At 43.8% G+C, this 72,089-nt stretch overlaps 1 protein-coding gene across 1 annotated transcript; it reads right to left on the reverse strand.

The window, feature by feature from the left end:
- Positions 1–28,870: 28,870 nt before the first annotated feature.
- On the reverse strand, positions 28,871–35,071 carry RGS2 (regulator of G protein signaling 2). Its single transcript, XM_083445408.1, has 5 exons — positions 34,900–35,071; positions 33,214–33,315; positions 33,035–33,096; positions 31,455–31,621; positions 28,871–29,932 (listed from the first exon to the last, which is right to left on the reverse strand). Exons 1-5 carry the CDS (start codon positions 35,007–35,009, stop codon positions 29,741–29,743), a joined length of 633 nt encoding a protein of 210 aa, XP_083301534.1. The 5' UTR covers positions 35,010–35,071; the 3' UTR covers positions 28,871–29,740.
- Positions 35,072–72,089: the final 37,018 nt, after the last annotated feature.

Consider the following 72,089-nt stretch of genomic DNA (forward strand, 5'->3'; position numbering starts at 1 on the left):
GAGGAGGGAGAACTCACCCGATTCCTTGGCATTTTTCATAGCACTTTCTCTCGGGTTTGTGTTTTGGCTGAAGGTTCAGCTCTGGCTAATTGCATCAGTTTGCGTACTCTGGGTTAGTAGACTTTACTACCCGCCTGATAAGATAACGCTCTAAATTTAGCAGCAATGGCCTGGTTTTGTTCTTAGCTGTGTCTTACTGCTGCCTGTTGTGCGAAGAGCCATGGCTCAGGGAGTAGCATGTGCCAAGGGTTCAGTGTTCAGTCCTTGTCATTTCCCTGATGGGTTGGAAAAACCTCCTTCCTGAACTTCTTGAGAACTTCTGCCAGTCAGCAGAAATGGGCAAATGGCAGACCCTCCAAGTGCCCCTATTTTCCAGGGACAGTCCCAGATTTACAGAAGCCACCCTGGTTTCTGATTTGATCCTGGAATGTCCCACTTTTCCTTAGGATGTCCCTATTTTCTTTGGAGAAGTGTTGGAGGGTATGGTAGGACATCCCTATTTTTATCAATGTTGGAAGGTGCATGCAGAGGGTGTATGCGACCCCAGAGCCAAGGAAATACAGCCTTTAGAAGACATCTGAAGGCAGCCCTGTATAGGTTTTTTTTTTTTAATGTTTAATGTTTTATTATGCTTTCAGACATGTTGGAAGCTGTCCAAAGTGGCTAGGGAAACTCAGTCAGATGGGCGGGATATAAATAAAATCACCATCATCATTATGAATAGGACATCCCTATTTTCATCAGAAAAATGTTGGAGGGTATGCAATGGTCTGTCTGAGTGCATGAACAAGTACAGCAAACCTGCACACCTGTGCTAAAATAAAATAATTAAGCATCATCTCATGCTCACGCTCAGTTTATTATCAAATTCACAGCCTTACATGGGTGTTTTTCGTTTTCAGAAAGCACCACGGGATTATTATTATAAATATAGAATAAGTGACTAACTAGATTATGCTTTGTTGTTTAGTCGTTTAGTTGTGTCCGACTCTTCGTGACCCCATGGACCAGAGCACGCCAGGCATTTCTGTCCTCCACTGTCTCCCACAGTTTGGTCAAACTCATGTTCGTAGCTTCAAGAACACTGTCCAACCATCTCGTCCTCTGTCATCCCCTTCTCCTTGTGCCCTCAATCTTTCCCAACATCAGGGTCTTTTCCAGGGAGTTTTCTCTTCTCATGAGGTGGCCAAAATATTGGAGCCTCAGCTTCAGGATCTGTCCTTCCTGTGAGCACTCAGGGCTGATTTCCTTCAGAATGGATAGGTTTGATCTTCTTGCAGTCCATGGGAAAACTCCATGGAGAAAACCAACAGATTATCTTCTTCATGGATAACTGCCTTGACATGGCGAAGGGACTTGAATAACTCAGAGAAGCTATGAGCTATGCCGTGCAGGGCCACTCAAGACGGACAGGTCATAGTGGAGAGTTTTGACTAAACATGATTCACCTGGAGCAGGAACTGCCAAGCCACTCCCATATCCTGCCAAGAAAACTCCATGGACAAAAACAATAGATTATGCTTTACTGCTCTTTAAAAGGCCGCAGGTATGGAGCAGTTGTCTAGCCAACACAGAATGAATGTCTCTTTTTTCATGAGATGCTAACCGAGAAGGCCCTCTCTCATGTCCCAACCGTAGGGCCAAGAACTGGTAACTGAATGTACCTTTGATAACCATTTGAAATTCTGAACAAGCACATTCAGCGCAGGAATTGAATGTGACACACAGATGACAATCTGAGGCATACAAACTGTTCTCCTCAACCACGATCTCAGCATGGTGGCCTTACAGCTGCTCTCTCTCTCCCCTTATAGGTGATTGCTCCATGGACTGGACTGCAAGCACCGTGCGCAGATGGGCTCAGATTTAAACCTTTTACCATATGTGGTGGTCCTGTAAGGTAATAAAAGCTTTCTGGGAAATGATATATACTGAATTGAAAAAAATGTTTAAAATACAGTGGTCCCTCGGGTTAAGAACTTTATTCGTTCTGGAGGTCCGTTCTTAACCTGAAACTGTTCTTAACCTGAGGTACCACTTTAGCTAATGGGGCCTCTGGCTGCTGTTGCGCGATTTCTGTTCTCATCCTGAAGCAAAGTTCTTAACCCGAGGTACTATTTCTGGGTTAGCGGAGTCTGTAACCTGAAGCATCTGTAACCTGAGGTACCACTGTAACAAAAGAACAAAAAACAGAAGCTTTTTTATTAGGAATTGTAGGTATCAACATCCCAAAGGAGCAGAAAAGACTTTTTATGTATGTGATGACAGCTGCACAGATGTTGTTAGCCCAGAGATGGAAAGCAGAAAGAATCTCTACCAGAGAGGAATGGCAAACTAAGCTGATGAACTACGCCGAAATGGCAAAACTGACCAAAAAGCTCAGGAACCAAGAAGACAAAAACTTCAAGAAAGAATGGGGGGGGGGGTTTATAATTTATTTAGGGACCACTGTAAGCAGATGAAAACATTAGCAGGATTTTAATATCACTTGTAATGTAACAAATACTTTGGACAATATGGACAGATATAAAATATAGATTATGAAATAATATGCCGTTGAAAATGTTGACAATAAGACCCATGGAAGGGATTTTAGGAGATCTCGAGATTCAGAGAAATCTCTACATGCGGATGTGCATTTGGTATTGTTATAAATTTATATTTGTAAAACCAAATAAAAATGATGGAACTCCCCCCCCCCAAAAAAAAAAACCTGGTATCCCCAGGAAAACTGATCACAGCTCTGAGAAAGACCTCTGCCTAAACCCTGGTGACCTCCTGCTGATTAAAAAGGATGCAATACAGGGTTCAGGGGGTCAGTGAACTGTCAGTAGAAGGTAGCTTCCAACCACAATATGGGGCAGAGTGTAATAATATTGACCTATGCCTTAAAGCGTAAGGCTTAAATGATGGTTGCAAGGATCACTGCTCTGATGGTTCTTTCAAATTGCTAGGTAAATCCAAATGGTAGTGGTCTTATTCCATAGAATGGCTCTTGTGACACTGATTCACATAAAGAAGATAAGGTTTCCCAGGGGACTGAGGTGTAACCTTAGATAAATACGTGCAGGTATGCAACTCCTATTGTCCTAGCTGAAGGGTTGCAACAATAGATGCTCCAGGCCAGCTGCAACATGAAACCATCAACCAAGGATTAAGGTGCTATTCCTATTGCCTCCTAGGTATTCGCTAGATTCATCTCCCACCCATCAAGGCTCCTCTGTTTATTCACTTTATTTTTTTCCCCAATATAATTTTTATTCAGTTTACAAATAAAACAAATACAATTCATACAGTTTTTTAAAACCATTCTCACTTTTTTACTTCCCTCAACTTGGCTGGTACTCCTTCCCTTCTTAATTTCCCACACATTTCTAAAATCTCATCTAATTTGTAATTTAAATCTTGTTTCACTGTAATTTTAATCTTTCTTTTTTACAAAGCTTCATTAAAAGTTACAAGCGTTATTTGTTTTTCACTTAAATTAATGGCTGATTTTCAATGGGTATATTTGAAAGCCAAATGTTGCTCTCCCAACCCAAATGGCCAAGCAAAGAAAATCATTTAATTGGCCATCATTAAACCTCAGGTCTTGTGGTCTGATTCTGAGATAACAATGGGTTTTTTCCTTCTTTCCTTTTTATTGCAACAGCAACCCCAAAGCAAGTTGTTGGGAGTGAAGATGGGACAGAAAACTTCATTGGCCTGCACCTCAACCTTTGCTTCTGTGTTACTGGTGGGGCTGGGGACGAGACACTGTTCTTATTTTTGAACCCATGGTTTTTTGAAACACCACAGTATTTCTCCAGCATGGCTCTTAATGTGGGGAAGCAGGCTCCTTGTTCCAATGGCACGACACCATCGCAAGGATGAAAGTGTTTAGTGACGTGGCAGAGAACTGGGTGTTAAGCAAAGGAGATAGAATCCTTATACAAGCAGCGGGATTGTAAAGTAATCAAGGGGTCGTGATGTTAGTGGTGGCTTACCATCACAGAGATAATAAGGAGTGCGCCGTTTACGTCACAAGCTAAGTTTGCCGAGTGATATGGAGAAGTCATGTGAGCAGTTAGGATTTTGTCAGCCAGGTCTTGTGATAGTAGAGAAAAATAAGGTTGGAAGAGCGAGCCTAAGAGTGGAAAGTGCTATGTTCAAGCAAGTGTAGATGGAGTCTGTGAACAGAGTCTTATTATATCAGCATCCAATTTAGCCAACCCCATGGCCACACCCAGCCAGATAGGTGGGATATGTTGTTGTTGTTATTGTTGTTTAGTCTTTTAGTCGTGTCCGACTCTTCGTGACCCCATGGACCAGAGCACGCCAGGCACTCCTATCTTCCACTGCCTCCCACAATTTGGTCAAACGCATGTTGGTAGCTTTGAGAACACTCTCCAACCATCTTGTTCTCTGTCGTCCCCTTCTCCTTGTGCCCTCAATCTTTCCCAGCATCAGGGTCTTTTCCAGGGAGTCTTCTCTTCTCATGAGGGGGCCAAAGTATTGGAGCCTCAGCTTCAGGATCTGTCCTTCCAGTGAGCACTCAGGCCTTTCCTTCAGAATGGATAGGCTTGATCTTCGTGCAGTCCATGGGACTCACAAGAGTCTCCTCCAGCACCATAATTCAAAAGCGTCAATTCTTCGGCGATCAGCCTTCTTTATGGTCCAGCTCTCACTTCCATACATCACTACTGGGAAAACCATAGCTTTAACTATATGGACCTTTGTCAGCAAGGTGATGTCTCTGCTTTTTAAGATGCTGTCTAGGTTTGTCATTGCTTTTCTCCCAAGAAAAATTATTATTATTATTATTAGTAGTAGTAGGTAGTATTACACCATCCTTCCGACTCTTTTCTCCTGTGATCCCCCAATGCTTCTCCTGAGGGCTAAGTGTCAGGGACTGGACTGAGGAGGAATGGTGGAGGACCCCCCCCCCTCCCAGAGAAGAGGGAGACAGTATAGATTTAGAGCAGTGGTTTGCAGAAGGTCACAGATCAGAGGCTGCAGAGGGGAGAAGCTAGGAAATATTGGGAGGGGAGCAGGAGGAAGAAGCACCAGGGGAGAGACAGCTGACAGACTCAGTGTCTTTGGAAAGCATGCCAGACCCTCCCTTCTCCCAGAACCCGGCTGGCATGGAAAGTAGGAGAACAGAAAGCTCAGAGGCAGAAAGCAGGGATGCCATATGACAGAAGAGACGGAGGGGGTGGGACTTTACTCAGAGCAATGCCATTATCCAAGAGGCGGCACCATATGTCTAGCTCTGTGAGTATTGAAATAAAAACCTTGGTAAGAATTTACTGTTTTCCCATTTCTGGCTGTCAGCCGTGAGGGAGGGGGATCAGATTCCCTGAAGGTATGGGATGCTTTAGGGAAGAGGGGAACTACAGCAGGAGAATGGAATCAGAGAAAAAATGCACTGAGATAGCTTATGTAACCCTCAGGACAGGTTTCCCAGTGGTGTGGGAGGTGGTGGTGATAGTGAATTTCTCCCACATCAGCAATGCTTGGGCTGCAACCCTGTGTACTGTTATGTGTACCCCAGTATTTGAGCAGTGAGAGATTTCAGGGATACTGGCCCATACATACACTGGGCTTGGTTTCATTGGGTTGAAAGTCACTGGAGACTGCGGTGTCTTTGTGCTATGCAGTTTTATTTACAGATACGTACAGGCTGAGCATAAGGCAGAAGGGATCACAGTATCAGCACCCCAAAATATATTACGCCCCCACCTCTATTAGGCTTCTAGCAAGGCCCCCAAAGTACACCCACACCATACTTTTAAAGCACTGCTGTACTGCTAAGAGATATTAAGGTACTGAGAGTTGCTAGGAGGCCCATAACAATCTACAGTTCCCATGATTCTTGGGGGGAGCCAAGACTCTTAAAATGGTAACAGAGCACTTTAAACATACAGTATGGATGTGACCATATTTGGAGACTCATTACAGACAGCAAGCCAAGCCTCTCTGTTACTTCCCAGTTCCAGATGAGACTAGACAAGACTGGCCAGGGACCTATTGTTCTCCTACACTCAAGATGATATCACCTCCAGCCAGGTGAAAGGGCAATGCCTGACCTCTTCTTCAAGAAGCATCACAAGCTATTTGTTTCTATGGCAACCTACAGTACTTGAGCAACTCTTTTTAGTCTTGCAAAATGATGCACAACAGGCTTGCTGAAGGCCATTAGCATAATAAGAACACTGGTCTGACCACCTTAGCAGTTGCTTCTACCTGACTAAGGCAGAAGCAACAAAAGAGGTTTAAAGATGCTCTCAGGAAGTAAAATAGAAACATCGCCACCCGACCCCACCCCCACCCATCTTCCCCCCCCTCCACCTCTTTCCCCCCTTTCTTCCTAATGTCTCAACAAATGAAACTGATTTGTAAAAATGTTACATGGGGGGGGGGGGAATACAAGAGAGAGAGAGAGAGAGAGAGAGAGAGAGAGAGAGAGAGATTGCAAAATGTAAAGGTAAAGGTACCCCTGCCTGTACGGGCCAGTCTTGACAAACTCTAGGGTTGTGCGCTCATCTCACTCTATAGGCCGGGAGCCAGCATTGTCCGCAGACACTTCCGGGTCACGTGGCCAGCGTGACGAAGCTGCTCTGGCAAACCGGCACCAGAGCAGCACACGGAAACTCCGTTTACCTTCCTATAAAGCGGTACCTATTTATCTACTTGCACTTAAGGGTGCTTTCGAACTGCTAGGTGGGCAGGAGCTGGGACCGAACGACGGGAGCTCACCCCGCCACGGGGATTCGAACCGCCGGCCATGCGATCGGCAAGTCCTAGGCGCTGAGGTTTTACACATATTTTTTATTTTTATAAAATATAAAAATTTTATATTTTTATTTTGGAATTATGCAATCATGCCAAGATGCATCAGGTGTGTTTGCAATAAAACATGTCCTCATTTTGGCATCCTCAAGGCACGTTTCTCTTGTTCTGCATTTTTGATAAGCTAGCACTATCTACAGATCCCCAGTGATCTCCCCACTGCTTGGAAAAAGTGACGGTGTGACTGTAAAAGTCTGTTCCGTAATTTCCTACCACCTGGAAAAGAAGGGGGGGGAAACCATGAATGTCCGTATGTGTAGAAACACTGCGGTCAGTGCGGGTTAAGTTCCAGGGATCACACCTGAAGTCAAAATTGCCTAGGGTCAAAACCCACTGGGTTCAATGGTGGGTGCAATTGCCAAAGTCATTTTCCCCGGAACCCCAACCCCTTTTCCATTTTTAAAAGGCTTTTGCCACACACATAAAGCTGAACGTGTGCAAGTTCTACTGCCCTGTGATCTTTGGATGAAGGGTAGTGTAGAAATTTAATAATAAATAAATAACAACAAATGTGCATAACTTGCAGGCTCAGTGTACTCAACTCCCACAATTTAACAGCCATGAAGGCGACCTGTTCCTAAGAATATATTCACTGGGTCACGCCAATAGCCCAGGTAGTCCTGTATCCCATTCTCGCTCACAGTGGCATCTACAGGAAGCCTGCAAACAGTGGTACCTCAGGTTACAGACGCTTCAGGTTACAGACTCCGCTAACCCAGAAATAGTACCTCAGGGTAAGAACTTTGCTTCAGGATGAGAACAGAAATCGTTCGGCGGCGGCAATAAATAAATAATAATCAATACAGTGGTACCTCGGGTTACATACGCTTCAGGTTACAGACTCCGATAACCCAGAAATATTACCCTGGGTTAAGAACTTTGCTTCAGGATGAGAACAAAAATTGTGCAGTGGCGGCACAGCAGCAGCAGGAGGCACCATTAGCTAAAGTGGTGCTTCAGGTTAAGAACAGTTTCAGGTTAAGAATGGACCTCCAGAACCAATTAAGTTCTTAACCCGATGTACCACAGTACAATAAAGAGGAACTGAGTGAAACAAACTTTTCCCCTGCTTGGGATTCCCAGAGGCCTTCAGCCCGATTCCTAAATCCATACTTCTCATCAGTGCTTTTTTCCCTGGGGATACGCAGGAGTACGCATACCCCTAAACGTTTTGCGAATCCTTGTACTTTTCTCCATTTACTGTATTTATTTTCCCTGATTTGAACTATAAAATGGTGATTTTCTTGAGTCAAAATGAGATACAGTGGTAACTCGGGTTACATACGCTTCAGGTTACAGACTCCGCTAACCCAGAAATAGTACCTTGGGTTAAGAAGTTTGCTTCAGGATGAGAACAGAAATCACACAGCGGCAGTGGGAGGCCCTATTAGCTAAAGTGGTGTTTCAGGTTAAGAACAGTTTCAGGTTAAGAACGGACCTCCGGAATGAATTAAATTCATAACCAGAGGTACCACTGTAACCCCTAAACATTTTTTAGGTGGGAAAAAACCACTGCTTCTCTTTTAGAGTACTGCAGCAAAACTTCTTTCCTCCTCCCTCGTCCTTGACCAGTGATTCAGTTTAGCGTTTGCTTCCTCGAGCTGATTCCCTCCAGGTCTTCTACACCTTTGAGAGACTGGCTCAGGTCTGCTCATATTTTGAAGGCAAATCTAAGCCTCTCCTCACCGTCACTACAACTTCTGTAGCCGACAGTCTCAGGCTTCTTAAGAAGAGCAAGCTGTTCCCTTGGTGTTACTTATTGGCTAATGACTTGACAGTTGAGCCTGACTCATTTCCTCTTTGCCGATGGAAACAAAAGAAGAAGAAGATTAGTTCATATTTAATTGTCTGTCCAAGAGGCAGCTCACATGGGATTCTAATTTATCAGTGTCAGGGCCTGAGTCGTTCAGACCTCTGACTTGCCACGTGAAGCTGTAAAATGAAAGATATTCAGTATAAAAATAGCTTTTTGAGGACATAGTTCACGTAGAGTTCTCCCCCCTCCCACTGCCTGGCAAGTAAAGGATAAACTTTCCCCATTGCTACAGGCCAACAGTTACATAATACTTCTGGGGTGTTCAAAGCACTCCACGTCTTACAACAACCCTATAAGGTAGGCTTGTGTTATTATCGCCACGTGGCGGACGAAGGACTGAGGCTAAGGCTGTGCATAAATCATAAAAGCACATTAAAAACACACGCATGCACCTCCTTGAAATACTGAGAACTTTAGTTTACACACCACAGGGCTATAATTTCAAGCACCCTTAAAAAAATACAGTTCACAGGATTCTTGGGAGGTGGGACTTAAAAGGTGTGGTGTGTATACTTGTGAAAACCACCTTGTGAATTCCTGACAAAGGTTTGATTCGAACTACAGCTCACTCTCATGACCACAACTCTGGTGCTGCTAATAATATTATTAATTGATATGGTGTATTCATCAATCAAGGGACGCGGGTGGCGCTGTGGGTTAAACCACAGAGCCTAGGGCTTGCCGATCAGAAGGTCGGCGGTTTGAATCCCCGCGACGGGGTGAGCTCCTGTTGCTCAGTCCCTGCTCCTGCCAACCTAGCAGTTCGAAAACACATCAGAGTGCAAGTAGATAAATAGGTACCACTCCAGAGGGAAGGTAAACGGCGTTTCTGTGCGCTGCTCTGGTTCGCCAGAAGCGGCTTAGTCATGCTCGCCACATGACCTGGAAGCTGTACGCCGGCTCCCTCGGCCAATAAAGCGAGATGAGTGCTGCAACCCCAGAGTCATCCACGACTGGACCTAATGGCCAGGGGTCCCTTTACCTTTATCCATCAATCTGGTGCAATCAATTATATAGATAGATAATTTATTACAGTCGGAGACCAGCTTATAAAACACACTTGGGGGTACAATCCCAGAAGGAAAACAAACATTTAAAACAATGTACAACAATAAATTTAAAATTTATAAATGCGATAAGCGTATAGACACTTAAAACTTTAAGATAAGCTACAGCAGAGAGATGACTCAGAGTCACCCATGGAACCGAGTTTAGGGATTTGCTTAAAGAACTAGTTTGGGTCGGGGGATGATCTGTGCCTTCTGTACACAGAATCTGGCGACCATCGGGGTCGTCTTATGATCTTTGCCTAACAGGAAAAGGTCCATTTTTTGCTTTTCCGGGAGGTCAGTGAGCCTTACCAGCAGGGAATCACGTGCCTCTTCATAAAAGGGACATCTAAAGAACAAGTGCTCTGGGCTTCCTATCTCCCCCAATGAACAGGCACAAAGTCTCTGAGCATATGGGACTTTTTTAAAGGATCCTTCCAGGACCAGAGAGGCCAGAGCTGAGCGTCTGGCAAGTGTAAAAGCCCTCCTTGCATTTTTGGATACAAGAAAGAAGAAATATGCTGCCAGTGCGGCTATATATATCTTGATTTCTCCAATTTTATAGTCGGGGCACCTTGAGCAGTCCTGTTGTGTCTCAGTGTCTATGATTCTTTGCCTGACCGTAGCTTTTGCCTGGCCCAACCCCAGACTTAGAAGGGCTTGAGGGGCAAAACCCAGTTTCTGAAGGGTGTTCAGGACTGCTGTCTGCCAGCCTGACTGGAACTGGTTGCAGAGGAATAGTGGGGCTATTCCTCTGGGAAGCAGATTCAATGTCAGCCGTTTATAGATTGATGTTAGGTATAAGACTAATAGTAGCATTGATTGATATGTTGTAGCAGTACTGGGAGTAATTAATAGCACTATTCATGAACGTATCCTTCTCAAAGAATGAGAGGATGTGTCTCTCCTCCAAGTGGCTTATGATCTAGAAAACAAAAGAAGACAGAAATCAGGAAGACCAAAATGTTAATAAGGAATGGGAAAAATTTATAACTTATCTTAAAGACCATTGTAAACAGTTAAAATCTTTAGTAGGATTGGAATATCACTTGCAGTTTAAGGTTGAATTCTGGGCACAATGGAGATTATCCATTTGGACTATCATAAAAAATGCAGGATGAAATGATTAATAATAGGAATGACAAAGGGGAGGATGGAAGTCCAGGAGATTCTTTGGAATCTTGTTTTTATGATTCATGTTTGATATACCTCTGTAAAATTGTAATTTGAAAAACCATGTGTGTATATATATATATGTGTGTGTGTGTGTGTGTGTGTGTGTGTGTGTAAAAGAAAACAATAGAAGGAGGACAGCAGGAAAAGGGGAGGCAAAAGGAAGTAAGGCTTAACAAGAGAGGCAGTGTTGCGTAGTGGTTAAAGCAGGGGTCCCCAAACTTTTTAAACAGGGGGCCGGTTCACTGTCCTTCAGACACTGTCGGGGGCCGGACTATAGTTGAAAAAAATATGAATGAATTCCTATGCACACTGCACATATTTTATTTGAAGTGCACACAAAAACAGGAAAAACAATACAGTGGTACCTCGGGTTAAGTACTTAATGGTGTTTCCATGCGCTCTGGTTTCCATCACAGAGTTCCGTTGTGCCAGAAGTGGTTTCCCCCCCTCAAATATCTTTATTGAAACTTAACATATATACATAATAATCAAAATTCCCAATGATTCCCTCACATAAAATATAATATCTAAAATACAACAGCTGCATAATTATACACTTAATTATAAAACCCACCACCCACCCTCTACTTCCCTCCACAGCAATTCAACTTCTTTATATTTCTTTCTACCTTTCCCCCCTTGCATTCTATAATAAATTATTTTTGTTAAATTCTGATTTTTCCTTCTTTCTTTATTGGTTTTGTTATTGCTTACTTTTTTTTATTCTAAGCCTATTAGCACATCATTTTTAGAACAATATTTTGACATATAATCTTCGAAATACTTCCACTCCATTCTTAACTTTTGATTTGATTGATATCTTATAATTGAAGTTAATTTTGCCAATTCTATATACTCAATTTACAAATCCATTCTTCCTTTGTTGGTGTGTCCTGAGATTTCCATGTAGTGGCAATCACTACCCTGGCAGCTGTTGTTGCATATGAAAAGATTGTTTTTTTATATGTGGTATGTCTTTGCTCACCAACCCTAACAGATAAGCTTCGGGATTTTTTATCAAGGTTTTTTTTTTGGGGGGGGGGCATTTTCTTAAGTTCCTCATGTATTATTCCCCAAAATTTCTTTATTTCCTTCCAACCCCACCACATACAAATTATCGTTCCAGGTTCTTTGTTACATTTCCAACAAAGGTTGGGTTTTAATTTATAAATTTTGGCGAGTTTAACTGGTGTTAAATACCACCTGTAAAACATGCTGGCCACATGACCTGGAAAGCTGTCTGTGGACAAATGCCGGCTCCCTTGTCCTGAAAGCGAGATGAGCGCCGCAACCCCATAGTCGCCTTTGACTGGACTTAACTGCATGGGGGTCCTTTGCCTTTACCTCTACAGCTGCAAACAAAACGTTCTAAGTGTGTTTTAAGTGTGATATACAATGTGACACTAGATGGTGGTGGTGAGCCTTGCGGAAAATTCAGTGTATTTTTTAAAAAAATGCTTAAAAAAGAAAAAAGCATTTTCAGAACGGTTTTTATATGTGTGTGGATTCCACCTGGGGCTCAAATTTCCACTCACCCATGAATCTTGCTGTGTGATCTGGGGCCAGTTGCTTTCTCTCAGCCTCAGCTGCCTCAGAGGCTGGTTTTGGAGATGGGGAGAACTCCCTACCATCACTTTGAGCAACTTGGAGGTTTCCTAAAAATGTGGTCCGCATCCCTGCTGTGTGACCGAGGACTCTGATGCTACCTTGGCGCTGGTGAAGAGGCTTGAAGGTAATGCCAGCATTCTACCTCCCCAGCTGCTGATGCTATTTCAATTAAAAAAGAGACTCAACATGCCACAACTGGTTTCACCCTCTTAAGTGTATGAGTCAGGACTCAGGAAGTCCCCAGTTTAATCCGACAACAACTACAAACGCATGACGCGGTTTTCACCATGCAGCCGCTCTTTTTCCTAGCCTCAATTCCTCATAGGCTTAATAGGGCTGGCCTATTTTAGAGGGTTGTTCTGAAGAGTACTGACATAATGTATGTGAAGTGGTTTGAAAACTGTAACCTGCTAAATGCGATTATTATTCCTAATGAGAGCTTTCCATTCAAAGCGACTGACTTGGTGCTGCCACAAAGGTTTATCTCGATAGCCTCTATTCGCTTCCTCTTCCATTGTTCTCTTTCTTGTGGCTGTTTACAGATTGTAAGGCCCTTGGGGCAGGGACCTGTCCCGTCATTCACACATTCTTTGTGACGTGCTATATATGTACATAGAATCTCTGTGGGCAGAGATTGCAGCACTGCAGTATCATGTAGTTTGTTCTTTCTGTGTGACTCCCATCCCTCCTCTCTTTCTTTCTTTCCTTCTCTCTCTCTCTCTCTCTCTCTCTCTCTCTCTCTCTCTCTCTCTAACACACACCCGGTTTACACATAATTCTGAGTTTGTTTAAACTGCTGTTAAACTGCAGATCCCCAGGAGGATTTTGTCTCCCTCAAAAACCACAAAAAATGTCATTTCAAAATAAACAAATAATTTTTGACTGCTCCTATGAGTCCCTCCATTTGTAGGCATGATCCTTTATTCAGAGAAAAGGATGGGTGTATGCTCAATACTGAGTCAAAAGGAGCAGTGTTTTGTGCACACGTCCTGAATGCTCACTGGAAGGACAGATGCTGAAGCTGAGGCTCCAATACTTTGGCCTCCTCAGGAGAAGAGAAGACTCCCTGGAAAAGACCCTGATGTTGGGAAAGATGGAGGGCACAAGGAGAAGGGGATGACAGAGGACGAGATGGTTGGATGGTGTTCTCGAAGCTACCAGGATGAGTTTGACCAAACTGCGGGAGGCAGTGGAAGACAGGAGGGCCTGGCGTGCTCTGGTCCATGGGGTCACAAAGAGTCGGACATGACTAAACAACTAAACAACAACAACAACAATAGTTTTTGGCTAATTAAACCATTTGCGGCCTTTTAAAAAGGGACACGGGTTGCACTGTGGGTTAAACCACAGAGCCTAGGACTTGCCGATCAGAAGGTTGGCAGTTCGAATCCCCACGACGGGGTGAGCTCCTGTTGCTCGGTCCCTGCTCCTGCCTACCTAGCAGTTTGAAAGCACATCAAAGTGCAAGTAGATAAATAGGTACTGCTCTGGCGGGAAGATAAACGGCATTTCCGTGCGCTGCTCTGGTTCACCAGAAGTGGCTTAGTCATGCTTGCCGCATGATCCGGAAGCTGTACGCTGGCTCCCTTGGCCAATAAAGCCAGATGAGCACCGCAACCCCAGAGTCGGCCACGACTGGACCTAATGGTCAGGGGTCCCTTTACCTTTACATTTTTACGGCCTTTTAAACTGTGTTTATTGTTTCTGTTTATTGTTACCATGTTACATATTTTGGTGTGTTTTTTTATATTGTAAACTTCCCTGTGATCCTAAACAGCTAAACCCATTCATGAGAAAGCCTTCAGAAGGAAACCCCGGTGAAAAATATGTACCCGCTGCCTTGCAAGACATATTTGGATGGAGAAAAGGCTAAGGAGTAAACCCTACACAAATCTGGCATGGTCTCCCTAAGACAGTTGCATGGTGTCTTGTATGCCTCCTTCCAGCAACTCCTGCAGCCAAGCTGGTGCCAAATGTACTTCTCTGCTTTGCTTTGAGTGAGGGCAGCCCAGGACCTCCATGCACAAAACCCAGGCTTGCATCCTGGAGAGGCCTCTCTGGTGCTTGCTAACACAGCAAAAACAATGCGGGAGGCAGCAGTTACAAGTTAGCAGTCTCTGCAGCCACAGCAGGTGCTGTGATTCCCAAATAGTTTGACTTCACCCCCAGCGGTGCACTCCATTGTGTTTTCAGACAGATGGATGCCAGCAGAATCCTCAGATAAAGGGTGGTGTAGAAAGTCAATTAATTAATTAATTAATTAATTCTCCCAAAGGGTTTTTGTGTGTCCTCCACAAGGCCGAAACATTTCAACTTTGCTTTCCTTATCACTTCCACAGATCTCCTGCTGTGGCTCTGTGATCCCAGAAGGTTTATGTGACAGCTCGATGCCACAGAAAAAAGCCTTGTCCTTTAAAAAAGAAAAGAAAAAAGGCCACACCCACTTTTCCCTTGTCCTAGAAAAAGCTTAGTCATGCCAGGTTTGAGCCATGGTTTGTTTAACAAACCATGAGTTAACCATGAGTCGTCCCACGGATGAGTGAACAGACCATGGCCTGTTTCCCCCCCAAATTTTGGTCTGTTTTCCAGCTGCTCTTGCCTCTCATGACTTTATATCTGGGTGGGCTTCTGGGATGGACAAACAAACCATGGTCATGAAAGAGTGCTGAGTTTGTGTGCAATGGCAAACCATGGTGTAGTGAACCATGGTTTAGCATGTTGTGTGAACCCCATAGGTAAAGGTAAAGGTACCCCTGCCCGTACGGGCCAGTCTTGACAGACTCTAGGGTTGTGCGCCCATCTCACTCAAGAGGCCGGGGGCCAGCGCTGTCCGGAGACACTTCCGGGTCACGTGGCCAGCGTGACATCGCTGCTCTGGCAAGCCAGAGCCGCACACGGAACGCCATTTACCTTCCCGCTAGTAAGCGGTCCCTATTTATCTACTTGCCCCCGGGGGTGCTTTCGACCTGCTAGGTTGGCAGGCGCTGGGACCGAACAACGGGAGCGCACCCCGCCGCGGGGATTCAAACCGCCGACCTTTCGATCAGCAAGCCCTAGGCACTGAGGCTTCCCGGAGCAAAAGTAGGCCTGCAACAGAGAGAGGGGAGGGGGATGGTGCTGAGTGCTGCATGAAATTACATTGAGCCCAGTTCCCCATCACGGGTCTAGATGGGAATATGTAAATAAATTGTCTCACACTGCAAAGAAATGAGCTAAATTTAAAAGACAGAGAAAAAGTTATGGAAATTCCCTTCATGAACATCAAGGGAAAGCTTCATACAACATTTTCAGCAATTCTACTTAACACAGTGATGCAAAGTCACATGTTTATGTCTGAGCTTATCAGAATATTGTACTCTGTAATGTTCAGTAGTTTCCCGTATCTTCTTTCCACTGGTTTAAGGCCAGAAAACGGTATTTTGTCATTGGACTCCGCGTACCGTTTAAGCTTTGCAAAAAATGCTTGGAGTTTACTTGAATTCAAATGCAAGACATGCCAATGAACCGCTGAACTGAAATGAACATGGTAAATCTAGAGGACAAAGTGTCAGGGTGAGGATGTGTTTTGCCGGGAAAGTGAAAGCGCTTATTCTGACGCGCCACCTTTTAAAGATTTATTTTTAATCTGTGTTGTTCCTTTTTTAGAAGGCCTCTGAAGCATGGCCCCAGATCAGCTGAACTTGTTGCTTGTCTGCATGGTCTATTTTTACCACTTTTTAAATCAAAAGGACATTTCTTCTGATAAACAGTTCGACGAAAGTCTTAAGAACACTCTAATCTGGACCCCAGTGAAATCAATCACAAACTTTGCACTTGCGTTAAAACAAGTATTTCAACTGGGGCTTATATTAGCTTTGCTTTTGGAGGTGGTATCACTTGGTGATATTCATTTGAACACTAAATAATCCATCTAAAACTAAGTGCATTAAAAGACTGTTGATTTTAATAGACAGAGATGAAGTGTTTATGCCATAATAAATGTGTTTACCTTTAAGATAACACAAGACTCTTTGGCTGTGTGCACATAAGTGGCTTAAAACATAGCTGCTAGCTCTTTCTTCTCAATTTGATTCATAGCTGGTTTGGGGGCAAAACACATCGAAATGCATCCTGATCTCTGATCACCATCATCAGCAACTTTATTGCACTAGCCAAAGGCCATGGCATCATTCACAAAGGGAACAAAAAGAAAAGCAACAGTAACCATAAAAAACATAAAAACATCGGGCACTGCAGATACAATAAACCACGATCACGTCTCCTAAAAATTTTTTGTTGCATAAGATAGAATAGCAAGGGGTTCTCAGGTAGAATGTGGCAGCTTAAATGTCTGAATCACCTTTGCAATTGACCGCTATTTTATCTAGTTCTTTTCTCCTGATCTTCTTAGCTGCCAACGCATATAGTGCTACTTTATAAGTTACAAAGTCATCAGTATCACTCAGCAGCCATTTCACCCTTTCCACCCTGTTTGAGTGTGTTCCATTCGTGAGCAGGGGTTTTATAAATCGGTCTCTTGGTTCTATATATAGCGGGCATTGCAATAAATAGTGGTACAGGTCCTCTACGCAAGGTTGCCCGCACAGACAAAGTCTCTCCTTGTACTGTACTTTGCTGTACTGACCATCCACCACCGCCGAGGGCATCGACTGGAATCGTAATTCTGTAAAAGTGATTCTTAGTACGGCAAGTGGGACCTTTGTCAAATAACTAGCTCGGATGTGCTCCGTTTTGATAAGTGGGAACCATGGTGAACTTTTGGTAGAGGCAATCGTGGTTAAATCCCTTTCTGCATCGGACCTGAAGAGACAATCTCTTAAGTGCCTCATATCCATCTTCATGATCACCTGAAGATCTTGCAATTGATATTGGGTCAAGAGGTGTTGGATGCCATCCTTCCAGCATTTGGTCTGTTCCCATTCTGTGTGGGACATACCTGATCTCTGATCATTCACCATTCTTCCTGGGACTGATGGGAGTTGGCATTCAGAAATACCCAGAGACCCATATTCTCCAGCTCTGGGCTATAGCGCAGAGTGGGATCTGCACATTGTGAATTCGCAAACCTTCACTACATTCTCAAGCTTAGGATTGCTGCTTAATGCATCACGGGAGAGAAGGAATGAGGGAGAGAGAGAGAGAGAGAGAGAGAGAGAGAGAGAGAGAAGGAGACAATTTGTAGAAAACTTGCAAATGCTAATTTATATACAGATGCACGCTGAAAAATGAGTAATTTAAATAGAAATGCAGTGCATCTCCCCATGGTGAGCTATGTGCCTCTCTGATGTGCTGTCCAAATACTAACCGTTGATGGGCTACTTCAAGGTCCCTTCTGTTTCCTCTTCTGGTTCCTTATCTTTAAATGGTACAGTCCTCTGTGAAGAAGGACAACTGAACTGGCCTAACAGGGAATTGTGCTTCTGCCAAACAACTAGTGATCTCTTCCAGAAAATATTAAGCATATGTGCTGAATTCTCAGCACATTCACTGAACGACAGTCGCATTGACAGCACATGCTCCCCTAATATAATCCTGGGAACTGTAGTTTGCCCCTCACAATTCTAAGCACCCTTAAGAAACTGCAGGTCCCATTATTATTATTTGAGGGCAGGCAAGGAGTCGTGTAGTTTAATTGTACGGTGTGAATACTTCCTAAGATCTTTTTTTTTGGAGAAGCCAGGATCACTAAAATGGTATAAAACAGAGTGGTTTACAGTACAGAGACAGCCAAATGATTTCACACAAACACCCTGGGGATTTAGCCTATGTTTTCAGATTTTACACAATGCACCTAGATTGATGGCGAGGCACACGTCTAGACTACGCTGCTTTTATGAGAAATCTGAAACATCCCAGTGAGCTCCATGTCAGAGGGGGCCAACTCATAATGTACAAGAGAGCAAAGTGCTTTTAAGGTATTGCTCTTTCGGTGCCCTTCATGCGCACCACACAATTTCCTTTGCAAAAAAAAAAAAACCTCCTGCTATGTGCATGAAGACAGGGCCTCCTTGCTGGCTTATGCTGGGGAGGGATTTGCTAACATAAACCATTTTAGGCCCACTGAGAGTTCTGTAAACCTCTCCCGGTCACAAGTACCTGAATCTGGAGTCAAAAATTCGCATCTGTTCTTTTTCTCAACTTTCAGCCTTGGCCCACTTGGGCCCTATTATTTACCCACCCCCTTCACTGCTGAGCTTCCAAATGGCTCAGGAACAGGGTAGCCACAGCTTCTGCAGTAATAGTTGCATCTCTTGGGAATAACACAATGGCCTTAAAATTGTGGGTGCCAAGCCTCTCAGTTAGCCTAATCCTTGCCTGGAGGTTTCTGATTTGATCCTGGAATGTTCCGCTTTTCCTCAGAACATCCCTATTTCGTTGGAGAAATGTTGGAGGGTATGGAGTTATGTGACCGACACCCCCCCCCACCGCCAAGGAGATAAGAAACTATGCAACCTTTAGAAGACATCCAAAGGAGCCCTATATAGTTTTATTATGTTTTTATACAGTGGTACCTCTGGTTATGAACTTAATTCGTTCCAGAGGTCCATTCTTAACTTGAAACCGTTCTTAACCTGAGGTAACACTTTAGCTAATGGGGCCTTGCGCTGCCGCCACACGATTTCTGTTCTCATCCTGAGATAAAGTTCTTAACCTGAGGTACTACTTCCAGGTTAGCGGAGTCTGTAACCCGAGGTGTTTGTAACCCGAGTTACCACTGTATATGTTGGAAGCCACCCAGAGTGGCTGGGGCAACCAAGTCAGAAGGGTGGGGTATATATAGAATAATAATAATAATAATAATAATAATAATAATAATAATAATAATAGGACATCCCTATTTTTTATTGGAGAAATGTTGGAGGGTATGGAATATGCTGTAGCTTTTAATGCATTGAGGCAGTGTGAGATCCTGCTGACCAAGGGTGCAATACAGTGCTTTTTTCTAAAAAAATGTCTAGGGGTACTCTCATTTTCCTACTCATATTGAAATACTGCCCCTCAGTGAGGCCAAACTTAGAGTCACTAAATGTTTAGGGGTATGTGTACCCCTGCGTCCCCCCAGGAAAAAAAAGCACTGGTGCAATATATATATATCAATTGCCTCTCACACTCTGTATGTTTCATACATACAAGGTGAGAGGAGATTCTTAACTAAGGCCTGCAACAGAAGGTCTTGAAGGTTACACTGTACCAAATCAGTGTGTTTAAAAATCATTTGCTGTTTATACCTAATAGTGATTACAGCAGTGTTATCAACATGGGTCTAAAAGCCTCTCTCTCACACACAGAGACAAAACACACTTCAGCCAACCACATCCTGGCCTGGGCTCTCGAACTGCCAGCAAAAATAAAGTACCTGTTTACGTGACGCTGACCCAGTAGCTTGGCTCACATACTATGGAAAAGAATGAAATCTTACTCTCTTCTACTTTTCTCCCCTGTCTCTTCCCACCTCTCCCCCCCCCCCCCGCCCAATCCCATATTGCCTAAAACTGTACAGTCTCACTCTGATATGATGGCTTGAAAACAGAGACTCTGTACTACTGTTACCCAAGAAAATCTTCATACACACACCCCTCCCCTGCTCTGCCCCAGGTAGCAGATTTGTGCCTGGAGAATGCATGGGTAGTACGTGTGACCCCTTGATTCTTTGAAGTAAGAGTCACTCAGTTTGCAGAACAAGTGAGCTGGAGTTTGGTGGAAAAGTTGACAGAGAGTCAACTGGGAAAGAGGCTAAGTTCCACACCCCCTTCTTGTCACCTCTCCACATTTGACAATTTACAGCTCTAAATCAGATTCTGGAAAGCCTACTTGCTGGCTGCTTCAAGCTCAAACCTAGCATTTCCCAAAAGCAAATAGTTTGGGTGTGTGGTGTGTGGGTGTGCCTTTGGGGACATTTCCCAAGAAATCTGGGATTCAAGTCCAATTCATTGTCTTTCCCCATCTCTCCTGCTATATCCTTTAGCTTTCTGCATATTATTATTATTATTATTATTATTATTATTATGATGATGCCACCCATCTGATCGGGTTGCCCCAGCCACTATGGGTGGCTCCCAACAAAATATTGAAAACACAATAAAACATCAACCATTAAAGACTTCTTTAATGATTTTTGCAGAGGGGCTGCATGTGGTCACTTCAGGAAATGCTTGCTGAAAATGCTTGACACACTGTCTTCGTCAGGAAGTCTTCAAGGATGAAACGGGTTCTGTGATTTGACAACAGTTTGTGAAATCAGTTTTAGGCCCCTACACCAGCCAGCCTTAGCTGAAAGAACAGTGATAATTCTAGATCACTCTCCAACCAAAGTTCTCATTGAAAATGACAGTAAATTGCAACATTAAGATTAACAGTAACATAATACACTGGTAAAGGTAAAGGTAAAGAGACCCCTGACCATTAGGTCCAGTTGTGACCGGCTTTGGGGTTGCGGCGCTCATCTCGCTTTATTGGCCGAGGGAGCCGGCGTACAGCTTCCGGGTCATGTGGCCAGCATGACTAAGCCACTTCTGGCGAACCAGAGCAGCGCACGGAAATGCCGTTTACCTTCCCTCTGGAGCGCTAACTATTTATCTACTTGCACTTTGACATGCTTTTGAACTGCTAGGTTGGCAGGAGCAGGAACCGAGCAACGGGAGCTCACCCCGTCACAGGGATTCGAACCGCTGACCTCCTGATTGGCAAGTCCCAGGGTCTTTGGTTTAACCCACAGTGCCACCCGCGTCCCAATACAGTGGTACTTCGGGTTATATACGCTTCAGGTTACAGATGCTTCATGTTACAGACTCAGCTAACCCAGAAATAGTACCTCGGGTTAAGAACTTTACTTCAGGATGAGAACAGAAATCATGTGGCGGTGGCACGGTGGCAGTGGGAGGCCCCATTAGCTAAAGTGGTACCTCAGATTAGGAACAGTTTCAGGTTAAGAACGGACCTCCAGAACGAATTAAGTTCTTAACCCGAGGTACCACTGTAAAATTGTCCCACTCATAGTCAAAATAACAGCAAATCAAAAGTCACAGTGTACAGGAATCTACCAATTAAACACAGAAGAGAGTTATTTCATTCCGACTGTGAAAATGTATTGGTATCACATGATCTGCGTAAAAACAAAATAATAGTAATAATAGTAAATTAAAATTCTGCACCAAGACAAGCTACTCTGATTTGCACAATTGATTTGCCTTTTTCTAGTCACAGGTGGGAGCGAGTGGTAGGAACAATTGTGGCTGAGTGTTGTTGTGACTAAATGCAGCCAGTGCTGGATGCTTCACTAGTAAATAAAGATATCCTATTTTATGTGTTCTGGGGCTAAGCCCTTGAACTGAAACCAAATTCCATGGCTGCTACTTTGCGTAAATATGACCGGCACATTGCAACACTTCTTTTGATGTCTCTGTGTACAAGAGAGGATGTTTAGAAATCATCATTGGTTCAATAGAGATTCAGCAATGGGAAGTTGCATTCAGCAAGGGGAGAAGTCATTTTCAGGAACTGGTCTTTGGGACACCTCTCGTCTGCTAACTCTCAGCCTGCTGGGCTGGTTTGATAGAAAGTCCTGACGTTCATGACCCTAAGAAGGCTTGATGCTAATGACCCCAATCTGTATATATGATGAGCACTTCAGAGCTTACTGAAACTGATGACCTCAAGCTCACTGTAGACCTTGTCATATGTCTCAGCCCATGAGACAGACCACACTGTGATCTCATGCTCAAGTTTCCCACCACAGCTTGTGAACACAGAAGTTCCTTCTTGATGTCTCTCCCCAACTTTGCATCTAAATTTGGGCAAAGACAGATACAACGTGAGAGTGGTGGAGGTGGCCATTCCTTGCTCTCAAAAACAGATGCAGCCTTACTGATTTGTGATGATTCTAGGAGTGGGAATTGTTTTCTAGGTTTTCATCCATTTGATTTGAGCTGGGGGAAACAGGTTGTGATCAGCGGTGTGTGGAGAGGTCTCAGGTGTGTGCAGTTCTGGGTCTTTTTTCAGCCCGAGCAGCAGGTAAACTGGTGAATGCCTTTTCCTCCCACAAGTGAATGAGGTGATGACAAGGTGTTCAAGCATTACACTAGTTTGGGAGAGATAACCGCAGAGAAAGTCAGAGAATGAGGGAGAACTGAGACATGGCGGAGACTGTCATAGCTTTAAAAAATATGGTTTATTCACCTATTTACTCACCCTGCATGGAGGGAGTCCAGCTCTTATAGCATGGTCCTTTCAAGAGGGGCTTATCCCCCACAACAGTGCAGCCCTGGAGTCCAGTCACAGATGACTTTGGGGTTGCGGCAGTCATATCGCTTTACTGGCCGAGAGAGCCGGTGTACAGCTTCTGGGTTATGTGGCCAGCATGACTAAGCTGCTTCTGGCAAACCAGAGCAGCGCACGGAAATGCCGTTTACCTTCCCGCCAGAGCGGTACCTATTTATCTACTTGCACTGATGTGCTTTCGAACTGCTAGGTTGGCAGGAGCTGGGACCCCGTCGCAGGGATTCGAACCGCTGACCTTCTGATCGGCAAGTCCTAGGCTCTGTGGTTTAACCCACAGCGCCACCCACGTCCCTTAGATACCTATTAGGTCCATAAATTACCATATAGCATATATTCAACATAAAAAACAGCAACAATTTGTTGTGGACAAAGGACAGCTGGACATATAGAGGGCCCCATTACCTTCAGTAGCTTAGGGCCTCATCAAACCTCTATATCTATCTATCTATCATCTATCTATCTATCATCTATCTATCATCTATCTATCATCTTTCAGAGATCTGCCTGGGGTTGTTGGAAAGAGCAGATTCGACTGGATGGATCTTGTTCTGATCCTTCCTGGCTATATATTCAGCACTGATTTTTGTTCAGGGCTGGTACAGCTGGAAGGGCTGATCTAATCCTGAATGAGAAATTCCTGGCAAAAGAATACTTCTTCCAATCCCTCCTTTACCCCCTTTAACTTTGGCATCTGGGTGGGGGTGGGGGTGTTGGTCATTATTTTTCTTTGCCTTTGAGGTCAGTGTCCGACTTCTAAATGCACCAGCTCAATAAACACACCACTCAGCTCCTAAGTGTGCTTTCCATATAGTTGACTTTTCTAAACCCTCTTGCTTTCAGATTAATGTGGGGCCCTTGGGGAGCCTGAGTTCTGAATCTGAGACCAAAACCAGATCACACCAGCCTGCTCTAAATTTGCAACTCTTCACTCCTCCACCGTCCAATAAAAGCCTATCAAAATATTCCATGAAAGCACAATTCAGTTTACTCATGTTATTATTATTAGCTGATTGTTGGCAAGGGCATTTAATTTGCATTAATGGAACAACGTTGTCATCTTGATTCACGTATATATTTTCTACTTTGCAACCCCTGGAAACCTTTATCCAAATTGGTGTTCCCCCCCCTTTCCTTTTCTGGATTAAAGGTTTTTGTAGGCTATAAACTGCAAAAACAGCCACGGCAAAAGCCACAGCTTAAAATGGCAAATGGAATCTCTGGGTTAATGGGCTTGAGAGGCAGAGGAGCAGTTTGAGAGAAAGGTTGGGAAGTACCGTAATCTGATACCAGCTGCTTCCCTGGAGGCAGGAGGTGGAGTGGCTCATAATTTGTTCCTTTTTGTGCATCAGTTTTGTATTAAACTTTAAAATCTTCACAAATAAATTCCATGTTTAAAGTTTGTTATGCATTTCTCTTTAAACTCTGGCTTCCTGCCTTTCCTTTCATGCTGTTCTTAATCCCATGCCATTTATATGCTGCACTCTGAAATATACTCAGAGTCGCAAAGTGATTTCATGCTCTTTATTCAGCTCATAGTGGTGAGGAGGAATGAATGGATGTCCCCTCAAAGTATCTGCTTTATATACATTATTTACACAATGGGCTGCACATGATTGGCTAATTCTGGAATTCTACTGTAAGCCAATCAGGTTGTGGATTCACTTATATCTGGAGCATGATTGGGTGGTTCCTGCCAACCAATCATACTGCTGCATTGTTCTAGGACCAATCAGACTGCTGCATTCTGAATCCTATTGTTCTAGGACCAATCAGACTGCTGCAATTTGGATCCTATTGTTCTAGGACCAATCAGACTGCTGCAGTTTGGATCCTATTCAACTCAGTACATAACACACTCTAATAAACATTTCGCCTAAGACACATTCTTCTATTTCAAATATTATCATTTTTCTTCTGCTGCTCCTGTTTCGAATTCTGATCACAATTTCATCTGATTATGATATGTTGATATGTTTTCCAGATAACCCAAAAAAGGCTTCGATCCTTCTATAAGTGTAGATTTTGCAACACACACACACACACACAAAACCACACAGCTAAACAACTTTTGTCTGAATATGGCAACCCTAGTTAAAGATGGATGTTGCTATTGTGTGAACTCTTCACATTTGTAAAATGTGAGTCAATGAGGCACAGCCTAGGGAGCAGGCCATTCAGGACTAGAAGCTATACATTTAAAATAACAATAATAAGGGAAGCAGAATAGCACCTTTATTTCACAATTGGATCCCCACCCCTGTCTTTGCACAGAATTACAGTACAGTACAGTGAGAGAGAGGCGGAGGGAGAGACGTGGTTATGATCTCAAGTCTGGCAAAGAGATGCAAACAGCCAAAAGCTACGTGAGGTTCCTTTTTCTTGTTATTTCGGAAGAAATTGGTCACAGATTACGCAACCAAACAAAGCAATTGCTCCAAGACAGAGAGCTTGTGGGAATCACTATGGCAACATCTGGAATGGAAGTTTTGCCTCATCTTTGTATTTATGTGAGTGTGAAGCACAAGGTTTGTGTATATACACAGGAGCCACGGAAAAGGTTTAGTTGGCAAAGATGCTCGCTGTGTCTCAGTCATCACAAACAGGAGATATCAGAGACCCATTTCTGATGGAATCTGCTCCTGCTCTGGAGAATGCTGTTGGCGCTGATCCAAGGACCTACTTGTCATGCTCCTAAAAATCACTTCTGAAATTTAAAATTTTTCTTTTAGAATGCAGATGCCTAAAAGCCATGCCAACCTTACTACTGCACCCCCCCATCCCATCCTAGTTAATACTGCAACCTGTGTGAGGGCCAGACTTTGGTTTTGGCACCCTGTGCCAGCTGAAAATTTGGCTCCTTCCACCTTTCGCTTTCCATTCTGCACATGCAGTACGTCATAGTTGTGATGCCCTGTGGCACCCCCCTTGGCTCGGCACACACTGCAGGGCAACCACTTGCACTTGCCTAAATCTCCCTCTGCTGTGTGTACACTGGTGGGGTGGACTGCAATAAATGCCCCAGGCTAGCACCCTATGGCCACACTGTTGCACACCACCCTGGGACACGGGTGGTGCTGTGGTCTAAACCACTGAGCCTCTTGGGCTTGCCGATCACAGGGTTAGCGGTTTGAATCCCTGGAACAGAGTGTACTCCCATTTCTCTGTCCCAGCTCCTGCCAACCTAGCAGTTCAAAAGCACGCCAGTGCAAGTAGATAAATAGGTACCGCTGCGGTGGGAAGGTAAACGGCATTTCTGTGCACTGTGGCTTCCGTCACAGTGTCCCGTTGCACCAGAAGCAGTTTAGTCATGCTGGTCACATGACCCGGAAATCTGTCTGTGGACAAATGCCGGCTCCCTTGGCTGAAAGCAAGATGAGCGCCACAACCCCATAGTCGCCTTTGACTGGACTTAACTGCACAGGGGTCCTTTACCTTTACCACCCCAATCTCCGAGTGGTGCAAGACTCTGGGAGTTCCAGGTGCTTACCTAGTGTTCAGTTTCCTTGGAATGTGGGACACATCCATGTCTTTAGGATATATGGTTTATTTACACATACAGTGGTACCTCGGGTTAAGAACTTAATTCGTTCTGGAGGTCTGTTCTTAACTGAAACTGTTCTTAACCTGAAGCACCACTTTAGCTAATGGGGCCTCCGGCTGCTGCTGCGCGATTTCTGTTCTCATCCTGAAGCCTTGGATTCAAGCAGAAATCAAGCATTGTTCTTTCTCTGGCTTCTGCTTGCTTCTAGCCTAGCTCTCTTAACACACCTCTGACTATTGTCCTTTTCACTACCAGCCAAGTATGGAAGGGAGCCCACCCATCTGGCTTCTGTCACAAAGCCACTTCCTTTGTTACACAAAGGACCTATAGCATGCATAGGCAAACTAGGCAGATCCGGCCCAATCGCCTTCTAAATCCAGTCCGCGGACGGTTCGGAAATCAGCATGTTTTTACATGAGTAGAATGTGTACTTTTATTTAAAATTCATCTCTGGGTTATTTGTGGGGCATAGGAATTCATTCATTTTTTTTCTGCAAAATATAGTCCAGCCCCCCACAAGGTCTGAGGGACAGTGGACTGGCCCCCTGCTGAAAAAGTTTACTGACCCCTGACCTATAGTTAACTCACCAAGAAACTTGCCTGGCTTCTTCAGCAATGAAATCTCACAACAATACCATTTTTGCCAAGCCACATGATACGTAGCCTCTCCACTTGCTTCTAGCAAGACAGGATGTCACCACCAGGCCTTAGTCTCCATTTCCCCCCACAAACCCGAGGTATATTACCACCTGTGCTCTCTGGTCAGTATTTCCCTCCACTATCAGGAGAGGAAGCTGCGGTCTGCAGTAGCCCTTCAGAAGCTGCAGATGGAACAAGCAATTCATAATGTTGTTGTTTCTGGAGACTAATGGCAAAGAGCCAAATGCAATGATTGTCAGGATGCCCAGAACACTGGACTGGGCTCTTATTACATGTCTCCCTGATTTATTAGGGCTTTTTGGATTATTTTAGCTGCTCTCAAGTAAAACTTTTAGAAGTAGAGTTTGAATTTTCCGCCTTGTATTGTCTTTCAGAATTAAGGATACTGCTGCCAAGGTAGCCCATAAAATGGCTTTCAAGCTGCCTGTCCAGTTTGTCCACGATGGTGTCAGGCAACCAGGCATGCTGTTGACATAGCAGTCCATGGGTATTTGATACTCTCTGCTATTCCTCAGGGCTGCCTGACCTTAAAAAGACTATCAGCAAAATGTGCCCCGCTCCCAGAGGAAAACCTTTTGTAAAGTCTGGGACTTGCAATGGGATCTTGCTGTCCTTATCAATGGTGCAGCTTGACCGAGACCGATACCCATTAACACAGGGGGTGGGCAATATGATTTTAGGTTTGTTGACACAAGTATCTTTTTAAAGGTTGCAGTGCTTTGAATATTTAGACTGAAGTTCAACCGGAATCTACTGAAGTTGTTTCTCAGGCTACGCTATCTCTCTCATTTACAGTTGCTTTGTTCTCATTTAGAGCGGTGTGTTCTGTTTGGGGTTTCATCATGCAAGTCACAAGCCACCATTTTTCAATTAGTTTCTTTTCCAAAAAGAAAAGTAAGAATGGGTGAGGGGAGAAGATGGAACAAGGAGGACAAAGCAGAGTTGGAGTTGGGGAGAAAGGAAGAAAGCTGTATGAAAATAAATGTGGCCATTGGTTCTGCTTTGCAGAAAAATAATAAATAAATAAATAAATAAATAAATAAATAAATAATAATTCTTAAAAATATTATTATTATTACTATTATTATTATTATTAATACCCCACTCATCTGGCTGGGCTTCCCCAGCCACTCTGGGCATCTTCCAACAAAATATTAAAATACAGTAATGCATCAAACATTAAAAGCTTCCCTAAACAGGGTTGCCTTCAGATGTCTTCTAAAAGTCTGGTAGTTGCTGTTCTCTTTGACATTGGTGGGAATGTGTTCCACATGGCAGGTGCAACTACTGAGAAGGCCCTCTGCCTGGTTCCCTGTAACTTGGCTTATCGCAGTGAGGGAACCGCCAGAAGGCCCTCGGCGCTGGACCTCAGTGTCAGGGCTGAACGATGGGGGTGGAGACGCTCCTTCAGGTATACTGGGCCGAGGCCATTTAGGGTTTTAAAGGTCAGCACCAACACTTTGAATTGTGCTCAGAAACATACTGGGAGCCAATGTAGGTCTTTCAAGCTCTTTCAAACCGTTCTCTATTTAAAATGTTTTTTTCTAAGCAGCCACACAAGCCACCAGGACGTTCCCACTGTGGTGCAGTATACCGGATTGTTTATATATTTATTACTTCAGTTTTGAAAGAATTTGTATTTCTCATATTGCTTCCTTTTTGTTGGGATTTCTAAACCTCTTAGACATATGTAAATTGGTGGTATACTAACAGTATTTCTGCTTAAATCATCAAAAGAAGGCTCTTCCTGCAGGAAGCTTGGGACAAAAGAGCTTGCTAATCTTGCAACATCACTGCATTGCAGGTTTAATTGCCTTGGTTTTAAGGGGCTTATCCTTTGAAATGTTTTGAATGTCAATAGCCCACCTCCCCCCCCAACCCACAGGAGTAGAAGAAAAGAGTGCACTAATGTTCTAGTAAAATAAAAATAATTTATTAAAACATATCTGCTCTTCAAAAGGACAACTTCACTGAAGTTTGTCCTCAAGTCAGTACTTTCAGCATGGGTAGGAGTGTTCAACACAACCAGAGTCTACCTACACACACACACACACACACACATACATATCTACAGCTGTTGTTTTAAGTCTGGGCTAAGTTCTGCTCCATCTGCACCTTCAATGCAGGCAAACTTTGACCCCAGTTAACCAGCCAGTCAGCATGCTCTGTTTTAAGTCAGTCATCTCTGCATGAAATGTTAACAGTTAACGTCAGAATTTATGTTGAGCAGTCGCACATCTGTGCAGAGATGCAAGCTCTGTAGGGAACCCGCATGAGGAACCCTATAAATTATTATATGCTGCCAGTTGTTTAGGAAAAGTAGAGACAGCGAAATATTCAAAGCATTTTCTATGTCCCAGAAAAAGTCGGCCTGCGCAGAGCTACTCCAGAGCTTATTTATTTTAGCAAGGGAGGCTGATCTTATCTGGCTTAAGAGTGTCAACGCATCCATGTTGATAGATGGATCTGGATGACCCAAAATGCGTAAGACGCTCCTTGCCAACAGCATCTTTTTAATGAATTTTCCCTAGTAACTGGCCAGCAGTTTCACTTGGGTTTTCCTTGTGGACTATATTATTGTAGCGTGCTGGAATCTGAGAACTGCCAGAGTCAATATATGCCCATCCTCCATGGAAACATATAAGTTACATTTGGGCAGATCTCCTGCACAGTCAGTTCAGTTCAGTCCATCCAGCCTGCAAAGACATGGGCTTCCTCCTCAACGGAAAAAAATTGGCACTCTTTTCCGTTTTGCTTCCTCTTCCCTCCCGGACTTGGAGTTCATGTCGCCTGAGGCTCCTTATGGATTGGCATTTTACACAACTCCTGGTAGAATTCAGACTCCAGGAACCGTGGATAAGCATTATTCTCCATCAAGCTGTAGACTCTCTTCTGGGCTGTGCTGAAGCAAGTGTCTGTAGCCTCTTGGAGGTTCTGAGCAATGGTATTCTTGGTCTGAAAGTCTATGTTTATCTGAAATTAAAGGAAAGAAAGAACATGAATTGCCCATTCCGGATCAGACCCAAGGAATCATTTAACCTAAACCTCTACTCAACAGTGGCTAGCCAGCTGCCTTGAGACATTCACAAAGATGAGTGACCTTCACCTGCTGCTTACTCCCAGGATCTAATAATCTCAGGTAAACTGCCTCTAAATTTGGAGGCTGCATTCAACTGCTGTGACAAATGGCAACTGACAGAGAAATTCAGGAATGCGTATAGGCCTAACTGTTTTCAAGTCATCAAAGCCAAAGGTCATTGCACCCCCTCTTGCAACAAATAACTGTGTTCCAGCATGCCCACATATTTCTACAAGAAGGCCAAGCAATTTGTGGATGAGCAGAATTCTCCTATCCCTCTGTACTGCAAACACCGGTAGAATGAATATAGCTTGTGAGTGGTGGCATTTTTCCTTTGGTACAGATTAAGGGGAGCTACAAACCCACCAGACTCATGGTAGCCAAGATTAGGGCCGGTGGTTTTAATACCAGTGGGATTTTAACTGGGTAAATGATGCTACTCTTTTTTCTACTAGTAAAATACCGTATTTTTTGCTCTATAAGACTCACTTTTTCCCTCCTAAAAAGTAAGTGGAAATGTGTGTGCGTCTTATGGAGCGAATGCAGGCTGTGCAGCTATCCCAGAAGCCAGAACAGCAAGAGGGATTGCTGCTTTCACTGCGCAGTGATCCCTCTTGCTGTTCTGGCTTCTGAGATTCAGAATATTTTTTTTCTTGTTTTCCTCCTCCAAAAACTAGGTGCGTCTTGTGGTCTGGTGCGTCTTATAGAGCGAAAAATACGGTACTTTACACCAGTCGTGTAACATGATGCTTTGCTGTGTACAGACTCTGCAGTAAAGTCCCTTGTTGTGGTATGCAGCTACTTATATTAAATGCTACCTAAAAATTGGATGTATGGGAGACCCTTTGGTGTTAGGTTTCCCATAGTCTTCACCTTAATGAGAATGTGATGTCCACTTTGGTAAGCTACAATCTCACAGCCTAAGATCATGTAGGGCCTATTTTAAGTTGCATTTTTCTTTCAATTGTGAACTCTGGACTAAAACCCTAGGAGAATTGTACACGGAAACCAATATATCAGAACTGCCAGATCTGTATGGATTTAAATAAGAGTTCTGGAGCAGGAGTTTATAGAGTAGCCTTCCCACAAGCTGGTGTTCTCTAGATACTTTAGACTTCAGACCTCATCAGCCCCAGGCAGCCTGCCCAATAATTAGGTATTTTGGTAGTTGTAGTGTAATATCTGGAAGCCACCATATTGAGGAAGGATGCTATAAAGACTAAACTTTCTTGTGGATTCTCAGTTATGATACAGTTGTTTTTCAAGTGGATTTCTTTCCTGGGAGTAAATTACAAATGTCAAATGGCTAGCAAATGAGCCTGGGAACGAGTATTCCTAATTCTAATGATGCCACTGAAAGGAATAGAAAGTGATGAGAGAGTGAAAAAAATAAGTAACTTGGGAAGTTTTGCTTACCTCTTTGGGAGCTTCCTTTTCAATAAAGTCACTGTAAATCTTCTTAGCCTTGGCAGTCATTTTCTGTGGGGACTTCGTTTTCTTGAAATCCTCACAAGCCAGCCAGAAGTCAATGTTCTCTTCACAAAACTCAGATTTCAAGAATGCTCTGAACGCTGCCAGACCATCTACAAAGGAAGGTGAAAGAGATGGATTAGCTCAAAACATCCCAGGAATGCTGTGTGTATATATGCATTACATCTCTCGTTCACTCTGCAACTTCCTCGGATCATTTAAATAAAAAGTACCAGAACTCGCCCCCACTTAAAAAAACAAAAAAACGCAGAGTATGAGGAATCTAAAGTGACCAGCCAATTTTACATTCTGTATCGTATTTTTTCAAGCAACTTGTGTTCTTTTCCAAGAAGCCTTGAAAGTGAAAGCAGGGAAAACATTCTACAATTTCTCTCCTGCTGTTTTGAAATTGTGTATTAACCTTTAGATGTTTATGGAACTTCTGGAAGGTATCTGCAATGGAAAGGCTGACTCGAGAGTCCACTTGGCAGCAAATGCCATAACTAATGAGAAGTCTGCATTTTTTCATTAGCTTAGCAAGTAAAGGCATAGCTGCAGAGTGAACTGAGCTCTCATAGAGTAACAGATCAAAAAATGGATCTTATTAATGAGAAATGTGCATCAGAGCAAGGCACAAGGCAGGCGCTTTTCTTACTCATTATAACCAACGATACAGGCATCAGAGTGCACTGTCTGCAGGAGACCTCAGCCAAAGTTGACCGAAATCGATTAAAGGCTCCTAAATATTGCAGGAGCTTTGAACTGAACTAATATTGGGCACCTTGCAGCCCGGAGACTCTTTTTTTAAATGCAGCGCTCTAGTGGAAAAGACTACATTTTAAGCCAGTGGTGCTACATCTGCATATGGCACAGAAAGTCCAAACAGTAATGGACACTAACTGAAGTTGGAGGGCAATTGGCACCCCATAATAATCAGCTACTTGTCAGGTGCCTATTGGAAAAACCTGGATCACCCATCAAGGCATTTCACAATCAGCCAGAGAAGTACACTGGAGATTACAAGAATGGATTTTTAACAGCACCCAGCTGTTCTGCACGGCATGTGCAAGACTAAGGGTTAGTGGAGCCTGAATCTGTGCACTACAATCTGCGCACAACTGCTTTACTGTCCCATAGTGTGATCAATTGCAGGGCTTTTAAACAAGACTTTTCCTACAGCGTGCAAGCACCGCTCAAGCACACCGCCTTGCCACGTGCAGGAAGAAACTGCTCTCTTCACTGCAGATGTCTATTCTCCAGCTTACATAGTTCCACAGGAATGCTAGGCCAGCTAAAAATACAGGCTAGTTATGGAACTGCAAAACAGGAGAGCTCTTGCCATGGGAAGCGCTGTGGAGTTATGCCTGGAAAGAATCATGCTTTCTATGAATATGGGTCCCAAAGCAGCCACAAACGCCCATGGGAACAGCTAATTCCTATCTTGCAAAGCATCTTTTCCAGGAGAACCCTCACAAAAGGAGCCACTATTCTTGTGTGTTAATGTCTTGCTCATTAAATGAACTTACATTTGTTAGCGAGCAGCTCATCAAATGCTTCCGACCATAGCTGGGCTTCCTCAGGAGACGGCCTGGAAGAAACAGGAGAAAAATAGGATGATTATTATTATTGCTTTGGTGGCCTATTGCATAGATTTTTAAAAATAAGAATGAAAATATCCACTGGTGAGAAAAAGTGAGATGCATACCTAAGAAATGCCTTTTGCTGCCCTTTCTTGTTGGTCTTTGCAGTGGTAGAACTGGAAGAGTTCTGCAGGAAGTAACTCAGCCGTGATTTCCAATCTTTCATGCTAAAAGAAAACAAAGAAAAATTAAGTTCAACTAACTGTACCCTTTGATTTTAAAGTGCAAAGAAGTCTGAATCTGTGGCTAATTAACATAAACTGAAAGCATTATTGCTTGAGCCCTGGTGGCCCATTCAAGCACATGCAAGTTAGTTCTTGCATATTCATTATTTGCTGAATGCATCTGCAAGACAACAAGGACCAATTGCCGAGAACAATTTCAGCAGGATCAGAGATAAATTCTGAGAATAGGGAGTTCAATGCAATCATATTTTTTTTAAAAAAATTACTTGCTCATGCCTCTTTCCCTTCACACAAAATGCTAGATTTGTGAGAATTAAGTTGCAGACTCCCTGTTAGGATGGCAGGACAAATGGTAAAATGAATCTTATGCATGCTTCCTTGGTAGTAAATTGCGCTAACCCTAACAAGAGGACACACAATGGATCAGGTTCTGAATCTCGCTTTCCTGGTTATCTGGAAATATCACTCGGGCTTTCAATACAGTACCATAAAATATCTGCATGCTGCAGCCGATCTAATATTAGTACAATACTGCAAAATATCCTGACTGATTCTGCAGAAGATGGACAGCCAAGCCAACCTTGGCAACTCTATCCTGTAGCCAGGAGATGCAGAATGCATTTGAAACCATGCCAAGCAGCAGATACCATTTACAGGTTTTTCGATTTTGATCAACAGGCATGCTCGACAATATTTGAAAGACAATACTGACTTTTGTTTTTTTAAAAAAGCAGAAGGCTTCAAACATCAGCCGCCTTTTGCTTTAATTGCATACTTCCTCCTCACGCTAAAACAATGAAAAGACCCTTTTGAAAGGATAGATCGCCTCTCATACGCGCCAATTCTCAGTTCTTCATTCAGAATGTTTGCGAATCAGACTTCACAAAGAGATTCTTTTCCCATCCGGAATACAAAACTCCCGAGGCAATGGGATGCTTGGGTGCTTAAGTGCATGCAAAAACACGCTTTGTTAAGACTGAAACGCAACACTGCTTGGAATGAAAGACGATCCAGCCACAGCGAAGCAGTTTTAAGCCCCAGTCATTCCCCTAGGAAGAGTATTAGCCGCAATTCCTGGGAGCTTGTGGGGCGCTGCAAATTCCTGCCACCCTACACACGTTTTCTATTAAGCCTCGCTGAGAACAGTAAGGAAACTTAAGGCTGAACTGTAAGAGAGCACTCTAGGACATTCCTAACGGTCGCTTGCAAAACTGTTTCATGCCTGTCCAAAAAATCAATCACACCTGCAAGCCTTAGCCTACGCTCCGCCGGTGCCGGACAGTGCAAGCCTCTGAGCTGCACAGAACCCTTCACCCAAAACCGCTCTGCCTAACTCCCTAAACTTGCGACCAAAAAACAAAAGAAAATAAAACGAAACCAGAAGAATGCACAGCATCCGCGGGGGGAATCCCTTTTACCACCTCCAGCATTAGAGCAGAACTTTGCTCTAGCACGAAACATTCCGATCCAAAAAAAAAGAAATGTGGTTTACAAGTAGCCCCTTCTTCCTAAAAGAGAATCTGCCTTTCTAATGGTCACCCATTGGATTTTTGCCTTTTAACTTACATGGTTCTCTTCATCTTCCCCTTTTTCTCTTCTTTGCTCTGGCAGTTGCTGGCGCTCCTCTCCATTGGGCTGCAGTTGTGCTGGAGAGCCAGAAACATTGCACTCTGCATAATCGGAATTTCCGCTTCGAGGTGCTTCCCCGAGCTCTGCTGCGAGATACTGTAACTGCGCTTTCGCCGGGGCTCGCCTTTTATATAGAGGAAGGCTGGCGAGGGCGGGGTTTCGGCCTCACGCCTTCCGCCCGCTGATTCGCTTTAGCGCAAGGGACACAAGCCAAGGACGCCTCCCAACCTAGGCGCTCGCCAGCCAGGCTCTGACGCAGGCAGTGCGCTCCCGTCTTGCACAAAAGCAGCCGGGCTGGTGCAAGCGCTTCCCTCCCCTCTTGCAATGCTTAATCTTTTGTTCTCCCCGCGTAACAACAAAAAAAGACTTTTGAGAGACTCGCTTTTTTTGGCAGCTGGAAACGGGCGAAAAATAGACCTCACGAGCCGCCTGCAAATTGGGGATACGGTTGCAGGAGATAAAAATATTCCGGTGACTTTTCTGCTTTGCAGCTAGGTGGATGGCGAGAGCCTTATATGGTGTTGATTTCATTTTATGAGGAGAGAACTTGCAAGAGACGGGAGCGGGGCTGGGGTGGACCCGCACATTTTAAATAGCGGTAAACTCCCACCCACCTTTCATCAACAGCCTCAGATACTTAAACACACCGGGGAATAACACCCTGTGATATTTTTAGGTAACAGTTTCTAGGATCGTGCACGTTTAAGTTGCAATCCGTTATACACAGTTACCTGACATAAAGTCCCACAAAAACCAGCGGGGTTTACCTCTGAGTAGACATGCATAGAATTGCATTAGCTAGTGCACTTTTCTGCCCCTTTTCAAAGAGACCTGCGATAAACCTTGCCAAAACGATCTTTGTAGGACAAGCATCTCTTAAAGCACTAGCTCCCGGAAATGCAATGTTTTGAACCTAGGCTGGAAGGGATTTTGCTCCCTTCTTTTTTGGTAGGTAGTTTTGCACAACCTGCCTGTGCTTGTTTTTATCCCGTTTTGCTGCGTCTACAGAAAAATACTCCAATGAGCTAAGAAAGTTTCTTATCCTGAACCTGTTCCCTGGATGGAACCGAGGTTGCAGCGAGCCTCAAAAACACATGCACACACAATACAATGCACATTTAGCCCGTTAGGAAACCAGGTCAGTTTGGGACTTAGATCTGAACCAGGGTTCAGATTCCACTGCACCCCAAAGACTGATTACTGGCTTGATTTCAGACTGCGTGTTCTCAGTGTTAGGTTCACATGTTCACAAGAGAAATGACAACCGAGACCTGCAAAAAAGAAGTAAGGAAGGTTGCAGTGTCCTTTTCAGACAACTCTTCCAGGACACTCCATTTCAGCCACATAAGGATTGGCACTCTGAGAATCATAATTACCGTAATTTGGTATTAGTGGGCTATATCAAGACAGATTTTCCCTTCTCTCTTTGATCTCCACAAATCAGTTAATAGAATCCTGAATATTACTTTTTGTTAAAGGAGGGGGGCACTCTTTAATTTCCCTTGTCTTTATGCTTGCACTTTGTTCAGAAATCTGGATCTATTCCTTGCTATGAAGATCTTTGGCCAGCAGAGTCTGATCTGAGACTTTCGGTCTAACATCATTTAGGCATGTAGCATTTCACATTTCCCTCCCTGCTTTACTACTTGTTTGTCCTGAAACTTTTTTTTTAAAAAAAAGACAGAAAAAAAGAGGAAATGCAGGGGGACATTAATTGTCGGGAGTATTATATAACGCAAAATGGTTGCGTGCTCAGCCTTGTCTCACTATCGCTTCCACTACTGCTTTCTCCAGACATTGACTGCAAAATGTTGCATCAGAATCAGCCCACAGTAAGAGAGCTTGTCTCGGTTTTTGAGCAGTTGGGAAAATACCAGCTACCGTGGGAAAGAGTAGCAATGTCACGTTGTAGGGGAGTGGGCCCAATAATCCCCTGGGTAAACTTTTCACCCAACTTGGATGGCTTCAAAGAAGGATTAGACAAATTCATAGAGGGTCAGGCTATCAGTGGCTACCAGCCAAGCCGGGTATATTTTACTGCCACTGTTGGAGGCAGCATGCCTTTGAATGCCAAACACTGGGACTCCCAGCTGGGGAGAATATCCTTAGAATAGTAGAATTATAGAGTGGAAGGGACCCTGAGGATCATCTAGTTCAACCCCCTGCAGGAATATGCAGCTATCCCATACAAGGATTGAACCTGCAACCTTGGCATTTTCAGCATAACGCTCTGGCCTTGTTGCACTCAGGTCCTGCGTTCAGACTTCTCAAAGGCAGCTGGTTATTATTATTATTTTATTTATATCTATTAGTCACTTTGTTGTTGTTGTTGTTGTTGTTTATAGTCGTGTCTGACTCTTCGTGACCCCATGGACCAGAGCACACCAGGCACTCCTGTCTTCCACTGCCTTCCGCAGTTTGGTCAAACTCATGCTGGTAGCTTTCAGAACACTGTCCAACCATCTCATCCTCTGTCGTCCCCTTCTCCTTGTGCCCTCCATCTTTCCAACATCAGGGTCTTTTCCAGGGAATCTTCTCTTCTCATGAGGTGGCCAAAGTATTGGAGTCTCAGCTTCAGGATCTGTCCTTCCAGTGAGCACTCAGGGCTGATTTCCTTAAGAATGGACAAGTTTGATCTTCTTGCAGTCCATGGGACTCTCAAGAGTCTCCTCCAGACCAGAATTCAAAAGCATCAATTCTTCGGCGATCAGCCTTCTTTATGGTCCAGCTCTCAATTAGTCACTTTACTAATAAACAAAATGACACAAAGCGACTTACAAACACAACAGAAATATTAAAACCAATGAACAAACACAATGTATAGAAACAACAACAACAAAAAATTAAACACATTGACACAAGACAAATCTAGCAGATCCTAGGAAGCTACAAATTCTTAAAAACCCTTTAAACTAAAGGCTAAAGGTAAAGGACCCCTGGATGGTTAAGTCCAGTCAAAGGCGACTATGGGGTTGTGGCGCTCATCTCGCTTTCAGGCCGAGGGATCCAGTGTTTGTCCACAGACAGCTTTCAGGATCACATGGCCAGCATAACTAAACTGCTTCTGGTGCAACAGAACACTGTGATGGAAACCAGAGCTCATGGAAACGCCATTTACCTTCCCGCTACAGCGGTACCTATTTATCTACTTGTACTGGCATGTTTTTGAACTGTTGGGTTGGCAGGAGCTGGGACAGAGCAATGGGAGTTCATCTGTTGCGGGGATTTGAACCACCGACCTTCTGATTGGCAAGCCCAAGAGGCTCAGTGGTTTAGATCACAGCGCCACCTGCGTCAAAAGCCTGGGTTAAAAGAAAAGTTTTTGCCTGAGTCTCAAACTTGACAGAGAAGGTTCCAGGTGAACTTCTTGGATGAGAATATTCCACAAGTAGGGAGCCACCACTGAAAAGGCCCTTTCTCATATTGCCACCCCGTGGACCCGCCATAGAAGGGACACATGGAGTAGGGGCTCAGATAAGGATTGCAGGTCTGGGGATATTGGAGTCCTGAGTAATGTAAGGTTTCATAGGTTAAAAACCATCCCTTTGATTTGAGCCTAGAAATGGCTTGGTAGCCAGTGCATTGGGTCAGGATTGGTGTTATATACTTAGAGCAGCTTGAATCATGCACAAACGGCAGTTTCCATATTGTCTTCAAAGGCAGTGCCTTGTATCACACATGTCCAGCTAGGGGTGTAGTTGGACCACCAGTCAAAGCTGATGGAAGGAAATCTGTGCTACTTAAGACCACCTGAGCCTCAAGCAGCAGTGATAGATCCAGTAGTACCATCTACTCCAGGGGTTGGCAAGGCTTACCGAGCATGGGCCGGATCACTCCCGTGGAGATCCTCTGTGGGCCGGACCGGCTCAGCGCAACACCAGAAATCGTGTCTGTGGATGTCTACGGCACTGGAAATCCATTATGCGCATGCCCAGACACCAAAGATTGTGCCTGCGTAGAAGCGATTTTCGGCGTCTGGGCAAGCACAGAAGCAATTTCCAGAGCCACGGAAGAGGCTGCATTGCGCCGGTTTAGCGCAGCGCGTGGGGAGTCGCCGAGCAGACGGCTCGGTTCGGGGGCAGCTCGGGGGCCAGTTAAATTGCCTCCGTTGGCCACTTCCAGCCCATGGGCCTTAGGTTGTCGACCCCTGATCTACTCCTTCAAGCGTAGGCCACCTCCCATCCATCTGGCCTAGGGAACCAATCTTTTCTTTTCCTTTTGTTTTTTTAAAGAAAAGATTTTATTGGAATTTTTTTTTCCTTTTTTTTTTTTTTTTGAGAATAAGAGTTTGGATTTGATATGCCGCTTTAACACTACCCGAAGGAGTCTCAAAGCGGCTAACAATCTCCTTTCCCTTCCTCCCCCACAACAAACACTCTGTGAGGTGAGTGGGGCTGAGAGACTTCAGAGAAGTGTGACTAGCCCAAGGTCACCCAGCAGCTACATGTGGAAGAGAGGGGAATCGAACCCGGTTCACCAGATTACAAGTCCACTGCTCTGAACCACTACACCACACTGGCTCACGTTTTTATTGGGTTTTTACAGTTTTATATTGAATCAAATAACACAATATAAGATTTGTCATATAAAAGAAAACGAACCCCCCCCCCCCCCGTGACTTCCCTCAACTTCCCCTTCTGGTTCTTTAAAATATTTACTACTTCTGCTGAATTATTATCTTCTTTTGATAATCTTACACCTTAATGCTCTTATTTTCTTATCAGTTTTATACCAAATTTTCCTTCATGATTACATCTCATCTTACAGTTTATTTCATTCCATGTTGTCCTTACTTAACCTTTTCTCTGATTTTCTTACTTGTAAGTGTTTCATCAATGCCTGCTCGTGAGTTCACATCTTTACAGTATTTCTGTAAATATAACATAAAAGCGGGGACCAGTCTTTTCTTGATTAAGCTTCTGTTGGCCATTGTTGTTATAGGCTGATCCACAGGCACTTCTTAAATTCTTAACTCGATTGCCTTGGAACAACTCAGCAATTCCCCGCAGACCCCGTGGGAGTAAGTGACCAACCATGAATGGATTTTATGCAGTTTATAGGGGGTGAGTACACTCAGCCAGTGCCCCGGACCTGAACAATTGCCTCCTAAGGATTAAAGGTAAAAAGGATAAGCAATAAAGCCTGCCAGCAGCTCAGATGGTTGAGCAATCTCTTTCAGGCTTGGCTAATTGACATGTGACAAAACTTGGAAGTGAGAACAACCACCCATTTATTAAGAGCAGACAAACCAGTTGGGCTTAAAATAGGAACAACCTGAAACCTAGCTCTAAACCTTACCCAGAATAGAACAAATGGAAAGGTTGGGAGTCATGCACGTAGCTAAACACAACTCCTGATCATCCTAACTTCCTGTTATCCTAACATAGGCCTCCCTTCTGCTGTTATTTTCAGTGGTTTTTAGTGCTTCTTGACTTTCTGCACTTTTCAAGAGCCATTTGGATTGATTTCCAAGTTCCCTTCTGTTTTTCTTCGTTTGGAACTACCTTGTCAATTGTTGCTATTACTATTATTAGTAGCAGTAGTATCATTATAAAAAAGAACATTTTTTTTTCCAGATATGGAAAGATGATAAAGTCCCGACCAGAGAAGAATGGCAGATTAAGTTGATGGATTATGCCGAAATGGCAAAAATGATCGAAAGGATCAGAAATCAGGAAGTCCAACATTTGAATAAGGAATGGGGAAAATTTATAATTTATCTTAAAAATAGTTAAAATGGTTAGTAGGATTGGAATAACAGTTGTAGTTTAATGGTGAGTTTTGGATATAATGGAGGTGTAAAAGATTTGGATTATTATTATAGATGCAGGAGGAAATGACCCACAGAGGGGAGGAGAGAAGTCTAGCAGATTCTTCGTTGTTGTTGTTTAGTCATGTCCGACTCTTCGTGACCCCATGGACCAGAGCACGCCAGGCACTCCTGTCTTCCACTGCCTCCCGCAGTTTGGTCAAACTCATGCTGGTAGCTTCGAGAACACTGTCCAACCATCTCGTCCTCTGTCGTCCCCTTCTCCTTGTGCCCTCCATCTTTCCCAACACCAGGGGCTTTTCCAGGGAGTCTTCTCTTCTCATGAGGTGGCCAAAGTATTGGAGCCATGATCTGTTCTTCCAGTGAGCACTCAGGGCTGATTTCCTTAAGAATGGAATCTTGCTTTTATGATGTATCTTGCTTTTATGATGTATGTTGGATATGCAATTGTAAAACTTTAATTTGAAAAACCAATAATTTTTTTTAAAAAACAACAATTTTATTTAATTAATGAAATAAGAAACGAAACTTCACTGATTAACTGACAAAAGAGCAAAGTAGAAATAATGGCGACATCCTTTCCTTCCTTTCCTGTGCAGTCAAGCTATATCCCCTACAGTCATACCTCTGGTTGCGAACGTGATCCGTGCGGGAGGCACGTTCGCAACCTGCAGCGTTCACAGCCTGAAGTGCTGCGTCTGCACATGTGCATGATGCAATTCAGTGTTTCTGCGCATGCGCAAGCACAAAACCCCAGAAGTAACCTCTTCCAGTACTGCATGGTCTGCTACCCGAAAACGTGCAACCCCCAGCGTTCGTAACCCAAGGTATGACTGTATTAGGGTAATGGCTTGTTCCATACAGCTTTTCTAGAAATACTGGAAGATACTCTGGAATTGCATGTGGCTCAGCTCTACCTGCTACAGCTTGTAATAAGTGAATGCAGGGAAATGGCTAATAAATAGTTTGTTGCAACACATTCACAAGCCATCCCTTAGTCCTCTTCCCTATTCCTTAATTAAAATAAATAAATAGATTAAAAAACACCTGTATCACAGAAAGAGACTCACTGCTGCTTGCTTGCTTTCTCTATCAAGGTTACAAAGCAACCAAGTCTAAACTAAACAAGCTTTTCAAAGTAGGAAATGTTGGTTAAAGCAGAGTTCCGTGCCCAGCGGAAGGATGAGGAGTACGTGCTGCATACTCTTGGTTGCTTTATTTACAGTTCAAAGCAGTTATATTACAGAAAGACATCTTGCCTCTGCCGGAGCAGAAAAGCATCCTCTCTCCTCGACAGCTTGGAGAGAAAGAACACAGTGAAAAACAGGAAACCAGTGTACGTCACATCCAGTCTCCCTTTCCCGTGAGAAACTCCAACAGTACAGTACAGACTGTGGAATGTAAACACCTGTCTCGTGACAAGCCCTTTCGCTGCACAGTGAAGGAAAACAGAAACCAACATCCTCCCCCTTTCTGTGAACATCACTGGGCAGCGTGTTCGTACAATATCAGTACAAACCCAACTTCTGCACATAGGTACAGTGTTGATCCCTTGATACAATCTTGGATAATACATCAGCAGGAATTTTATTACCTGGCATATAGGACACCGTTACGAGTCCCTTCTGAATACATTCCCTAGCATGCTGCAATTTTAATTGCAAGTGCTTCGTGCTTTGCTTACAACCTTCAGACTTCAGCAAAGCCAAACATGCTTTGTTGTCCTGGTAAACCTGGATTGGACATTTGACAGGAATTTTCATATCTTTGCACAATTGTATCAACCATTCACAATCCTTAAGTGAATAAGACAGTGCATTCAGTTCAGCTTCACAAGTACTTAAGCTAACTGTTGTTTGCTTCTTGCATGACCAATCAAACAGACCCTGATTGTACATGTAGCAAACTCCAGACGTACTTTTCCTGTCTTCAGTGTCACTTCCAAAACTTGCATCTGCAAATATCTCAAGACCACCAGACTTCTGATTGTTAAATCTCAGTCTGTAATGCATAGTGCCTTTCAAATACCGCGCTATGCGTTTCAGAGCTTTCCAATCCTTGACACTAGGATTGTTGACTTGTCTGCTTAGCAAATTACAGCTAACAGCAATGTCTGGTCTTGAACATCTGGCAATGAAGTTTAGCTTGCCTAGCACACTTCTGTACAGTGTAGAGTCAGAAAATGCTTCTCCAGTGTCATCTACCTGATAACCTGTTGTCATCGGTGTGTCTACAGGGTTAGCATCCATCAGGTTTAGTTTGCTTAACACATCAGCAATTTTCCGTGACTGGTGTACTAGAATGTTACCATCTTGATCTCTTTCTATTTCCAGAGATAGGTAGTTGTTTACCTCACCAAGATCTTTCATGTCAAAGTGCTCTTTCAGTTGAGCTAGGGCGTTATTGTACATTGCGACATCTTTCCAAAAGAATAATAAATCATCAACATAAAACAAACAGTACAGTTTCTTTTGCCCCTCCTCTTTGACAAATACACATGGATCAGCTTTCCCTTGCTGAAAACCTAGAGAAAACAATACTTCAGTGAGTTTTGTGTGCCAACACCGTGCACTTTGTTTGAGACCATAAAGGGATTTCTTCAGAGCACAAACAAATCCCTGTTTTACCTGTACGCCATCAGGTGGAAGCATATAAAGTGATTCATCCAGAGATCCGTACAGAAAAGCTGTATTAATATCATGGTGACTAATGTGTAGATTTTCCTCTGCAGCTAGCTTGAGCATAAGCCTAATGCTTTCATACCTCACTGTGGGTGAGTAGGTCTCGTGATAGTCTTCACCTGGTACTTGTGCAAAACCTCTGGCTACCAATCTGGCTTTGTGTCTGACTATCTTGCCATTTTGATCAGTCTTCGCTTTGAAGACCCATTTGCTTCCAAGCAGTTTCATTCCTGGAACTACTGGAACTAGCTCCCATGTTTTGTTCCTTTCCAAGGAATCAAGCTCAGCCTTCATGGCATTTAACCATGGTTCAGCTTCCTTTGAATCCAAACCCTGGATTTCTTGGAAACTTGAAGGTTCAAATACCTTCTTGGAGCTTTTAACAGCTGTTACTGCTATCGTAGCAAATTCATCAGCAAATCTCTTTGGAGGTTTGCCTTTTGTGGCTCTCTGTGACCTACGAATTAGCCTTAAGTCTTCAACACTCTCCTCTTCCTTCTTAGGAGAAAAGCGACCTATTGTGAACAATGGTTCTTCCAATTCTTGATCAGAGCTTTCAGAGGGTCGCATAGAGGCTTTCGCACTCTTGAAATCCTCTGAATCACCCGATTCAGTTTCAGATTCAGACTCAGAACCTTCATCAGTGGGTGTGGGTTGTTGTGGTTGCTTCTGACTATCCTCAGTCTCATCACTGTCATCAGGATAACATTGGAAAATTCCCACATTCTCCCCCCACTTTGCATTGTATTCAACACTTCTCGTGAGCTTAATTGTCTTAGAGTCAGTCATCATTATTCTGTAAGACCCTTTCTGATAACCTAGAAAGATACCATGCAATCCACGCTTGTCTAACTTTGAATTTTGTGGTGAATGAACCCACATGTCAGAACCAAAAATTTTCATGTGTTTGATGTATGGCTTCTTGCCAAACATCTTTTCATAGGGGGTACAACCAATCGCTGAAGATAACCTGCGATTGTAACTGTAAACAAAACACGAGAGAGATTCGGCCCAATAACTCTCTGGAAGATTGGCATCATGCAGCAAGGTTTTTAACCCTTGAAGCAATGTCTGATTTGCCCGTTCCGCAAGTCCATTCTGCCATGGCGAGCGAGGACTAGACAAATCGTGTTGAATTCCTTTCTCAGTCAGAAAAGCTTCAAACTGCTGAGAAGTGAATTCTCCCCCGCGATCACTGAAAAGAGTCTTTATCTTCTTACCATGCACATTATCCAACCAAGCACAGAATTCCTTGAACCTAGGAAAAGCCTCTGATTTCTGCTTGAGATTGTACACAAAAATATATCTAGAAAATGCGTCAATGAGAACCATGAAGTACCTATTTCCACCCAAAGAGGGCGCTAGTGGTCCAACCAAATCAGCATGAATAATCTGGTATGGTTCCGTAGCTTGCCTACTAGACACCTTACCTTTCGCAGCCATTTTCACCTTGTTTGCTGCGCATGCTTTGCACTTCATGTGGTACCTGCAGGGTCTAATAGTCATACCTTCAACCAAGGCAGGCATTTTAGATACTGCCTCAAAATGCAAATGACCAAATTTTCGATGAAAATCATGAATACATCCTGCATGCAAACTTTTGTTAGAACCTGCAATGCAACAAGTGTCATCCTGCACAACATCATCATAATACAAAACAAACAAACGATCAACATATTCAGCATGCAATTCATAGTCATTTTTCTTTGTGATGATGCACTTCTTGTTCTTGAAGGAAACGTCAATGTTCCGCTCATTCAGTTGTCCAACGCTGAGCAGATTATGTTTGGCGTCTGGCACGTAAAGGACATTCTGTATCGATAAGTCCAAACTGTGAAGAACAACAGTTCCGTAGCCTTTACTGGGAATAGTGTGGTCATCCGCCTGGTGAATCGCACCTTCCTGCGGTGTAAAAGACACAAAAAGTCTCTTATCGTTGCACATGTGGTGGGTCGCCGCCGAATCAACAACGAAGAAAGATCTAGACGTCTTCTGGACCTCTGCAACCTTTGGAGTGAAGCGTGAAACCATAGCCTTGTGCTGCGTTGTCCTAGACACCGGACCTTTGCCTTTGCCTCGGCCTTTTCCACGCGATGAGCTTTCGCTGCGCTGCTCTGTCTTGGCCCTGGGATATCTGCATTCCCTCTTCATATGGCCTAGACGTCCACACGAGTAGCATTTCACTGCCTTCAAAGCTTTGGCGCCATCTGGTGGTTCCACTGCACTATGGGATGACGTCTGTGAAGACTCCCCCTTGCCCATGCAGCTAGCACCCCGGCGATCTGCTTCATTTAACACCACGGCAGTAACAAAGTCCACTGTTAGCTGAGCTGTTGGCTGCACAGCAATCTGGGTTGCAACAGACTCCCAACCTGAACCCAAAGATTGTAGTATCATGAAAGAATACACAGCCTCTGGAAAGTTGAGTCCTCTCTGTTGCAGCTCATGTCTCAGATTTTGCATCTCCATCAGATGTAAACGCACATCTCCACCTTCAGCAAGAGCCATATTATGCAGCTTGTTAAAGTAAAACATAGTAGATCCAGCTTCTGTCCTTAAGTGAGCCTCTCTCAAAGAATCCCAAATTTGTCTGGCTGAGGTCTTATCACGCAATAGACAGAGCTCTTCTGGGGATACTATCAATGTAAGTGTTCCCCGTGCTTTGGAATCCTTAACTTTCCATGCATCTGTAACTGGAGCTGGGGGGGTTTCTGTAATGACCTCAAACAAACCCTCTTTCCGCAGAATTGCCTCTGCATACAAAACCCAGTCGGCATAATTTTTCTTGTTGAGCTTAGGAATCCCACAAGCATCCTGAAGGGCCATCATGACTCTGGCATTAGCCTTCAGCGTCATATATGCTGCTTTAAATCTTACTGCGTCACTGCTGCACCTGCTTTATTCCAAAAGCGCACTTAAAAGTTACTTTCGATTTCCCCAGCATAGTAACTTGAGCCTGGGAGCCATTTTCCTATTCCCGGCAAAACGGCTTTAACAGTTCAAAGTCCAGCCATAAAGCCATTAACTAGAAGCTGGCAGGCTGCCCGGAGCAGTAGCAACATACCTCATCAATCATGTTTATGCGCAGAGCAGATTCCAATCCGATCTGTCCCTCTGCATTCCGATCCTTTGCCGGCACTCCGATTCGACTTCTGGGCCCATAACCAGGTGTTGGTTAAAGCAGAGTTCCGTGCCCAGCGGAAGGATGAGGAGTACGTGCTGCATACTCTTGGTTGCTTTATTTACAGTTCAAAGCAGTTATATTACAGAAAGACATCTTGCCTCTGCCGGAGCAGAAAAGCATCCTCTCTCCTCGACAGCTTGGAGAGAAAGAACACAGTGAAAAACAGGAAACCAGTGTACGTCACATCCAGTCTCCCTTTCCCGTGAGAAACTCCAACAGTACAGTACAGACTGTGGAATGTAAACACCTGTCTCGTGACAAGCCCTTTCGCTGCACAGTGAAGGAAAACAGAAACCAACAGGAAACACTCCCTGTTGCTTCTCTGGCCTTCAGGGACACAGCTCTGAGCATACTCAGAACCAATGCACGATTCTGATAGTCTAATTCAGGGTTTCCTAGCTGTTTTTGGACTACAATTCCCATCATCCCTGACCTGCTAGCTAGGAAACCCTGGTCTAACGCTGCCACACAGGACTTGTTTTTGTCATAGTCCTGACTACTTCAATATCTGCCACATTGGCCGTGCTAGGCTTTCATACCAGAGCTGACTTTCCGGCAGCCCAATCAACCACATGCTTTTTCTGCAGGGAGACAATTTTAGGGTTGGCTGAGTGGTGCAGAAAGCTGATTGGCCACAGAACAGGCGATGGACAGAAATGCCTCTGTAAGTTCAAGGAAGAATAACACAGATGGGGAACGGGAAGGTGTGTGTGGCTTTGAGATTTTTGAGGAGGAATTTTTTAAAAAATTGTTTGACATTTTCAGTGAGAGGGCTGTACCCCAGCCTCAATGCCTGTTAAGTGTTTTATCTTGTATTTTATTCTGGGAACTGCTCTGAGATCTTTTGATGAAGATATATAAAATTGATTGATTGATTGATTGATTGATTGATATTCCATAGCAGGAGTTTGGCACCTATAACCCTCCAGATATTGCTGGACTGCAACTCCCATAATCTCTGAGCATTGGCCATGCTGACTGGGACAGATGAGAATTGTTGCCCAACCTCATCTAAGAACCACAGATCTCCCCATCTCTGGGTCTGGAGTAATAAGCAGGAAACAGGTTTTCAACACATAATAAACCACTACAATTTAAACCGGGGGCGGGGAACTTCCTGATGCCACCGGACTACAACTCCTTGCCCATTGGCTGTGATGGCTGTGGCTGCAGGGATTGGAGTGCAGAAATATCTGAAAAATAATAGAGATGGAGAGACAGAAGATAGAGGCTTCAAGTTCTTGTCTGGCCATGAAAAAGTTGCTTTCTTTCACCCAACTTACAGAGCTGCAAGGTTACTGTGAGTCGCCCTGATGATCTGGCACCATATCATGATAAAACAGACGTGTGAAATTCAGCAACCGCAAACATTTCTTGAAAAAAGAAAAGAAACAGCCAGCCTCTGCTATCTATAAAAAGCACTCATATTTTCATTGTGTCCCAACGGCGTTTAGTTCTGAGGATGGTCATCTTCATAAGAAAAAGACTCTAGAAAAGAATAAATAAAGACACATTTGGAATTCACAAATTCTCTGGAAACTTTTCTTCCTTTGGAAAGCAAGCAATGTTTGCTATCACCCGGGGGAAATTTGGATATCCTCATACATATTTGGCATCCTTTGGCGAAGGGAGTCTCTCACTGTGCCTTATATGTTTGCTTTACCATTTAACTGTATGCCTTTTTATTGCTCTTTTTCAATTAACCATAAAATTGAAAGTGCCCGTGAAAAAAGATTTTAACCATCTTTTTACAGAGGAGAACAGCAAACACATCTGTGGGAGTGGAGTCCGCTGAAAACAGGACTATGAAGATTTTATATATATATATATATATATATATATATATATATATATATATATATAAATCTACTTGAACACTGCTGACTCTGTTGATTAAAATAGAATTATATGGGCTTCCCTCTAGCAGAGTTTTTAAATTAAAACAATATGGCAACAACATGGCTAGTTATAAATAGGTTATTGCATTTTTATTCTGAACTGTGGGCAATGTATGTTTTCTCCAATTAGAGTGATTTGCTGTTAAACATTTAAGGCTACAATCCCATGCACATTTGCCTGAAAGTCAGTCCTCTTGAGTACAGTCAATTGCAGTGTAATGCAGTTTTTTTGTTGGGATGAGAAGCTTTTATTGAGTTTTGGAAAAATAAGACCTGCACATGTGTTTGTGTGTGTATGTTGACAAACTGTCAGTTTCAACAACACTGGGTCCTATGCTAGGAATGAAATGAGAGAAAACCTTGAAGATGTGATAAAGTGTCATTCTTCTGAGTTAACTTTTCAGTTAAAATCTTCCTTGGAAGCACTGGTACCAGAGATGCTTGCTAATGGAATTGCACTGGGCTGAACAAATTATAATTTAGCTCCCCCCCCCCTGCTTTCCTTCATGCCTTCATGCCTTCATGCTTTTTTTCTCCACAGAAAGGTCAGATGCCGACAGCCAGAAGTTTGTAGGGTTTTGCTTTGAATAACCCTCAGAGCATGAATTCCAGGCTTACCCCACCACACCCTCTACTGGTTAAGGTTTTGCTAGCAAGAGTTAACATGTTTGGAAACAGCAAAATGAGCACAGACTTGGTGATTGGGGCACTGCCCCACCAACCTCAGTCAAGGTCCGGCTATCTTGGACCTATGGGACGCGGGTGGTGCTGTGGTCTAAACCACTGAGCCTCTTGGGCTTGCTGATCAGAAAGTTGGCGGTTCGAATCCCTACAAAGGATTGAGCTCCTGTTGCTCTGTCCCAGCTCCTGCCAACCTAGCAGTTCAAAAGCACGCCAGTGCAAGTAGATAAATAGGTACCGCTGCAGCGGGAAGATAAACGGCGTTTCTGTGCGTTCTGGTTTCCGTCATGGTGTTCCGTTGCACCGGAAGCAGTTTAGTCATGCTGGCCACATGACCCGGAAAGCTGTCTGTGGACAAACGCCGGTTCCCTTGGCCTGAAAGCAAGATGAGTGCTGCAACCTCATAGTCACGTTTAACTGGACGTAACTGTCCAGGGGTCCTTTACCTACCTACCTATCCTGGACCTGGACCCTCATGCCTTCTTACTACATCTGCCTAGACAGAGGATGGTGCTGCCTCTCAGCATCCTCCTCCTTTAGTCTCAGCATTGCTGTTGCATGACCCGGCAGGGAGGAGGGTGGAGACGAATCTGGAATTAGTTGGATCTGCTGCCAATCCTTGCCTTTGGCTCCATCAACTCCTGGTCTCCTGGCCTTCTACCCCACCAGTTCCAATGGGCACCAGCCACCACTGACAAAGAGCAGATCTCCAGTACAGATTTGGTGTAATAAGATAGTGGCTTATCTTGGTGATAGTAGTGGTTAGGAATTTTGAACAGAGACTTTTCAGTACATCACCAAACGACCATTCCTAGGATACTTTGTGGGAATCTATTACTGTTCACATAAGTATATAGTCCAGGTTGGGTGAGAGCCTGTGTGGTGTAGTGGTTAAAAGCAGTGGACTCGTAATCTAGTGAACCGGGTTCACTTTCCCGCTCCTCCACATGCACCTGCTGGGTGACCTTGGACTAGTCACACTTCTCTGAAGTCTCTCAGCCCCACTCACCTCACAGAGTTTTTGTTGTGGGGGAGGAAGGGAAAGGAGAATGTAAGCCACTTTGAGACTCCTTCGGGTAGTGACAAAGCAGGATATCAAATCCAAACTCTTCTTCTTCTTCTTCTTCTTCTTCTTCTTCTTCTTCTTCTTCTTCTTCTTCTTCTTCTTCTTCTTTGGTACACCTCAGAGTACCTCAGGAGTAACAACATTGCCATGTATTGAACCATTTGCCCATCTGGTTCGGTTTTCTATACGCTAAGGATGAGAGAATCTGCCAATTTCAGTTTATTTCAGCTTTTCGTGTTTCAGTTCACTTCAGTTCTCTACATTTCTACCCCAGTTTGTGATTTTTTTTTTTAAAAAAGGGCCTCTTGAACATTTGTCAGCATTTGTGAATTTCTCCTACTGTGCACATTTTTTCATATGCAATTTTCGCCAATTTTATATGCACATTTTTGCAAAGCCATTTCCCCTCATACGATGCATTTTTGTCTTTTATTTTCACTTACATGCATTCATGTGCACATTTTACCACAGTGTGTGCATTTCTGTACAATTCCTTGGCTGGAGAACTGCATTGCAAAATTTGGAGAAGTGTTTCGGTCTGCATATTGTTTCAGAAAATATCAATTTCGTACGTTTGCCTTTAAATATAAACTGAACTGAATTTCTACCCTGTTCTGAGACTACACTGACTGGGACCAGACTTCATAGACTTAACTGAAGGTGGTAGGGATGAAACCTGGGAACGATTATATTCAAAGCTCTAGTACTGTGCTGTGGGACATCCCCATATATGTTCCTGGCACCAGAGTTAGCCCCAGAACAAACACAAAGTGACTTCTGTGGGTGTTGGATGGAGCCTTTAATAAGCCTTCCTCTCACTGTTAACACTCTATTTGTAGAATTCTACTGAAGATTATTTTCTGCCTTTACTTTTCCCACCAGTGGATGTGTCACTGACGTCAAGCATCTCCTGATTCACTGATGGATACTGCAAAAGAGATCCAGGCTGGAGATTAGAAAATGATCCTCTCGGTTAGGTAAGCCCAGGAAATTACCAGGATCTCATCCCAGTCCTTATAGGATAGATGTTTCTCTTTTTTTCTCGACTCCCTCACTGCCTGATAGCTTATGTTCCAGCTAATCCCTGGAGTTAGTCGAGGAGGCTGGAGGCAGAGAGGGTGGGGATCATACACAGTGTGGGTGACGCTGCTGCTGTCGTTCATGTGAGAGTCTGCTTCTGCTTCTTCGTTTCAAATAATAGATGGGTGCTGAAACACTTGAGTGGAATCAGAGGGTGCTCATATGAAAGTGAGAGTCACAGGAGGAGCAAGAGGAGGTTAAAGATAAACATCAGAACAAAGTTTCAGTGGTGGCTCCCCACTTGTGGAAAGCTCTTCCCAAGAGGGTATGTCTGATGCAATCACTGGCTGTGTAGGCACCATAGATTTAAAATACTTATTTATTTTTTGCTTTGGTTTTAAATTGCAGTTGCCTTTTATAGTGGGGAACAATTTACACATCAAACAAATCTACTGTAATTTTTCGTGTATAAGACTAGGATTTTTTTCTTTAAAAGTTATGTTAAAAATTGGGGGTTGTCTTATACACAGATAGTGTACCCCCATTTTCTTAATTTGGAGTCCCCCCCAAAGGGGGCGTGTTATACACGGTGAGTGTGTGTGTTATACATGGAAGAACAGTCCGCAGGGCATCAATGGTGTCTCTGAAAATTTTTACACATCACTTGGGAAGACAGGCGAACTAATATCAGTGTACTGGAAGAAGTGAAGATCACCAGTGTTGAAGCAATGATTCTTCAACATCAACTTCATTGGACTGGTCATGTTGTGTGGATGCCTGATTACCTTCTTCCAAAGCAACTACTCTATTCCGAACTTAAAAATGGAAAGCGTAATGCTGGTGGTCAACAAAAGAGGTTTAAAGACTGTCTCAAGGCAATTCTTTAAAAATGTAGTATGAACACCGACAACTGGGAAACACTGGCCTGTGAGCGCTCCAGTTGGAGAACAGCCTTTATCAAACGTGTCATGGGCTTTGAAGACGCTCAAACTCAGGACAAATGGGAGAAATGTGCTAAGAGGAAGGCACGCTTGGCAAATCCACACCGTGATCAGCTCCTGCCCAGAAACCAATGTCCCCAATATGGAAGGACGCATGGATCCAGAATTGGCCTCCATAGTCACTTACGGACTCATTGTTAAAACCGTGTTTATGGAAGACAATCTTACTCGTCTATGAGTGATCGCCAAAGAAGAAGAAGACTACATGGAAGAGTATGGTAACTTAAACCTAACCTATGTGATGATCCAGCCATAAGCCCAGCATGTTAAACTCTTTTTTATTTCCATGGGAGCGATTCCGGAACATGCTCAACCCCTGCTCTCAGCTTCCACGGTCTTGCAAATAAGTGTTAGAGGCCTGGGATGATTATACCTGGTGTGTAGAAAGTAAAAATGACATTATTTGACTTTGATCATTTAAGGCGTTTTTCAATTTCTGGCCTGTTAGACTCTCAGTGTATTATCTCAAAAGCTATCACAGTATCTCCCTTTCCTACCCCCTTCCCTGCACTGCAAAATTTAGAGTCTGTTTTCTGAACACTGTGATCTAATGACAGCTTGCCCTTTGGAGAACTGTTAAACAATTCAAGACTTCTCTCCAAATTTATTTCAGAAAACAGTTGCTGTGCTCAAATTTAGCAGAGCTATGAAGTATTCAAATGGGTGGTCCCTGTTTCTCAGTGGGAGGCCAAGAGGAACTAAACAAGCAAACCCTTTCCTGATACAAGGGAAGAGCTCATTGTTAAAAACCAACTTCTTTGCCCAGTGTTGTTCTGACAACAAATGGTGCTATTCACATCCTGCCTTTTATCATTCTCTCTTGCTGTACATAACCATCTGTGTTGGTTTATAATGTCCCCCAAAATAGCACTCAAATACCTCCAAAATGTTGATAGGATGCGTACTATATGTACATAACAGAACAATATGACAGCGTACCCATTTCCCTGTTTGTTCTGGTGGAAGCGTAAAAATAATATGCATTTATGCAACCAGTTTGTCTCTCCCCCCCCCCCCTTGACTCTCCCGCCTTCTGACATTTCAGCTGCTTTGTTTTAATTTTTACAGACAAAAACTTTCATAAAATACGGGTGCAAACGAGAACAGGCTGTTTCCTAAGCATTCTGGGTACTGTTCCGGATTGTTATGTAATGTCTGGCCTCCTTCCCTTCTCCACCTTAGAAAGAGGAATTGAAACAAAGTCCATGGAAGCATTTTTGCATTTTAAAGAACAGGACATTCTCTTCTGATTCGCACCTTTAGTCAATACAGGAAACAAAAACAGCTCCGTGTGTATTTTTAACCGCTGAATTTTCTTGCCAAATGTACAAGCATGTAAATATCACCTGGACGCATCCAAGATTAAACTTCCCTTGTTTAAGGCTAAATTAGGATATGAGAGAAAGGATAACAGTCTCTCCGTCATTCAAGTTCAGCCTATTTTATAGTTGTGAATTTGCCCTGGGCTGGAAATAACGGCATCGAACAGTAAAGAGAACAGCTTACTCTTGGGGTGGAACAGCCCATTTCTCCCACCAACCAGTGTCCCAGCACAGTGAGGACCGTGTCATATGACCAGATGATGTGATGGGAATGAACATTTAGCATATGTGCTCTGAATGGTTCAGTAAAGTATTTGTATGGTTGTTTCATCCTGACCATTCTGCTCACATGAATAAAAAATGCACCAACAAAAGTTTCCTTTCTCTATGGCCAGATGATCAGCCACCCCTCTGGGTGGGCTTGGGATACCATTAAGAACATTGAGTTGGATCCAGACTAAAAGAGAAACCCTATATTTAACTTAGAAGTAAGTCCCATTGAGTTCAATTGTGCCTACTCCCAGGAAGTAGAAGCTGGTCCATTGGGGCACTGCCCTACCAACCCCAGTCTGTCCTCATCTGCCTCCCTGCAATAATTCAAATAACTTATCTGGTCCAACAATCTGTTTTTCACAGTGCAAACCCGATGCCTATGGGAAGCCCACAAGCACTGTTGTATTCTGCCAATATTAAATCAGGTTGAACTATATCTTTGATCTGTTTGAATCCAAGTTTACCAATGTAATGCTCCACGTTACAACACACCACATGAGTTGCCTGACAGATATTCTTAAGTAGCCTTTACACACACAGAAAGAGAGCAGATGTCTTCGTTGATCATTCTTGGATAATAAAGGAATGCTCCTTTCATTAAAAAGATTTTGTATTTGTGGGGGAAACAACTGTGGGGGCATTTATTACCTTGCCTGTTGTTATCACCTATCTACAAAGACGTAAGTGATGTAAGGATCTGGAATAACTGGATCCAATCCAATCTCCCCAATCTCCAAGCAGTGTGAGATTCCAGATACTTACATGTTTCCTTTTGGGAATGAGGGACAGAGGAGACTGTGCTGTCCTTATGATATATGGTTTATTTACACCTATATACAACCTGATGGAGGGGTTCACAACATCAACTCCCCAAAAGGGTCTTGTTTCTCCCATAGCTGCAGCACTGGATTCAAATGGAAGTTAAATATTCCTCTCTCAAATGTTGCTCTGACTCTCTCTTTCCAGTTTGCTGCTTTCCTTTTAGGTGACATCATTGCAACTCAAACTCTCTACTTGAAATTCTGGCTTTATCTGTTGAGAGAGGGGGCCCCACCTATTTGTGGACTTGCACCGAGCCCCTTAATCCCCCTTTATGGCTCATCATCCAGGCTATCACCTCAACAGGAAGCTAGCCTGGTTCATCCAAGAACCAGAAGTCGTGATTAAATTCTATCACTTGCTGGTCCCAGGGTTTAGTCTGGCACACACCTTAACAGTATGATCCAACAGAGCTCCTCTTATGAATGACATTGCACCGAGCCCCTTAATCCCCCTTTATGGCTCATCATCCAGGCTATCACCTCAACAGGAAGCTAGCCTGGTTCATCCAAGAACCAGAAGTCGTGATTAAATTCTATCACTTGCTGGTCCCAGGGTTTAGTCTGGCACACACCTTAACAGTATGATCCAACAGAGCTCCTCTTATGAATGACATCTGTATTGTATGGTACGGTACTGATGCCAACCTGTTGTCCATTCCTGATGCCGTTCTGTTCACCTAATCTCTGTGAGCTAGTGCTCACCACTACATCCCATAATAGTGGCCTCCCATATGGTATGAAGAAATATTTGCTTTCATCTCTCTCCTCAGTGATTAAGTGACCATGAGTTTTAGTGAATAGTCAGGAAGAAAAACAGTTCCTTTCTCTCTGTGCTGTTCTGTAAAGTATTCAATAACTTTCTTGTGTCATATTTGGACATGATGATTGATTGATTATTTAATTTCCACATTGTTTGGTATATTAAAAATAACTCTAAGTGGTGTACAGAAAACTGAAGCCACAGACAACAGACAAAATATTACAAAATACACTTTTATAAAAATATTACATAAATATAAAGCTATGCATCTATCTATATAACTAATCTATATCATCTATACCTATTTTCATTTTTCTTCTGACATACCCTCCCCTTCAGCCTCTGGGTTCTTACCCAAGGTCCAAACAAACTCAGCCTGCACACAGAAGTCTCACAACAGCAGCTATCACTTACTCTAAACTTGCTTTTTTATGGGCAAACGTCATGAGCCAGGAGTCAGCTTTGCCTGCTGAACAGCAGCCTGAAGGGGGGGGAGGCAGAGTGATTCCCCCTGTAGCTGATCAGCCTTCAAAGACTCAGAGGAGAAGGCACTGATGAGAACGAGCTGGCTTCAGCCTTCTTAAACAGAGCTTCCAGCCTCAGTCAGATGCTGGAAACAACACTTCCTGCTTGTCCATCAGATTCCCTGACCCCTAGACTGTCTGTCCACATGGAATTGCTGTTTGCCTGATGTTAGGACTGGACCTAACTTTGGCCGTTGGCTCTGCCTCCAGGCAAGTACACCCCAGAGACTCTTCTGGTTGGCTAGTCTCCTCACTCCACTGAGCTCTGCATGTTGCTGCTCAGCAAGGTGACTATGAGAAGACCCACCTGGATGGTACTTCCTCAGGCTGCCCACAGAGCAGTGTCCCATTCAGCTGCTTCACACCCAGTTCCAGGTGCATCAGGTTTGATGAGTTCCCCATGGGGTCCAAAGGATGGGAAGAGGGCCTCCTCTCCACTCACAGCTCTTTCTTCACCCTCTGTCTTCTTCTTCTCCTCCTCCTCCTCCTCCATCATCTTCTTAGACATTAACTGTTGCTGTGACACATGCATGAATTACTATGCACCTCCATGTCCCCTTCACATATAGGTTTTCTTTCCCGTCAGCACATTTTCCCAAGTAATGCCACACACACTGAGGATCTTGTCATATTGTATCAGCCTTAAGGTCTGAATGCTGCCAACTGATCATTGGTTGATTTTGCTGGAATGTGCTTTTTGACTTTGAACCTAAAGTAGAAGAATGGGAGTTTGGATTTGATATCCCGCTTTATCACTACCCTAAGGAGTCTCAAAGCTGCTAACAATCTCCTTTCCCTTTCTCCCCCACCAGAAACACTCTGTGAGGTGAGGGAGGCTGAGAGACTTCAGAGAAGTGTGACTAGGCCAAGGTCACCCAGCAGCTGCATGTGGAGGAGCGGGGACATGAACCCAGTTCACCAGACTACGAGTCCACTGCTCTGAACCACTAGACCACACTGGCTCTCAAAGTCACAGCTTAATTCTTGCTTACCATGAGGGAGCGTGCTTCCCATTTCATCATTTGAGCCAGGAATTGTCTATGTATGAGTGAGTTTCCTTCCACTTTGAAATCGCTTGCTTGGCACTTAGAGCCCATTCATCAGGATGTGAGGTTACATCATGTCCCTTCAAAGACACCCATGAAGCCATAGTTGTAGATGTTTTGTTCTGTGTGGTATTTGTAATTTGTTGCTACGGGCAGAAACATTTGCTGGAGAGCTGAATGCTTCCATTTCACTCTTGTCAAACTCTGGAGTGGGCTGTGTGACATCCACAATCCACTCTGGGCATGCACAAATTTCTGAAGACCTGATGCTTTTGTTTCCAACTCCTTGCTCTGTTAGAGGCCTGGAAATATGCTAGAGATGGCTTGTGTGGCTTAAATATACAGTGGTACCTCGGGTTAAGAACTTAATTTGTTCTGGAGGTCCTTCTTAACCTGAAACTGTTCTTAACCTGAAGCACCACCTTAGCTAATGGGGCCTCCTGCTGCCGCTGTGCTGCCACTGCATGATTTCTGTTCCCATCCTGAAGCAAAGTTCTTAACCCGAGGTAATATTTCTGGGTTAGTGGAGTCTGTAACCTGAAGCGTCTGTAACCCGAGGTACCACTGTATCTCCAAAGGTTCTGACTTGCATGACTAAAGACCCCTGGCAGACCCTGGTTCTGTTTTGAAAATTATTCTGCCCCACCGAATATCTGGTTCTGGTATGGATGATTGTTGGGATAGAACGCAACAGCACCCCGAATGCTATGCTTCTTAAAGAGCTAGTTTTTATTCCAGGGAGGGGAACCTGTAGCCCTTCGGGCATTGCCAGACTGCCTGGAAATCTTTTTCTTAGCCTATTTAAATAGTTACTTCCATAAGAGAAGTCCACAGCAGGGTTCTAAAAGAAAATAGCAGAGTATATTAATAAACCTGTTAAAGAGGATGAAGATAGATTTGGTGGAATTGTAAAATGCAGTTGTCTGAAATTTTGATTATTAACATTAATGAAGGGGGAGCAAGAAGTCATTAGTATTGTAGAATTGGATTTAACTGTTGAGTGACGGAATGTAACTTTTAAGCTCAAAAATAAATAAATACAAAAAAGGATGTTGTCAGATGACAAGTTCCACCATCCCTGATCAGTATTGAAGCCTCAGGGCTCGTCTACACATTTACTTCTCCCTTGCCTAGGAAGCATGGGCCTAAGAGTTTTTCTTCTCGGCCCATGATTTCTAGGCACAGGTCTGCGTGGTTTTTCATTTGTTCTGCTGCTTTCTCTGGGGAAGCCTAATGTCTACTGCTGAATTTACCACAGAAAAACCAGTTGACACTTGTTCCAGTTCAGCAGACATGTGGATGAGTCCTTGCTCTCTGTAATTGATGAGGATTGCTGAGTTTAGACTGTTCTTTGGTTTTGCCCCCATATTTGCATTTCGGATAACTGCTGTGTGCCACCAATGGTTGTCCATGGAGCCATCTTAGCTTCCACCCTGCGCTGCTGACATCAACCGATGGTTCACAGGTGCTGCCGCTTTGAACAGAAAAATGGCATAACACCACAAGAGAAGAGAACAGAAAAGGAGTCTCCTTGAATAATAGGGGTTGAACAGTAAGTACCCTTTCTATCTCATCATCTCCCTACATGCTAGTCAGCAATCCCTTTCATGGTGGTTAATTTCAGGATAATCAGATGTTGCCTGATTATTCTAGGAAGTGTTAGTCACATTTTGAGAACCGTGGATAATTATAGGGCCTATATATGTGTCTTGTGTTAAGTTCTTTTCTTGGTATCCTATTCGCTGAAGCTGATTTATAGCAACAGACTGCTACCTTGTAGCTGAGGACCATTTCCAGCATAGAATGGTATTTCTTGTCCAGGACAGAATCTTATTAATTTAATATATAATGGAAGGAATACACGACACCTGTATTACTAAAGGGGCCATCATTCTGATGATCGGTAGGGTGTATGTATATTTTGCTGATGGCTTGCTGAAATATCATGCTCATCCCATTGATTTGGCCACAGGGGTCTCAAATTTCAGAGATGCCCTGTGTGATGCCAAATTTCGGTACACTCACCTTTCTCACTCCATTCTAAATCATAGTTGTGGCATCTTCTGTGGTTCCCAGTGTGACTGAACCAGTTGCACTCTGGTAGGTGGATCTTGGGGTCCTGGTAAAAAGAATAAAAGGTAAAAGACCCCTGAATGGTTAAGCCCAGTCAAAGGTGACTATGGGGTTGCGGCGCTCATCTCACTTTCAGGCCAAGGGAGTCATGGAACTTTGAAGTGTCAGGCATAGCCCTAATGGCTTTAGCCCAAACGTAGCAGAGTTTTCCTGCACAGCGAAGAAGCTAGTTGAGGTAGAAATGACTAGTCAGCTAGACTCAGAATAACTATTTACAGGATTTATTAAAAAGGAAAAGAAACCAGCAGAGTTTCTGCATACAAAACAAAGCAAAATAAATCCTTCCTTTCTCTCTCTCTCTTAACCATACATAGCACTCCTACTCCTACCACACCTAACACACCAAACTGTGCTAGCATTCCTAGATAACAGAGTTGAGTGCTGGTCGTTAACCAATCAGAGTAAGTAGTTTCTAGGTCAAGCAGACCTTGGCTTTCTGCCAAGAGTAAATTGACACTGCCTTGAGTTAATTGTGTGAAGCCAGAATCTGTAAGTTTTCATGAGAATCAATTAACAGAAACTGAACAGGGAGCTGGTGTTTGTCCACAGACAGCTTTCCGGGTCATGTGGCCAGCAGGACTAAACCACTTCTAGTGCAATGGAACACCATGATGGAAACCAGTAAACACTGTTTACCTTCCCGCCATAGCGGTACCTATTTTTCTACTGGCACTGGCGTGCCTTTCAACTGCTAGGTTGGCAGGAGCTGGGACAGAGCAACAGGAGCTCACCCCTATTATGGGGATTCAAACTGCTGACCTGCAAGCCCAAGAGGCTCAGTGGTTTAGACCACAGCGCACCCACTTCCCTGGTAAAAAGAATTATAATAAAGAGCAGAGACATCACCTTGCCAACAAAGGTCCGTATAGTTAAAGCTATGGTTTTCCCAGTAGTGATGTATGGAAGTGAGAGCTGGACCATGAAGAAGGCTGATCGCCAAAGAATTGATGCTTTTGAATTAGGGTGCTGGAGGAGACTCTTGAGAGTCCCATGCAAGAAGATCAAACCTATCCATTCTGAAGGAAATCAGCCCTGAGTGCTCACTGGAAGGACAGATCCTGAAGCTGACCTCTTTGGCCACCTCATGAGAAGAGAAGACTCCCTGGAAAAGACCCTGTTGTTGGGAAATATGGAGGGCACAAGGAGAAGGGGACAACAGAAGACAAGATGGTTGGATAGTGTTCTCGAAGCTACCAGCATGAGTTTGACCAAACCGCGGGAGGCAGTGGAAGACAGGAGTGCCTTGCGTGCTCTGGTCCATGGGGTCATGAAGAGTCGGACATGACTAAACGACTAAACAACAACAACAACAACAACAAATCCCACAAGGCTGAAGTTTGCATGTACCTGATTGGAAAGAATACAAATAATCTTTTGATCATTTGGGGGGCAACATACTTCATGAATCCATGGGAGCAGGTAAGAATAGACAAAACTGCCTTGTACCATGCTTGGAGACTGGTACATCTGTTTCACTGTTATTTACACTGACCGATAGTAGTTCTACCAGCCATGCCTGGCGATGCCCAAGTTTGAACCTAGAACCTTCTGCATACAAACCAAGTGTGTCCCCCCCCCCCCGTGCCTTTCCCCAAATCTTAGCAATCAATTTTTGGGTGACCTTTCAATTTGGATGGCTTTCCAAGCCAATCTGTGTTCTCGTCAGAAAAGAAAAGAGCTAACACTTCTGCCAAAAAAATAAAAATAAAAGAATTTTCAGAAGTTGCTGAGGGTAAATAAGGACTTTGCTTGAGGAGGGTAGCAATCACATGCAAACTATTAAAACAGGAACAAAATTTCTCTTGAGAATATTACTCCCTGTCCCCATCTGCTACGATCCATTGATGCTTGAATAGATTAACATGTGTGTTCAAATACATTCAGTTCACAAATAACAATGTCAGCGCCTCGCTATCTAATGATCATAATCATGTGTTGCCCAAGATCAGAAGGGTGATATCACCCTCCGTGAACCCTCCTCTCTGAGTTGCTGTACCTATTGTTCCTTATTTTGGACAAGTGTTCCTATTTGAGGCTGAACAACATTAGGTAGTACTAAGCCGTTTTAGTGAATAATATTTTTTTTAATCTGTCCACAAGTCTTCTAAGAATTCTCAATGTACTGCATTGATTGATTGCATAAACGTGGCTGTTCTTCTAGGAACTTAGGGAACTTCTTTATGCTTTTTCAGAGTTTGGTATATATTACAGTGCAGAGCAGGGGGCGGGGGGAATAGCCTGGTCAGATTGCTGATGGGAAGAATAGAGAAACTTATTACTCATGGCAAACAAAGCCATTCTGAGTACAAGGTTACACATGGCCAAGGAGGATTAAGAGGCTGACACAAACAAATACTATAAACTGACTAAATTTGGAGATGAAGAAGGAAGGAAGTAAGGTGTGGTTGCTTTACTCTTAGAAATACTGGATCAGTCTGTTGGTCCATTTCTCTCTGTATTGTCTACACCATGGGTAGGCAAACTTAGGCCCAGGGGCTGGATCCTGCCCAATCGCCTTCTAAATCTGGTCCATGGACAGTCCAGGAATCAGCGTGTTTTTACATGAGTAGAATGTGTCCTTTTATTTAAAATGCATCTCTGGGTTATTTGTGGGGCATAGGAATTTGTTCGTTTTTCTTTCCAAAATGTGGTCCGGCCCCCCACAAGGTCTGAGGGACAGTGGACCGGCCTCCTGCTGAAAAGGTTTGCTGACCCCTGGTCTACACTGATGGCAGGATTTCAGGCAGGAATCTCTCCAAGCGCTGCTTGGAGATTCCAGGGATATTCTGAATGCAGACTGGAGGCTCTCCATCCCTTTCTTTTATATCACATGTACAAAATTGTATGGTGTGTTAGGGGAGGGATGGTACCTCCGGTGGGGGATATAATGTTCTCCTTCTGGGGTAGTTTGTCCACCTTTCATTCCTACCCTGCACTCAGCTCTCACCTGTGTCTCCTAGAAGCTGTTGGTGTGTAACGCCAGCCACACTCTGGGAATGTCTTTGACTGGCTGGCTAAACCAGGTGAGGGGACATCATCATCATCATCATAATATACCTATAATGGTTTCCCCAGCCACTCTGGGCGGCTTCCAACAGAATATTAAAATACAACAATCTATTAAACATTAAAAGCTTCCCTAAACAGGGCTGCCTTCAGATGTCTTCTAAAAGTCTGGTAGTTGTTTTTCTCTTTGACATCTGGTGGGAGGGCGTTCCACAGGGCAGGTGCCACTACCGATGGGTATCAAAAGTCCCCCAGAGAGTTAGGGACTTCCCAGCATGTGAAGACAGGCTTCAGTGGATCGAACACATTTTTCTTTAAGACTGTCCTGCGACGTGATGCCCAAAATCTTCCTGATGTAGTTCATATTGAAGGCATAGAGGTATCGCTCCTGGTGTAAGTTTCCCAAGACTCACTTCCATAAAGCAGCATACTCAAGGGCAGAGATAGCAGCCAGCTGACCTGTTCCTCCCTTGTTTTCTTTCTCAAACCCCAGTTATACATACATGTAGCATGAACTACAGAACCCAGAATTCTTTGAGAGGGAAAATGAGCTTCAGATGTGCTTTAAAGGTATTGTGGGTGCACAGCCTACCAATCATAGATAAAAGGTGAAGGTAAAGGACCCCTGGACAGTTAAGTCCAGTCAAAGGTGACTATGGGGTTGTGGTGCTCATCTCGCTTCAGGCTGAGGGAGCCGGCGTTTGTCCACAGACAGCTTTCCGGGTCATGTGGCCGGCATGACTAAACTGCTTCTGGCAAAAGGAAAATCCATGATTGAAACCAGAGTGCATGGAAATGCCATTTGCCTTCCCACCGCAGTGGTACCTATTTATCTACTTGCACTGGTGTACTTTCGAACTGCTAGGTTGGCAAGAGCTGGGACAGAGCAACAGGAGCTCACCCCTTCGTGGAGATTTGAACTGCCGAACTTCCGATTAGCAAGCCCAAGAGGCTCAGTGGTTTAGACCACAGCGCCACACGCATCCCTGTAAACCTATCCTAGGTTATGGCTACTTACAAACAGGCTTCTGGTCTCCATGCGTGTAGGTGATCAGCTGAAGAATGTTGAGGGACCAAGGGATATTTGGCAACAGTAGTCTTTTAATGAGCTTCTGATCTCTCAGAACACTAGGACTCATGGGCATGCAATGAAGCTCAATGTTGGAAGGTTCAGGACAGATAAAATAAAGCGTAGTTAAACTGAAACTCACACCCACAAGTGGCAACAATGGCTACCAGCCTAGATGGCTTTAAAAGAGGATAAGACAAATTCATGGAGGAGAGGGCTACTGATGGCTACTAGCCGTGATGGCTGTGCTCTGCCTCCATAGTTGAGGCGGCAATGCTTCTGCTGCTGGGAGCTACAGGAGGGCAGAGGGCTCTACTGTTCAGTTGCTACTTGTGGGTTTCCCAAAGTTGGCTGCAGTGAGAACAGGATGCTGGTCTATCTAGGTGATTATCTTGATCCAGGAGGCTCTTAACTTGTGTTCTTAAGACCCAGGTTGGTCTTGACTGATAAGTAGTAGTATCCAGCCAGCCAGTCATGTCTGGGAGGGAGATGGTTTGACACCCTTTGGAAGTTGGGAGATGGGCTATTGCAATGTCAACCCCTGACAGATTTCTATACCTCCTGACCTGATCTGTACTTGTATCCAAGGGGAGATGCAACTTTACCACTAAGGCAGAATGAGGAAGCAGAGATTCTGGACCTTGGTTTCCTCATCCAAAAGGAAATGATCTGCCCCGTGGAAATTAGAACACCTTAGGTATGCTGCTTATTTAACTTATATGCAGGATTCATCATGTGAAAGGCTGGGCTGGATGAATCCCAAGCTGGAATTAAGATTGCTGGAAGAAATATCAACAACCTCAGATATGCAGATGACACAACCTTGATGGCAGAAAGTGAGGAGGAATTAAAAAACCTTTTAATGAGGGTGAAAGAGGAGAGTGCAAAATATGGTCTGAAGCTCAACATAAAAAAAAACGAAGATCATGGCCACTGGGCCCATCACCTCCTGGCAAATAGAAGGGGAAGAAATGGAGGCAGTGAGAGATTTTAGTTTCTTGGGCTCCATGATCACTGCAGATGGTGACAGCAATCACAAAATTAAAGGACGCCTGCTTCTTGGGAGAAAAGCAATGACAAACCCAGACAGCATCTTAAAAAGCAGAGACATCACTTTGCCAACAAAGGTCTGTACAGTTAAAGCCATGGTTTTCCCAGAAGTGATGTATGGAGGTGAGAGCTGGACCATCAAGAAGGCTGATTGCTGAAGAATTGATGCTTTTGAATTTTGGTGCTGGAGGAGACTCTTGAGAGTCCCATAGACTGCAAGAAGATCAAACTTATCCATTCTTAAGGAAATCAGCCCTGAGTGCTCACTAGAAGTACAGATCCTGAAGCTGAGGCTTCAATACTTTGGCCACCTCATGAGAAGAGAAAACTCCCTGGAAAAGACCCTGATGTTGGGAAAGATGGAGGGGCACAAGGAGAAGGAGACGATGGAGAACGAGATGGTGGGACAGTGTTCTCGAAGCTACCAGCATGAGTTTGACCAAACTGCGGGAGGCAGTGGAAGATAGGAGTGCCTGGCGTGCTCTGGTCCATGGGGTCATGAAGAGTCAGACACGACTAAATGACTAAACAACAACAACAGGTATGGGGGGGCACATGTTAGCATGTTGTTGAGCTACAGCTGGCTTTTAAAGTGGCTGAAATAAGTCACCGAGGCACAGATGCTTTTAATCCATGCAAGTACATTTCAACATTTCAGAAGGGTTAAGTGAATGGACCCATAAATTCCCAACAGAAGTGGACTTGCTTGCTAACAGCTGCATGGAATCATAGCTCGGTTGGCAAGCAAGGGCAATATGTCCACTGCCTTTTTTTATGCTATGCATGACTGTGCCAAATCAATATCTGAGATCAACTATATATATATTTAATAGGTCTAATGCAGAAACGTATTGCAATTATACTGTTTCTTGTTCTGGAAAGTGTGTTTGATCGCTACGTGTTAACACAGCCAAAGAATGAGTCAAAGGACAAATTTAATCTGCCTGGGATAAAACACTTCCTGTTTGTGATTTCATGGTTTTACCTTGGAAATCCGCATGTAAACATTTGCCAGATCCAGGGATAAACTATTCCAGTGTGAATGTCTTGCAGAGTTTATTGTTAATACATCACAACCCAGAATGATTACTCCCCCCCCCCCCCGCACTCCAAAGTGATGCAAACAGCAGAGCTAAGCTGAGCCCAACTGGATTTTCCAGCGGTTCCATAGAAAAATATCAGCATCACCGCTTACTTTCCTTGGGAGTAGTAGGTCTTGCTCAAGCAGTAAGTTTTCTTGGAAATGGGCTGCCATACAATTAATGATATATTGTAATTGGACATAGTTTGGTGAAAGTTAAGTGTGCTTGATAAACCCCTTTGGAATCAAATACCAGTTTTTGTACAATCAACAGAATCAAGTGGTGAAGTTTATTATGGAGTGTATTGCTTCATCCTGAAGATATATGTGTGAGAGATATATCTGGTCCCTTGAAGGAGGAGGGAGAATTAAGCACCCCACTGTATGAAGAAAAATGGGTTTCAACCTAACCTTCTCCTGACATGCAATTACAGTGGTACCTCGGGTTACATACGCTTCAGGTTACATACGCTTCAAGTTACAAACTCCGCTAACCCAGAACTATTACCTCGGGTTAAGAACTTTGCTTCAGCATAAGAATAGAAATCGTGCAGCGGTGGCGCAGCGGCAGCAGGAGGCCCCATTAGCTAAAGTGGTGCTTCAGGTTAAGAACAGTTTCAGGTTAAGAACAGACCTCCAGAACGAATTAAGTTCTTAACCTGAGGTACCACTGTATTGTATTTCCTGGGTGTTTTCGTTTTAAAAAAATAAATAAAAATATATACTCTTACTGTATTAAAGATTTCCTGGTATGTGCAATGTTTCTTTTTTCAAGTTACATTTTCTACATATTGGTTTCATTGGTTGATACATTAGTGTTACATTAGAAAGAAAAGGGGGGAAGATGGGGGGGATGGTGGGGTCAGGTGGCAATGCTTCTATTCTACTTAGTGTATGTGTGGGGTTTTGTGTCAGCGTGTGTGTTCTGTTTAATATTCACTTGTATTTGGTGGTGAGAGGTTGGGGGTGGTCACCTAGGGTGTGGTTGTTTGTTTTTGATTGGCTGTAATGAAATTTGTTTTTGTGTGTTTGGATCAGGTTAGCCAGATTGATTTGTACTCTGTTGGCAGATTCTCATTGTTGTTGTGTTGGACTGGGGTGAAGGCATCTTCTATTTGTCCCCGTGTCAGTTTGAGTTTCATAGAATCATAGAATCATAGAGTTGGAAGATACCACAAGGGCCATCGAGTCCAACCCCTTGCCAAGCAGGAAACACCATCAGAGCACTCCTGACATATGGTTGTCAAGCCTCTGCTTAAAGACCTCCAAAGAAGGAGACTCCACCACACTCCTTGGCAGCAAATTCCACTGTCGAACAGCTCTTACTGTCAGGAAGTTCTTCCTAATGTTTAGGTGGAATCTTCTTTCTTGTAGTTTGGATCCATTGCTCCATGTCCGCTTCTCTGGAGCAGCAGAAAACAACCTTTCTCCCTCCTCTATGTGACATCCTTTTATATATTTGAACATGGCTATCATATCACCCCTTAACCTCCTCTTCTCCAGGCTAAACATGCCCAGCTCCCTTAGCCATTCCTCATAAGGCATCGTTTCCAGGCCTTTGACCATTTTGGTTGCCCTCCTCTGGACACGTTCCAGTTTGTCAGTGTCCTTCTTGAACTGTGGTGCCCAGAACTGGACACAGTACTCCAGGTGAGGTCTGACCAGAGTTTGTTGGTTAGTTTTTCTAATAAGGCTGTTTCCCATACTACTTGATACCATGGGTGTTTTCCTTTTCAGGGAGAATTCAGTAATGTAACACCTCCCTGAAGTGTATCATTCCAGAAAAACTTTATTACTAGATCCTGCAGGTTTTATAAACTGTTCCTCACAGCTAATTTACACACAGCAGAATCACACAATGCAATCTTATCTTGATTGTAGCAAGGTGGGGGTTGCATGTTTAAGGCCTTTGGGTCACCTGTGTTGCCCGTAGAAGGTCTCCCAGCTCAATTCTACGTACCTCCAGCCTGAAACCATGGAGAAGCTCTCTGTCAGTGTGAACCATACAGAGCTCGATGGACCAATGTTCTGACATGTTCCTATGCTCCCTCCCATGGAAAATATAGCCTCTTTTCTCAGGGAAAATGGCCTTGGCCCTGTATACCTGAAGGAGCATCTCTGCTCTCATCGTTCAGCCTGGACACTGAGCTCCACCTCCGAGGACCTTCTGGCTGCCTCATCCTGCACCAGGGCCAATGGATACACAGATCAGTTACACCGTATATGTAAAGTGCATGGCGTTCCCCAAAGAATCATGGGAACTGTCCTAGCTCCTGCCCAATACATGCAGATGGAAGATAGCACTGGCTAGGAGATTCTCTCCTGCTTGCGTTTTCACACAAAATATTCAGAGTGACTGGTTGACCCTTTCGTAGTTCTATTTTCTCTTACTCGGGTACCGATTGCTTATTTATTGCACTCACATCCTGGTTTTTCCATTCACAGGCAGATGTTGAAATCAGGCTTCTGTGAAAACACACAATACATATAGTGATAAAACAAAATCATAAAAGGCAATCTCTATTCAGATAGCACAGAGAGCCACCTTGAGACAACAAGGTCTAAATCAGAGGTTTTCAACCTTTTTGAGTCCATGGCTCCCTTGACCAACTACATTCTTTCTGCAGCACTCCTGATGGACTGTGCGAGACTTGCGGAGGCAAAGACACAAGAGGGCATCAAAGGGAGGGAGGGAAGGAAAGAGGGACAGAGGCCAGTGTTGCCCGCAGCACCCCTGCCCATCATTCAAGGCACCCCAGGGTGCCACAGCACACTGGATGTAAATCATTGGTCTAGGCAGTGAGGTGTCCCACCCACCATGATTTTCTCAAATGCCATCTCTTCCCTCTGCTCATTAACCTGTGGAATGGGAGTAGGTTGCTGCAGCTATGAAAACCAGACAGGAAGAAGCATAAACCCAGACCCTCCAAGACTGTCTTTCCAGGGACTGTACTGGATTTACAGAAGCTGTCCTGGTTTCTGATTTGATCCTGGGATGTCCCACTTTTACTTAGGATGTCCCTATTTTTATCAGAGAAATGTTGGAGGGTATGGAAGCCCCACCCCTCCTGGATGCAATGAGACATGGGGTGGAAGCTACAAAGTTAATTCCACCCTAGGAGATGAATACAACAGCCCTGCCTTTATGTCTTCCATTTCTTCCCAAACATGGAAGGGTTGATGTTTGCTAATAAAGCACAAGAAATATGCTTGATGTTCCTCTTGCTCAACAACCTTCTGGTTCAGACACTTCAGTAGCCCATCCATTCAGTATGACTTGTGCTCATTTCCTGTAACAAACTGTCTGGCAGTTGACAATATTAGGAGATAGCGGTTATCATAAAAATCACTTAAGAATTTTCCCTCTTGCTGCCCGTTATCAGCTTTTTACAGTCCTGCTAGCACACGGAAGGACAGACAGGATACAGATCAGTTTGTGCGCTAAATTTAACCCAAACATGTTTATGATGGAAAAAATGCTTAAAAGCAGCAACAAAGGCAAGCCACTTAAGAATGTAATTTGTTGGCGAGTAGTTCCTCAAGTCTTGGCATGGAAACTATGCTTTAATATAGTGATAACTGTAAAGCCTTTAAGAAAAATAATAATCCAAAAACCGCATCAAGGCCTCTATTAGGCCTAACAAAAATGCTATGAAATAGTGTGGAAACTTTCAAATTCTTCCGAATTCTCAGGCTCTGAGATTGACTCTGCTGTAGCTGCTTCTGCTTTAGGAGCCTATGACTACAAAATCAGCTATGAACCCTTCAAATATTGCATAGAGTTCTCCCAAGGGTGCAGAGTCACTGTAAGGGGAAGACCTGCCAGCCTTCTTAAGTCTTCAGATGACTCTGGTCCTTGGCCGAGGCAACATTTTCTATGCCTCAGCCAACAGGGCCCACTGGGGTCGTGAACTTGACCTGCCTGGCCTGGAATATGCTCTAGTAATCAGGGCTGGTCCACCCATGAAGCAAAGTAAGGTGATTGCCTTGGGCAGCAGAATCCACAGGGGCACCAGATTTGGCCTCCAAGAAATGCATCACCCATTGCTGCCACTGTAGTAGCTGCAACAGCTGCAGATCACTCCCTGAAGGCTGGATCTGTTGCCTTCTCCAGTGCCCTGAGAAGAAGTTTGATTTGTTTGTTTTTTACTACTTTACTCCTACTTTACTCCTACTTTACTCCTGCTCTACTCCTACTTTACTCCTACTTTACTACTGCTTTACTCCTACTTTACTACTGCTTTACTCCTACTTTACTACTGCTTTACTCCTGCTTTACTCCTGTTTTACTACTGCTTTACTCCTACTTTACTCCTACTTTACTACTGCTTTACTCCTACTTTACTACTTCTTTACTACTACTTTACTACCTTGCGGTTGAATGCCAGTTGCTGGAGATTACATATGAGGATGAATGCTGTGGTGCTCACATCCTGCTTGCAGGCTTGGAGGTTGATTTTTTAGGGCAAGGGTAGACAACGTAAGGCCCGGGGGCCAGATGTGGCCCAATCGCCTTCTCAGTCCGACCCACGGACGGTCCAGGAATCAGTGTGTTTTTACATGAGTAGAATGTGTGCTTTTATTTAAAATGCATCTCCGGGTTATTTTTTTCTTCAAAATGTAGTCTGGCCCACCACATGGTCTGAGGGACGGTGGACTGGTCCATGGCTGAAAAAGGTTGTTGACCCCTGTTTTAGGGCTACTAGGACACTGCCTCCGATACATCTGTTTGTCCTCATCCAGCTCCGACTGCCTTCTTTTTCACTTACAGCTCCGCGGTGAATGATGAGGTATTACCCAAACACCACAAGTCGGCTGCACTGTTTATTTCAAAAGGAAACGTAAGCCAGTTTGGATGCGGGAGGTGTGGAGAATGCAGATCCTCCAAGTGTCCCTATTTTCCAGGGACAGTCATGGATTTACAGAAGCCGTCCCGGTTTCTGATTGGATCCCAGAATGTCCTGCTTTTCCTTAGGACGTCTCTAGTTTCATCAGAGAAATGTTGGAGGGTATGGAGTTATATGACCCCTGAGCCAAGGAGATAAGTTACTTTGCAATCTTTAGAAGACAGCTGAAGGCAAAAAAGGAAGATTTTTTTTTTAAAAAAACCCAAAATAAAATGTTGTTTTAAAGGGGGGAAAGACATGATATGAATATATACAAAAAATACCCTAACCCAGACATTCTTTTATAAATCTGATATTATCCTAATATAAATTAGTCAACTACATTTTGTATAAATTCATTTGAAGCAGTCAATGTCTGTAAGCAGTCTGTTCATAGGTTGCAAGTGTTACCATATTATCAACCCACTGATTAAAGGAGACCATCTCTTTACTCCTCCAGTTTATCAATATCAGCCTCTCAGCTACCATTAGAGTGTGTACAATCCATTTCTGTTGTCCAGTTGTTAACTTCCATATAGTAGGCATATAGTTAAAAAAAAAGGTTAATGTTTTATTGTATATTGTTTTATCCTGCAAGCTGTTGAGCGTGGCTGGCACACCCAGTCAGATGGATGGGGTATAAATAATGAAACTATTATTTATTATTGAATAGGACATCCCTTTTTCTTCAGAGAAATGTTGGAGGGTTTGAGAATGAACACAAAACTATTCTTTTTTATGCCCCCACTTCAGCAGCTGAGCTTCTTAGCTAAATGGGGAATTTGAAGCTGGGTCCCCCAATTCCTAGTCTGGGTGTGTGTGTGTGAATTTCTTGCCTTTACATCCAGCCTATGAGAATTCCTTCTCCTTCCCTGATGCATGTGCGTGTGTGTGTGTAAACTGCTGGTACTATTGTAATTTATTTAATATATTTATAGCCTACTCTTCATCTTTATATAGAAACCAGGGTGGGGTGCATAATCTTAAACAAACCATGCAGTAAAATAGTAAAACAATAAAAACTCCAGAAGAGATGAAGTAGAGGCGCCGAAAAAAGCAAAACAACAGCAGGAGAGCGAGTTGAACAGACGGCTTCCTGTTGTTTCCCCCCCAAGTTGGGTGAGAGCGGAGACTCCTTGCTCACCGAACACACTGCTCTGTTCCTGCCCTGGCGCCTTGCTTTCTGTCCATGCTAGATGGGGGTGGAATGAGAGAGAAGCTCCCCCAGCTCCTTGTACCAGCATGAAAAGAAAGCTGAATGAAAAAGAAATGTGTGAATTGTGTGTGGGCAGTGGGGGGCAGGTGTGTGAATGATGTGGAGGGGAGGGAAGTGTGCAAACTGGGGAGAAGGAGCATAACTGAATGGAGGGATGAGAATGGAAGGAAGTGGGTGGGACAAAAGGACATGGGTGCATTGTAGTCTAAACTACAATGCTTTCGAACTGCTAGGTTGGCAGGAACAGGGACCGAGCAACGGGAGCTCACCCCATCGCGGGGATTCGAACCACCGACCTTCTGATTGGCAGGTCCCAGGCTAGGGTGTCACTATTTTCATCAGAAAAACTTTGGAGGGTATGCACAATTGACTTTGCCTCCACTCATTCCGAGTCTAACTGGACCTGATCCATTCAAAAAGTAGTTGAGGTAAAGGCAACAATCCAGGGCTTTAGATGCACAAGCAAAACTCCATCTATACAAGACTCTCTCCATTCTATCCTATATAAGCAGCCTGAGCTTTCGAGTTTCCTGTTTGGAGCTGAACCACACACACACACACACACACACACACACACCCTTTTCATGATCTGTTTTTTCTCAGGCTTTTCCAGATGACAGTTTTCTAGTGTAGTAGATG

This window comes from Podarcis tiliguerta (genome assembly GCF_965153285.1).
Source record: "Podarcis tiliguerta genome assembly, chromosome: 6".
NCBI classification, from domain to species: Eukaryota; Metazoa; Chordata; class Lepidosauria; order Squamata; family Lacertidae; genus Podarcis; species Podarcis tiliguerta.

Excerpts from the sequence above, each read along its gene's own strand:
- RGS2 (XM_083445408.1), bottom strand. The coding sequence starts at position 35,009 with ATGCAGAGTGCAATGTTTCTGGCTCTCCAGCACAACTGCAGCCCAATG. Across the intron at positions 33,097-33,213 it reads CAGCAAAAGGCATTTCTTAG|GCCGTCTCCTGAGGAAGCCC; the intron begins GTATGCATCTCA and ends TGTTTCTTCCAG. Across the intron at positions 29,933-31,454 it reads AAAAGGAAGCTCCCAAAGAG|ATAAACATAGACTTTCAGAC; the intron begins GTAAGCAAAACT and ends CTTTAATTTCAG.